The sequence below is a fragment of the Populus trichocarpa genome, chromosome 8 (assembly GCF_000002775.5).
Source record: "Populus trichocarpa isolate Nisqually-1 chromosome 8, P.trichocarpa_v4.1, whole genome shotgun sequence".
Lineage (NCBI taxonomy): Eukaryota > Viridiplantae > Streptophyta > Magnoliopsida > Malpighiales > Salicaceae > Populus > Populus trichocarpa.
Window position 1 is genome coordinate 12316291 of NC_037292.2, and position 61826 is coordinate 12378116.

Consider the following 61826-nt stretch of genomic DNA (forward strand, 5'->3'; position numbering starts at 1 on the left):
AAAAACAGTTAATCAATGAAATAAAATCTACGGGCTATTATAAAAACAGCTAAATGACACGGGGATTTCACTAGTGATGATCTTCTCTGAAAAACAGTTAATCAATGAAATAAAATCTACGGGCTATTATAAAAACAGCTAAATGACACGGGGATTTCACTGTAGCTCTAGACACAGATTACTGTGGATTATGACAATAAAATTTATATAGTTATGCATTGTAATTACGAGGACTATAGAGGGTGTTTTAGTATTTTTACGTTATATTTTTTATTTTTTAATCAAAAAGTTGTTGGTGCGTGTTTCACATGTTCCAGCGAGTGGACAGCGCCCAACATTAAGGAGGCTCATGAGACGCTTCCTGATGGTCAAATCTAGCCATCCATCGTATAACTAGATATGCAGACGTGCCCTCTTCCATATAATGCAACGCGTGTAGACATATTATGGTTGGATTGTCATCGATGATCAATTGTTTGTGTTTTTTCTTTCTTTTTTCTCTATTGACAACTAAAATGCACAATTATCCTCTGTTTGTTTATTGCTTGCTTGGGTTTGGCTACCACGTTGGACTAAAGGTTCTCGGGTCTGGCAATCCTATGCAAGTGTACTGTGGACCAAGACACAGTCCACTATAGATTTACACAGTAAATTTTCCAAGCTCTGAAGGCATGAGATGAGGTTAATGTTGTTTTTTCACATAAAGTTAAATTATCATTTTTCCCTTTGGTTGAAAAAATTGAAGCCTTGGTTGTGGGGGTATTTCAGTATTTTTTATAGGCTCATTGGTATTAAACGTTTCAGTGGGGGTATGGTAGTTTTTTTACGATTATTTGCATAGTAAAAATATTATTCTATCCCCGAGGTTAACAAAATTAAGACATGTTGCCCAAGGATTTTTTGACCTTTCATAAACTATTAAATAGTTAAAATATATCTTTAGCATTGAAAAAGACAAAAAAAAAAAAAAAAAAAAGCTTTGCATATGGGGGTGTGTTTTTGTTTCACATTATTTTTTGTGTAATTTTCTATAATCATGGGGAACATTTTGGTATTATGATATTGTTTTATTATTTTTAAATTCAAAAGGCTGTGTTGGATCCACATTTAATTGGGTCTAGTACATAAGCAAGACCTAAAATACTTGGGTGTCAGACCCAAGTAACATGGGTCTGTCATTTTTGCTAATGTGGACCTGACATGACTGTCAAACCCAAGTAAATTGGGTTTGGCATGATTGATAGATTGAAATCGCTTGGGTCTAGCATAACTGTCAGATCCAAAGCACTTAAAACATTCTTTATACACTTAATATATTTTTTACATTTAAAAAAAATGATATTGACTCGCTGCGAAGCGCGGACCAATATACTAGTATAATAATAAATAAACTCAAAATAGATCCATGTTTTATAGTATATTCATTGTAGACCTGTATAGTATAGTTATTATATTGCCCTTCTCTATACAAAGTTTTTGCTTTGCTTGCGGAGCTATAATGATATTTTTCATGGGATATAAAGGTCATTTGCAAATTGATTGGGGATAATTTAGTAGTTTATAATTTTTACATTTAAAATACATAAATGCCCTTTAAAGAAAAAATAAAAAAGGTTAGGAGGGTTTTTGCGTAATTTTCCTTCTTACAAATAGTACAATTATTTCATTGTCTTTTAAGTCAATAAAATTAAAGGATGAGCCAAATGGTATTTTAGCGTTTTTTTGTATGATTTTTTTGTTAACCCTATTTGGGTTCAATATTTTCATAAATATAAATAAAAAAAGAAAGAAAAATTTGCGCAGGCACTAACAAATAGATGTCACCTGCGCCCTTCGGGCAGCGCGTGCAACGGCCAAAATTTCCCGACTGTCGTGTTGTTGGAAATGTCTAGTGGAGGAAAAGTTTATGAGGTGGCACGTGCTGCTCAAATCACAATGATTTGGCAGCAATTAACTTTTTTTCCCTCCCCTTGTCTTCTCTCTATATTCCTTGAAATTCATGCCAGGTCAGTCAAAAATCAAAGTTGTCATCCTATTTATTTTGTCTTTCAATTATGATCATCTTTTTTTTTTATTGGTCTTTCTTTGTTTTGAATTCTTTTTTAGATTGTTTTTTTTTTCAATTTTATTCATTTCCATTTGATTTTGTTTTGTTTTTATGTCAGATATGATACTCATTCCTTTGATTGTCGTTTTTTACCCTTTTCTCTGTTTGTTTTTATCTTTCAATTTTGCCTCTTAACATTTCATTTCATTTCTTTTTTCTTCTAGATGGAGTCCTCGTTTTTTTTTCGTTTTTTTCATTTGTTTTTCCTTTCAATTTTATCCCTCAACATTTTACTTTACTTGTTTTTTATTAAATTTTGGTCATTCTTTTAATTCTTCTTTTTTTATCATTTTCTTTCTTTATTTTCTTTCTCGATTAATTTCCTAATCATTTTTTTTTCATTAGCTTTTATAACAGATTTGATCCTCATTATTTTGATTACAATTTTATTTTAATTTTTTGACGGTTAAGAATTTTGTTCAAGGATTTTTTTTTGTCTTCTATATGGTCATGTCAGACTCGTGACCAGAGTTGTTGGTTTCAAATATCAACCCGATTTAACTTTAGTCTTTTGTTTTATTTCATCATTTGATATTCTATTGGGCCTTGAGCTTTTTCTTTTGTTTTGTTTCCTTCCTCCAAGGTTATCCAGAGTCGTTGGTTAGTCAAGTTAACACAGGTTGCTTTGGATTTTTTTCAATGTTTTTTTTTTAAATTCCATCCTTTGACATTGAGTTGTTGGGTCTTGAGATTTCTTGTTTTTTATGCTTTTCTCTCTATAGAGTTATCCCGGGTTGCAGGTTTGTCAGGTCAACCTAGTGTGACTCGAGTTTTTTTCGATGTTTTTTTATTTATTTATTCAGCTTTGAACCTCTTTTCAGGTCATTTTTAATAAAAATAATTTTTCTATCTCAATCTCATATCGTGAATGATGGGTTAGTAGAGTGGATCCAGTTTGTCTCATTTTTTTATGATTTTTTTTTCAGTTTTATCCTTTAAAATTAGCTTTATTTAACCTTGAGCTTTCTATTTTTTTTCTTTTCGGTTTAATGCCTCAATAAACTGAGATGAAGTCGTTTTTATAACTATAAACTGAGATTGCCATGGAAGTAATTACACGCATGGTCAGTGAGCAAGCTGAATTTGGACATAACTTCGACTTAAGTAAGGAAGATAAATTTATACATAACATTAATGAGATACCGTATTTACTTAATTTGAGAAGTAAATCTAATTTCTTTACTAAAAGTGTGTTTGATAGTGTGGTTGCGGGTGCTTTTCAAATAACTTTTCGTGCCAAAATACATGTCAATAATATTTTTTTTATTTTTTAAAAATTATTTTTAACATCAGCACATCAAAATGATCAAAAACATACAAACTATATTAAATTTTAGCAAAAAAAAAATCAAATTTTTTGGGAACGCAGCCGCAACCGCGTTCCCAAACATTCCCTAACTACAAGACACAACTCTCTCTTCTTGTTTGAGTTTGTTTACATGTATATCATTAGTCATCCGTATTAAAAAAAAATCAAACTGTCCATATAAATTTATTTAAAAAATATATTTATTATTGTGATAATAATTGTTTTTTAAAATATTTTTTATTTGAAAATACATTAAGATAATATTTTTTTGTTACTTTTAAAAATTTATTTTTAATATTAACACATTAAAATGATTTAAAAATATTATAATTAAAATATATATAAATTTTAATGTTTTGAACACAATAAATAACAAACACGTAATTTAACTTGAACACTTGCCAATCCAACATAGCTTAGAAGCTACGACCTTATTTTGAGCCCGAAGAAATGACAAGATAAGATGCTTGTTGTTTGGTGTTGGTTTTTAGACAATTTTTACGTAGCTTCTCTTACCTTTTTGTGATGTTCTTGATGCCCAATGCTTTTTAACACATTTGAGAATTTTTAGTATCGTGGTGCAAATCGTGTTTTTAAAAATTAATTTTTTTTATTAACACATTAATTTTTTTGTGTATTTTGAATCGTTTTGATGTGCTGATCTCAAAAATAATTTAAAAAAATAAAAAAATATCATTTTGATGCATTTCAATATGAAAAATACTTTGAAAAGTAACCGCAACCACGCTCTTAAATAGACAATTCCCAAATCCCACTGAGCCAAATGTAGTAAATAGCACGAATCCATTTTCTCACCCCCTAGCGTCGTCGTATTATATTGTCTTTTTTGGATCATCTTCAACGACCATGTCAATTACTTTTTGAGAAAAAAGTGTATTTAAGATTTGGTGACACAATAAGTTTATTAACCCCTTTTTAAATCAACAAGTTTAATTTATATTTTATCTTCCAAAATTTTTGTTCCATCAGTCACTTCCAAGTGTTTTTTTCCCCCTTTTTGTTTGCTTAAAAAACTTTTCATTGTAATTTTTTAAATATTTAATTCTTCTCATTTGTAAAATAGTTTATATTTGTGTTTTTTTTCATGTGTTATAATTATTTAAGATTTTAATTAAACTCAAATAAAATTATAATTATAAAAGTGAAAAGTATAATTCTTTATAACTGTAAATCTTGTTTTTTCAAAAGAAAATGTTTAATTACAATCATACTTCCATTGACTAGGATTTCTCCTCCATCATTGATCATGGTTCAGGACAAAGGGAACAGAGAAGAGCAAGCAGGCCCACCGCCCCCCGGCCACTACTTTCCTGCCACTCTCCCAGTGGATATAGTGACTGACATAAATCATACAATTAAAGTTTTATTATTATCGGACTGCTGGGCTGCACATTTCTGTGTTGAATTGATTTTTATGCGTTACAATTGTTGTTTTATTGGATATTTTTTAAAATATTTTTTATTTAAAAATAATATTTTTTAATTTTATTTTTAATTTAGTCATTAAAACAATATAAAAACACCAAAAATATAATTAATTTAAAATAAATAAATAAATTTTAATTTTTTAAAAAAATGTTTTTGAAAGGCAAAGCTATAAATCTTCTTCTTAATTTCTTTTCTTTCCAACTAAATGCCAATGGAATCTGATGAAGGAGAGGTTGAATTAGGACTGGTGACAAAAAGCTTGTTTGTATGAAACGAGCAGCAGCCTTGCTTTTAGCTACAAAAAGGACAGCCATGGAAACAAATTTAAGAAAATCAAATTAAAATGCGTAATTGCTTCAGCTTTTCCAGTTACTATACAACTACTCATTGCAAAGAAGGCTTAGTATAATAATAATTATTTTTTAAAATGTTATTTTATTTAAAAATATATCAAAATTAATATTAAAATATTAAAAAAAATTTAAAATATAAAAAAATTTAATTTTAAACAAGTAAAAAAAATCAAAATTTTAAAATACATGGTTTAAACCAAGACGGTCACCTAGTCAAAGTGGGCAGTCCAAATTTTATTAGAGGAACAAGACCTATGAATGGAATTGCAGAATTTAACATATGAAATGAATCCACAGGTTCGAATATGTATATAAAGAAAGTGATGTGGGAACGGTTACTGGCAGATGTTACATGTAAATATGGTGCTGTGTTGCTACCAGCACAGGGAAGGTAACTTGAAGGAGAATGAAGAGGGCAAGTGCCCAGTCGTCCTCATGTGATCTGCCTTCTCAGAAGTCTTGACAGCTTTCTCATTCAGTTTGGCCTCTGCATTTGCTCGTTTCTCTTCAGCTATTCTCTTAGTCGAGGCCAGTTTGTTTGCCAGCCGTTCTTGTGCTCTGGCTTTCAGCCTCTCAGCCTTCACCTATATATGTATAGATGATACATCAGTCAGCAGACAGGCCAAATCGCATAGAGACCAGGGCAAAACCTGAGCAGTGCTCTCTATAGCAAACTAGTGCGGCCATTTGGCATCACTGTAAGCACTGAGGCAGATGTGATGATCGAGGCATGAATTTGCAACCTCATATCAAATTGACGTTTGTTTGCAGCCTGTTAAAGGGCCTTGCCTGGGATAAGCTATGATGGGCAATGCAGAGAGTCATAAGTCTTCCTTATCATCATTTCATGGCAGTGGGAACCAAGGCGATGAGATCTATGCTAATGTAGGATTTTTGTTATGAAGAAGCTAGATTACAGAAGACATCAATGCGGTAGTACTTAGGTTGATTAGTATGTGATCAACTACATGCTAATTTCTTGCTTTTTGGATATGTAGGAAGCCATGTGTTGAGAAAACCAGCTACATGTTGGTCTTCATTTCTTCAAGCAAGATGGCAATAGGGGAAACACAACTTTTTGGGACCCTACTTTTGCTAACAATTTTGAGTACAAGTAGAGACATTTCAGAAAGCAACGGATGGAAATTAAAGTAATTCTGTCTTGAATGGATTGGCAATCATACCTCCATTTTCCTCATTTCCATTTCTGCTTTCCTCTTCTCGTGATTTTCCCAGGCTTGGATCTTCACCTCTTCACGCTTATACCTACATATACATGATGAGCGACCAATTTCAAGGACATGAAATTCATATATATGAAGTTAGAATTAATCAGGTTAAGAGAACGAGCAGAGGTGAAAGTCACAGTGGAACACCTTGCCATGTATTTGGCTCGCTCTGCTTCATCCCAGGCCATCGCTCTGGCTTCTAGAGCATTCATCTTCCTTGCCTGATCTGAATCCGTATTCTCAGGTATCCTGGAACCATTAAATTCTTGTCCATAGTGCCTTGTTGCACTAACAACCCCGGGAGTCTCACCTCTGCTTTCAGTCACTGCTAAACCAGTTTGATAGCCTTCATTGCCCTGCAACCCATGCTGGCCCCTTACTGGGGTGGAAGATCCTGAAGATATGGGGCTCCTCGCCGCGGGTGTTGTGGCTCTAATTGGTGTTGCTGTTCTTGACGGCTCTTGGCTTGCAATGGGGGTCATCTCAGTCCCCATGTCCCTAACACAGACTGATCTAACAGCATTCATTGTTGAGTTCTGCGCAGGCTTGTTTATTCTCCACACGGACTCATCGCAATCTACGTTCTTTGTCTCCACTTCATATTGATTTATGATTGAAATGGAACACCCATTTTCTGCTTTTCCTTCAACTTCATCTTCTCCACTTGAATACTCCTGTTCCATCTGAGGAACTGGAGCTATCAGTCTCCTATCGTCGGCATTTGAGTTTCTTGGCTTGCTTTCTTTTTTATCACCTCCCCCTCCTCTTGACAATCCCACTAGCCATTTTTGCGCATCATCCCATTTGGATGGTGTTGGTTTGCCTAAAGCTGTTCGGTGATGACCACTGCGACTAGCTCCATTGCCTTTATGAAACTCAAAACTAATTGCATTGCCACTTGAAATCTCCTGAGTTGGTCCATGATTGTAACACCCTTTATCCTCTACAGATCTCATCCTCTCAAATCTTTCCACTCACACAGTCACTCCAAAGGACAAGCAAATGTATGATGTGTGCCCACTTAAAAAACCAAAGTCCCAGTTAACTTGCTATGTGAGTCATGAACAGTCTAATTCATATCCAATGAAGAGTAGATCCTAAGTCAGCAAGATGGTTCAGATCCTATCTTGAAATGTAAACCGTTGGCTCATGGCTGCATTGGATCTCTAACTGTGTACAGTACGTCAGTGAAAAGACATTGAAGCACTAATAAAAGGGGATTTGGCGAGGAAGCTGCTGGTTACTGTAAGAACAAAAGAACTATTTGCTTGACACTAGCTAATCAAAGATTGCCAACTAAATTTTTCTGTTAACAAGACACGAAGGACATATTAAATCTAACACCCTCTCCGTGCAGGAAACCTGTGGTCTACTCTTACAAGTGATTAAAGCACAAATGCCAAAATCGTTTGCATCAAACAAGGACCAATAATGCTCAACAGGAACCCCTCAGGGTCCAAAATATCTGCAACTTCCTTCAGTACACATCTAGGGACCCATTTTTAACGTAACCAAATGGATAACTAATTCCCCATCTAAACCTCCATCAGCAACACATTAGCGGGGGAGAGAGAGAGGGCGGAAAGGCTAACAGTAACGCTTTGCTTGTAAAAGCCAGGAAGCTAGAAAGCATATAGTAGTGGTGCGCTTTATGTTCAGTGGTCTAGCCAGCATCAGAAACTATCAAGGCTTGATAACTGTCTAGAGCCACCAAAAAGATTGAGCAGAGAATTCATTTTGGTTATGCAAACAACAGGAAAGCCAGGTGTGGGTTAGATTTTGCAGTGAAAGAAAAGCTAATCTGCAGGGAATGATACCTTGAAACCATGAACTTTCGAGACTAGCAGGGCCATATACAGGGGAGTTCAGATCCATTGTCCAATGAAAAAAAATATTATACAAATTAACCTTGGCGGTTGAAACTCGAAATGCATGGCAGTATTAGTGAAAAAGGGTTTAGCTACAAAGCGGTTTCCAATCATTTGATTAAGTCTCAAACCGGTCCTGTAATTATAATTACTGGCATGTTAATCCCCAAATGACCACCGCCCAACATGTTCGTCATTTCGTGTCACAGCCTCGTGATGGCAAGATATTCACTCTTGAGAGACCAAGGAATTAATGCCCTTTTGATTTTAGGAAAACATTTGTGAAATTAACCTTTTTTGTTTATCAAATTTGAGAAAAATGGTTTTCCACGGAAAAAAAATTAACCTTTCCAAAAGGAAAGTGTTTTTGCGATGCAATTTACAACAATTTCATAAAGAAACTATTTTTGTTTATCAAATTTTAGAAAAATGATTTTCCACGTAATCACTTATTTTTTGTCACATTTCTCTTGCTTAATTGTGGATCCTTCTTGTGAAATCACAAGAAATACTATTTTTCTTACAAGACTCGAGCTTGGAGCTTGTTTGGAAATATAGTTACAGTTGTTTTTCAAATAATTTTTCATGTCAAAATATATGTCAATAATATTTTTTTTATTTTTTAAAAATTATTTTTGACATCAGCATATAAAAATGATTTAAAAACATGTTAATTTAAAATAAATAAAAAAATAAAAAATTTTCAAAAATATTTTTAAAATACATAAACAAAACACCAATAAGCAGTAAAACATCTCTCTTTCTTACTATTCTTCTAACTTCTTATTATATGACGTACAAACTCTGAGGCAAGAAAGGAGAAAAATACAGTGCAGTACTAATTTAAAAGTCAAAGGACCAACATGAATAAGCAGTAAGAGCCTGGTGATGTCCTTTCAAGTTTTTGTAATTAGGGGACTGGCAACCCAAATAAAATAGTATTATTTTATGTAAATAATTAATGTCCCCATTTTCTACATTGATTGCTGTGTATACTTTGTTATTGGTGAATAAACAGTCAGTGCCTTTCTTAAAATATGGTCGCCCTCTCAACGGTAAGTGGGATGAGAGCTGTGGGACACGTGGACGGCAGAGATTTGGAAAAGGTGTCAGCTGATGAGGTGGAGAATGTGGGTGTTTTCTGACCAGTTCACGTGACTATAATGGGCTGGGTCCGTGGGGGACAATTTCTGGGTTAATGAAATGCATCGACTGTTTTTGCCCCTTTTTTTTTTAATTATTATTTATTATCATTACAATTGTGTACCAGTTTGACAAGGTGGGAGGGGGGAATATATAAATACTTTTTTTTAAAAAAAAAGTTCCTGGCCAATTTACTCTCATGCATACTTACATGGATTGATTTGATTAGATTTAAATATTTTATTTTTTAAAAATAAATAAATTGTTTTTTAAAGTGTTTTTTGTTTGCAAATAAATTAAGATATATTTTTATTTTTAAAAATTTATTTTTGATACCAACACATCATTACGATCCAAAAACACCTAAAAATTTTAATTTAAAATTAAAAAATATGATTGAATTACAAGGTCTAAATTAACATATTATTGAATTAACCATCCGATGGGAGCACTAGGCTCTCGCGGAGATTAAATTTATTTTTCCAATCTAATTAAACACAAATTTTCATATGAAATATTTATGTAAATACTTTCTATAGTCTACCGTCTTAAATGCTGGATCTTTCTTAGGATGACGCTATAGAAGCAAGGGATTTGGCATGGTGTGAGACTGAGGGACATGGCCCACAATAACATGAAGAATAATTTAAGTGGGGACCGTGTCTGTGTGATTGACTTCAGGGGGGCCCACGTGGGATGTCTTTGAGCCTACAAAAAGGGTGGTCTTGTCAGATCCAGATCAGGCGTTCCAGTTTGCATGGTAGTCATACTAAATGGGCTTGGAAAAAACGAACCCAGATAGTTATAGAAATGTAACTTTAAGATGCAGGGTTTTTATTTTTGTATTTTAAAAATATTTATAAAACAAATTAAATATTTTTTTATTTTTTTTTAAAATTAATATTTTTATATTATTTTAATATGCTGATATCAAAAATAATTTTTTTAAAAAATATTATTATAATACATTTTTGAATAAAAAATACTTTAAAAAACAATCAAAATCACACTTTTGTATATAAAAAATAAATACCAGGTATCTTATACCACCCTACCAAGATTTTTTGTTTTACTATTTAGAGTAAAAAATAAATAAATCATTATCCAATTTAAAAGTGCTGGATTAATACTTGCGTTTGTTTATAATATTTTAGTAAGGAAAAGATTTCTAAGTTTTTTTTTATATCTTTTCATACTAAACAGTAAAATAATCTTACAATGATGATATTATTTTTAATTTTGGACAGTGAATTTAAATTTAAATTTTATCTCGTGTTATTTCAAAATTAATTCAGTTGGGTTTATTTTCCGATAATATTTTCTAAATACGTGAAATTTATAAATAGCATACCTGAATAAATTATTTTCATATAAAATATCTCATATCATATTATTTTGCCTTCACTTTTAAGTTCTAACCATGATTGTAAGATTTGATTTGAGGCAACAAATTAGTCACGCATAAACTTAGTCAACTCTTTTTTTTAAGTTTCGATCGACCGTGTCAGCAGATCAATCTAAGTGTTTGACCAATCAATCAAGTTTTTATATTTTTTTAATTTGAATTGGTTCAGCTATGGGTTGTTCAAGTTTCGGACCATTCGGGTTTTACAATTATATTTATTACCCTTTTAAAAAAATAAAAAAAGAGAAACAAATAAAAAAAAAATAGAGTGAAGATCATCCCAATAGGCTCACTCTTGGTAAGCAAGATACCAGGAAATTATGCTACCTTTTCTTTTAGCCAACTAGCCTTCCTGCAGTTCTTACCAAGAAATTCCAAGAAGTTAATATATATCTATTAAAAAATGAGAAATTCTAAAACATGACCGTTGAAAATACGAGTAGTTACATTTAATCTAAAATATTTTTTTTTTGGTAATGTGTTGTTTGATCATATTTGAAAATCCACGAAGGATTTATTGTTTTAACTTAAAACCATGATATTTAAGTTTGAAAATTCTAATAATTTATGTTTTAAAAACAATTACATGACACAAGCATGCACGTTTATTGAGTATAAAATGAGTATGCTGAAATGGAAGTAATTGTCCGGATTTACTTGGTTTATATATATTTTTTTATTTAAAATTGGATTTTTTTTTTTTTAATTGTTGTTTATTTTATTTAGGATTGTTTTTATTTTTTTCATTAAATTGTATTTTTTTGGGTTTTTTCTATCAAATTTAATTCTTATTTTTTTTATTGTTTTTGTAAGTTTTTTTCATTAATATTTTTTACTGATCTCATCTTTTAAAATTAAATTTATTGAGAATTAAGTTTTTTGATTGAATTTGGTTAAAAGATTTCACGAGAAACGACTTTTAAAGATTAAACCATGTTTAAGAGGTTTGCTAGGTTTGCATGTTTTTTTCCTTTTTTTTTCTCTAAACATGTATTTTCTTATTTTCTATCCTTTTTTAGCTTAATTTGTTATTTTTTTAGTTTTATTTTATTATGTTAACCCTCCACAATTTTTTTCTATTTAATTTCCTATTATTTTTTTAATCTATAAATAATCTACCATATTACAAATGATTTTCAATTTTACCCATATGATTTTGTAACCTTTCAAATTAGGTCCTAATTCTTTTAATTGTATTTTTTTAGATTATTTTTTCAAAATTTATCCTCGTTGAGTTTTTTTCTATCAAATTTTATACTCGTTCTTTTTATTGCTATTTTTTTTGCAAGTTTTTTTTATTAATATTTTTTTCTTCGATTTCATTATTCAAAAATAAATTTGTTGGGAGTTAAATTTCTTAATTGAACCTAAATCTAAGATTTCACAAATTGCAGGTTTTAGAAATTGGATCATGTTTAAGAGGTTCATCCAGATTTGTTTAGTTTTTCTTTCCTTTTTTTAGCTAATGTTTTCTTATTTTTTATCATTTTTTTGTTTTGTTTTTTTATTTTCTAAGTTTGGTTCCATTGGATTAACACTTTATAGTTTTTTTCAATTTCAATCCATACTATTTTTTAATCTATAAATAACTTATCAAATTACAAATGTTTTGCAGTTTCACCCCCTATGATTTTTTAATCCATCAAATTTGATACTCACTCTTTTAATTATTATTTAGTTTGTTTGAGATCATTTTTTTTTAGACTTCATCCTCCTCGGACGTTTTTCTCACAAATTTTATACTCATTATTTTTTGTGTTGTTTTTTTTTCTATTGCTAGTTTTCTATTAATATTTTTTCAACGATTCCATCATTCAAAATTAAATTGGATGACATTTAAGCTTGTTGATTGAACTCGGTTCTAGAATTTAACGAGTTGTAAATGTTTTAGATTATACCAAATTTAGGAGGTTCACCTGAGTTTTTTCTGGTTTTGTTCTTTTTTTGTAAGTTGATGTTTTCTGTTTTTTTTTTCCTTGAACTTTAACTCTCTTTTTTGTGGTTTTTTTCGATTAAGTTAGCATTGGGATATTTGATAATCCACTCATCCTATAACTTTTTTTTACATAAAAAAACTAGCTCGGCCCATGACGAAGCGTGAACAACACATCTAGTCCTGTAATATACTAAAACTCCTTGATATTTCACTATAGTAACGAACAATGAGATGCCGTGGTATTTTACTCTTTAGTCCTAAAAAAAAATCGAGAACGTTTTTATTAGTTTTTAACTAATGTTTGTTTTTTTTGTTTTCATTTTCATTATACAATATTAATTTTAATGGGTATTAGACTTCATAATTTTTTTTTACTTGCTTTTTATGGAGTTTTTCCGATTTTACAACCTAGGTAGCGAGTTTTGCGGGTTATCCTTGTTGACTCAGTTTTTTTTTCATGTTTTTTATATTTAATTTTTCTCAACTTTATCTTTCAACATTGAATTGATTGAGAATTAGGCTTCATAATTGTTATTATTATTTTATTTGTTTTCTATAAAGTTATCATGATTTCATGACCGAGTCACAAGTTCTGTAGGTTAGTCAGGTTGACTTAATTTTTTTTCTTTATTTTAATTGATTTTCATTTTTCAATTTCATCCTTTAATATTAAGTTGATCGAGAATTGAACTTTATAATTGTTTTTTGATTTGCTTCCTATGGAGTTATCCCGATCCCCTCACTTAGGTTTGATAAGCTAACCGGGTTGACTCAGGTAATTTTGTTGTTGTTTTTATTTGATTTTATTTTCAATTTAATCCTTCAACATTGGGTTCATTGGGAACTTGACTTTATGATCCATTGTTTATTTTCTTTCTATAGTGTTATCACAATCTTATAACCATGTTGCGGGTTAAGCCGATTTACTTAAGTTTTTTTTTTCTATTTTTTAGTTGATTTTTGTTAGTTTTATCCTTCAATACTGGATTGGCTAAGAATGAAGCTTTACAATTTGTTTCAGTTTGCATTGCATAAGATTATTTTGGTCTCATGATCCAGGTCATGAGTTTGTTTGGTTGACTTGAATGGTTTTTCATGTTTTTTTTTTTAAATTATCTTTCAAAATTGGATTGATTGTGAATTGAGTTTCATAATTTGTTTTGATTTGCTTTTTAAGGGTCATCTTAATCTCATAATACAAGTTTAGAAAGTTAATATGAGTTAGCCCAACTTACTTTTTTAGTTGATTTTTTTTTAATTTTATTATTCAATATTGAGTTAAATAATTTTTTTATTTACTTTCTATAGGGTTATCAAGGTCTCATGATCTGAATAACAAATTTGACAGGTTAACTTGAGTTGATCCAAGTCGATCTAATATGTTGTCATTTCAATACTTAAAAAATAACATCTGCTTTATTTTTAGTCAAATTATATTTTTATTAGTCATCCAAATTATATTTGAACCTACTAAATTAACTAGGTTATATAAAGTTAATCCCTATATAGTTTTAAATTTTTTCTATTAAAAACAAATTAACAACACTGAAATAATTTTTTTTATTAAAAAAATTTAATTCAACCCGTTACATGGCGCTGATAATTATCTATTTCATGTACTAAAACTATATTACACTTTTAGTAATTTTCACATTTATAGCTGTTTGGGCAAGTAAAGGAAAAGAAAGCTCGTGAAATGACGCTGGATGCTGGTCGTTCATTCAATCCAACGCTCAAAAAACATAACGTGATTGCCATAACGTCACTTAAGATGACACCCAGTTTATCAGGGCAGTTTATATTAGAATCCCAGACCTTTATTGTACCGTGACCGAATCAGTCAAATTTCAATGACCAATCTGTGAGTGGAGTGAAGGTCATTTGGCAATCTGAGTCATGGGGTTTTTAGGGTTCATCAAAGGGTTCAGTAGCGTGTACAGAGCTAAACCAAGAATCAGAGTACACCCATCATTTTGCCAATATGGTTACTGTCACATTCAATGCAGAACCTTTTCACACTTTAAAGATCACGACGATTCAGTGCTTCCAGTTTTGATAGTCGGTGCAGGACCAGTCGGTCTCGTTCTCTCCATTCTTCTTACAAAACTAGGTGGATCAATAATTATAATAATAATCTACAACTTCAATGCTCTGATATCTTGTGTGTCTTTGTTCTCGGCTTCCAGGCTGTGATAAGAAGCGTAGTACAGTAAGTTGTAAAACATATGAAGTTGGCTGTTAGGATGGATCGTTTGGCGGAACATTGTATGTAAATTAAGTGCAGGGTGTAATGATAGGATAGTGTTTGATGCGGGGTTTCTGAGAGGTTATGTTTTTGTATTCTAAATCTTTGGCGCATTTTTTTCCTTTGAAATGGGATTCTAAATTGCTTAAATAGTAGAGGGTTCTTGGTTAGTTTGCTAGCATGGAGAATTCTGTTCCGTGTTCCCTTTTCTTTCCTTCTTTATTTTTCGGGTTTTTTTTTTCTTGTTTTTTTTCCTGTTGGTAAAATTTTGTTCTTCGAATGCTCTATGTGCGGTAAATGGTTCATGCATTTGCCGTGTTTTTTTTTTGTTTTCCTTTTGTTGTTGGCGTAGATGCAATCAGTTTTGCAATACACATTTGCTTGATGGCCTTTTGCAGGGGTAAAATGCTCTGTTTTGGAGAAGAGCAAGTCCTTTTCACACCATCCTCAGGCACACTTCATCAACAATCGGTCTATGGAGGTTGGTTTTTTTCATGGAATAGACGGTGAATTAGGTTGCTTAAAAGAATTCAAGATTTATGGCTATGCTTTGGTTGGTAGGTGTTTCGCAAGCTGGATGGCCTTGCGGAGGAGATTCAAAGGTCACAACCACCTGTAGATTTATGGAGGAAGTTCGTATATTGTACTTCTCTCACTGGTCCAGTTCTTGGGTCAGTGGATCATATGCAACCTCAAGGTCTGGCCAATTTTTGCATAAATAGTGCTGCCATGTAACATCCAGCTTTTTAATTATTACATAGTAGGACGACTGCATAGACTTGAGCAGAGGGCATGTTATCCATCACTCCACGATGGTCACCATATTTATAGCATCTGCTGGTGTTGGAAAACCCCAAGTCATAGGACCAGACCAATGAAGATGATCATTATGCTTTTTATGGCTTTCCTGAATTTTCTTTAAAGGTTTAGAGAGATTGATTGATGTTGTTTGTCAACAGATTTTGAAAAAGTTGTCAGCCCAGTGTCTGTCGCACACTTCTCTCAGTACAAATTAATTAGATTACTGTTAAAGAAGCTAGAAGATCTCAACTTCCATATTTGTAAACCTGAAGGGCTTAATGATGAGCCCTTCAGGGGTGGGGAGTTATTAATGGGGCACGAGTGTGTAAAGATCAATGCCACTGGTCAATCTGTAAATGTAACTGCTTCTCATCTCAAGGAAGGGAAGTACACAGAGAGAAATATTAGCTGCAATATCCTTGTTGGAACAGATGGTGCAGGAAGTACTACACGGAAGCTTGCAGGAATAGAACTGAGAGGTGAAAAAGACCTGCAAAAGCTTGTCAGTGTTCATTTTTTAAGCAGAGACCTTGGACAATACTTACTCAATGAGAGACCTGGAATGTTGTTCTTTATCTTCAATACCGAAGCTATTGGAGTCCTTGTTGCTCATGATCTCATGCAAGGAGAATTCGTATTGCAGGTATACAGGCTCTAGTGAAAGTTTTGAATACATTTTTGTCAGTTTAAACTGCTTTAATGTGCACGCTGTACTAACATTCTGGTTATTGTCTCACAGATGCCATTCTATCCACCCCAGCAGAGCCTTGATGATTTCAGCCCCGAGGTAAATTTTAATTCATTTTAGATGGGCTTATGGATGAGATGTTTTCATTGACCTCCTTATTGTTTTCTTAATTAGGTCAAGCATAAAGGGAAGTTTTAACGTTAGTTTGATAATAAGTAGAGCTTGTGAACTATGTTGGTGCTGGACAACTAGAATGATGCCAGGAGATTAGTTTCTGCAGTAATAATATTTAGGATATAATTTCAGGGTGTCTTCTCCATGCCAGTAATACTTCTTTGAAATGTTAACTTGCAGACATGCAAACACCTCATCTTGAAATTGGTTGGTCAAGAGCTTTCAGACATTGATGTGATTGATATAAAGCCATGGGTGATGCATGCTGAAGTTGCAGAAAAGTTTGTGAGCTGCGACAATCGAATAATACTTGCTGGGGATGCTGCTCATCGATTCCCCCCAGCTGGTGGTTTTGGTGAGTTCCCATATTTTGTGAAGTAAACAAATTCAAGTTTTTCACCCTGTAGCTTGTGGTAATCTTGCTTTATGGTACTTTTGTCAGTGGATGAAAAAGTAAAAGACCGCAATCCCTGGCCATAAACTTATCTCTCCTAACACTAGGATGATTGGGAGGCATTAGTTATAATTTCTGTGATACATGTCTTGCTAATAGTGATCAGGAATTAGTACCTGCCAGATTCTTTTTGTGGACATGCACCAGTTATTGTGGTCTAACATACACAGGTTCTTTTGTTTATTGCAGGAATGAATACTGGCATTCAGGATGCTCATAATCTCGCCTGGAAAATAGCTGCTCTTGTAAAGGGTATTGCACCGTCTTCAATACTTCATACTTATGAAACAGAACGTAGGCCGGTATTGCTTTTGTCTTTGTACTTCTGTCCCATTATATGTTTATTCTGAACTTTGGAAGGATCCTTGACCTTCATTTTTCTTCTCTCTCAGATTGCAATTTTTAACACAGCACTGAGCGTCCAAAACTTCAGAGCAGCCATGGCAGTTCCTGCTACACTTGGTCTTGACCCAACCGTTGCAAATTCAGGTAACTAGAACAGCTATCTCCTTTTTTCATGTTTGGCATATTAGCAGTGGTATTTGGTCCTTTTGATCAATGAAATGAAAAACATTTTAATGTCCATTCATTTTTACATGATTGACTTGATTTCTTTTCCTCCTTTTTTACAACTCTCTTCAGAAAAAGAAAAAATCATGCTCATTGATGACATGTTTTTTTTTTGTACCTTTTTCTGGTTTTGCAGTGCATCAAACCATTACTGATGGAGTTGGTTCCATTTTGCCATCTGGATTACAGAGGGCAATTTTGGATGGAATTTTCACAATAGGTCGTGCACAGCTTTCAGAATTTCTTCTAAATGAGAAAAACCTACTGGGGTCTTCAAGGCTTGCTAAACTAAGGCGTTTATTTGAAGAGGGAAAGAGCCTTCAGCTGCAGTTTCCTGCCGAGGATCTTGGCTTCAGGTACCCCCCATCAATCATCATATCACTATTGAAATTTTAAACTAGATGAAATTTCTAAGTAGATGTGCATTGCAGCTACTTCTATCTCTATCTTATTGTCTTTAAACAGTATTCGAGAATTTCTAAAGTTGACCATATCAGACAAATTACAAGCGTCGCCATTATTTTCCAAGTTTTTAACTTTAATATCCTGCCAATTTAATTGACAATTAATGGATGTTTGTTATTTGACGTCATTATTCCATATGGTGAACTTGAAAGATTGATAGTTGGACCATCTTGCTTGTCCCATGGCCATACAGTATATATGACCATTGATATAGGCAAAAGACTGACAAACAATTCTCATTTTTCAAAAACTCAAATTTCTTTCATTTCTTATGCTGTTTATTTTCAGGATAAAATGTATTTATCCAGCCAATTCAACAAAGTTCTTTTCTTACCTGTCTGGGTTCAGGTACCTTGAAGGAGCACTCATTCCTGACAGTGACAGTGTGGGTACTCAAGAACCACCAACTGGTCGTCGGAGGGACTATATCCCTTCTTCAGATCCAGGGTCAAGGCTGCCTCATATGAATGTGCGCATGTTGTCCAATTCTTCTAGTGAGGTATGTGCTTCTTTTTGTAATTAGATACGATTACAATGACACTGGAAATGCAATTTTGCTTTGACATTTTGACTTCCTGCATTCTGTCTTTTTGTGTCTGTGTATAATAATAGTTGCAAATTTAGGAGCTCTGGAACTGTATCCGGTAACCTGAAGTAAATTTTTTAGCATGTTTAAGTGTCAGCTTGTATTTGCACAAGTATGTTTGCATCCGCCATTTTATATGGAAACACATACTGTTTCGCATATGTGGGTGTTTTAGCATGTCTGCTTGTTTTTGTAGGCATGCATTTCTACACTTGATCTTTTGCCTTTGGACAAAGTTGAGTTTCTACTCTTCATAGCACCACTTGAAAAGTCCTACCACCTTGCTGTTGCTGCCCTGAAGGTGGCTGAGGAATTCAAAGTTTCTGTTAAGGTTTGCATACTGTGGCCTACCGAAACTGTTAAAGGAGCTGAAGCGAGGAGTAAGACAGCAATGGCGCCATGGGAGAACTATATAGATGTTGCAGAAGCTAAGAAATCGTCAAATTCATCTTCATGGTGGAGCATGTGTCAAATGACTGAGAAAGGAGCAATTTTAGTTAGGCCCGATGAACATATTGCTTGGCGTGCAAAGTCAGGTCTTGATGATGATCCAATTTTACAAATGAAAAGTGTTTTTTCTGCAATATTGAAGGTATAACAACTCAATATATAAGAAACATGCTTAGAAGACATAGGATTTCTGTGCGTGCATGTGGGGCGAAGTCCTCCACTTGAAAGCACAATTACACTGGTGCTGTGTATATTTCCCATTGGAATGCTATATGGTGACCTCCGCTTCTTTATGGAAAGATCCTTTTGAGCAATTGAAGAGACATTGGTTGTATGCAGAATTTGTTATGCCTCCCAAAAAGCTCTCATTAATGCCGCCTCTAGATTTATAATTTTTTTTTTTTTTTTTTTTTACAGATATCAAGTATTATCTATTATTCATTCTAACCGGATAAAACAGTTGAGTTGATCGTAAACTAACTCATTATTCACAATGGATTCTCGTTAAGGGATTTAGATTGTATTCATTCCAATTACCAGACTTGAAGAGCCCTGCATTGTTATTTATTGTCACTACCTTCCCGTGTCAGGATTGAGTAATTTGCGTGCCTGTTGCTTTTTTTGGATATGATAACCGTTTCTCGGGCTCCCTCTCCTCAACACTAGCGATTATATCTGTCTCACCATATTTGAAGTCTAATTCCTGTAAAATTGCATTTGCAATTTGCAAGAATTAAAGAATGGTAAAATAATACTTGATGCATGTTTGGGATTTGGAATCAATACTACGAATACAACCAACGCTTATGACATGAAAATAATTTGAAGATAACAGCATCTCCTCCTCTACACACTGCCAAAAAGTTAATGATAGAAATAGCATAAATAAACCCTATATACACCACAGGAATCCTCCTAGGCAATCAATGTACAAGGAACTTGTCTGATGCAATAATCCAAACCTGAGGAGGGGTGTGCCCAAGAAGTTCGCGCAGCGGTCTGCTCTCAGTCAGAGGATGTTCAGCAGGGAGTTCATATACAATTTGATTCAAGACCTGAAGAAATCCAGTTTAATTACATGAAACAAAGAAACAGAGAGCCAGCGTTTCAAATGTGAAAGATGGATGGAGAAGCATCAAACCTCTGCTTGGCGTCCAGCCTGTAATCAAATTGTATATGAACTCCTCGATTTAATCCGAAACGGCGACAAGTTTGCATGATTACTCATTCTAATTGAGTTGATAATATTTGTATGATTTTTTTTAAAATATTTAAATATATTAGTTTTTGCTTTAATTATTTAAATGTACCAGTTAAATAATAATAATAATAATAATAATCAAAGTGTATTAATCCGAAGTGTAGTGATCAAGTTCTAGTTGACTTGTCCGTTAAATGCATATAAATATCTTAAAATACAAAATAAAATAAAATAATAATAAGTGAGGCTGGAGAAGAAAAAACAGTGAAAATGAAAACTTAAAGCATTAAATTTAAAAATATGAAAAGAAAAGAGAAAGGATGTGTAAAATAAAGAGAGACCCGTTACTTTTTCAACACTCAAATTGTTAGGGTTTAGGTTTCTATACTTGATTAGATACTAATACCATTTTATTAAACACAACCCCAGTATGATTAAACACTAATACCATTTAATTAAACAAAAATCCCTGATGGAGGTGCTGGAATCACTGAGTTTGAGACAGTCTTGAGAAGCTGCTGAGTTGGAAATTTATCAGTTTGTTTGGAAGTGTGGTTATTATTGTTTTTTAAAAGTATTTTTTATTTAAAAATATATTAAAATAATATATTTTTTTATTTTTTAAAAATTAATTTTGATATAGCGCATTAAAATGATTCAAAAATATAAAAAAATTATTAATTTAAAATAAAAAAATTAAAATTTTTAAAATTACATTTAAAACACAAAAATAAAATAGCGTAAAAAGCTTTCTCTGCTTGCCGACAAGAACATAAATTGTACATGAAAAAAGATAAAGGGTCAATGCTTCATGGGTGTCTTCTTTTACCAAATCTTGTTTCATTTTTTTTTTTTACAAAAAATTATAACAATAAACGTAAAAAAATTAAAGGAATAATAAAAGTTATGTAATAAAAGTTATGTGAAATAATATACTTTTATCTTCCCGTGTTTAGTTTAATTGATCTATCTAATTATATTAATCACTCCATCTTTTTATATAAAAATCATATTTTTTTGAATATTTTTTTTTCAAATATATTTTATGAATTAAAATATATATTTTTATCTAATTTGTACACTAAAAAATAAACTTCAATTAAAATATCAAAAAGTTATTGTTTATATAGTAATTGTTTTCTGTTTTTAAATGTCAATAATATAGTCAGGCTCGTGATAACAGGTGATTCTAAGCCGTCAGATGTGAGTTTGTCATAACTAAATAAGAATTTGATTTAAACAGATTAAATGGATGGCCTAATAGATGCACTTATGGACCAATGAGACGGGTCCAAGCTCAAGATGAGGTTTAGTTGCGCCAGACCAGAATAACAGCTAAAAAATACCATAAATTTTTTTCCGGACGTTGGATGGCGTTTAAATTTTTACAGGAGTTTTTGGAAGCCGTTCTCTCTATAGTAGCCACCGTGTCACTACACAAACTGTAAATCCCGAGAAAAACCAAGGCTGGATTAAATTAAAGAAAATAAACTAAACTAAAAAGAAGTGGGGCCAAAAACGAATACACTTAAAGAAAATAGGGCCTAAATGCAAATAAGAATAATTATAGAGCATAAATACTCCTATTCTCACCAAAAAAGATCTGCAGCTACGTAAAGAAAGAAAAGAGAGAGTTTTTATATCTATTTTTACAAATCAAGAGAGAAACACCAAAATTTCAAGAACCCATCCCAGATTGAGGGTTATAGGTAAAATAAACCCTGGTGGGAAAGGGATTAACAAGAAAAATTGAACAAGAAGAGAAGAGGGGAGGGTCGGCTGTCATTAGAAAGAAAAGGAGGGATCGAAGCCTTGATTCGCACCAGATAAGATATTTTAAACCTGGTCTTATGAGTCATTTCAAGTCGATTATGAATTGATGCCTGGATGTTAATTTATATATTGAGTTCTTAGACTTGAATTGAGGAAAAAGTATGAGTTGTTAAAGTAAAGAACTTCATGTGTTGTGTGTAAATGGAAAGGTTGATGAATCTGGACAGTTTCGTCTCTTGACCTTCAAGGAGATTTTGGGTAGGAGAATGAAAGAATTAGGATCAAGTTCCTTCATAGAAATTGTAGTTTTGGATGTTTACTAACTAATGAAATTGATCTTGCTCAATTTGGAGTCATAGAACTCCAGTTATGGGTCACCAACTGAGACTGGGTCATGACAGACCCTATAGGGTAGCAGGTCTGGTTCATTGATGAGCAATTTTGACTGTTTTAGAGGCATAACTGGGTTCTCTTTAAACATAAAACTTGTAGCCTCATGTCTTACCTTTCCAATGCCATAAATTTTGCTTGAATTGGAGTTCTATAACTCCAGATATAGTTAAAAATCTAAGGAGAGGTCAGACAGTAACAGTTCAAAAATGGACAGTAACAGTTGGACAGTAACAGTCCAAGTGTTTGTTGATGAGCGATTTTGACTATCTTAGAGGTAGAACTGGGTTCTTCTCAAAACATAGAACTTATAGCCTCATGTCTTACCTTTCCAACGCCATAAATTTTGCTTGAATCGGAGTTCTATAACTTCAGATATAGTTAAAAATCTAAGGAGAGGTCAGACAGTAACAGTTCAAAAATGGACAGTAACAGTCTAAGTGTTTGTTGATGAACGATTTTGACTATCTTAGAGGCAGAACTGGGTTCTTCTCAAAACATAGAACTTGTAGCCTCATGTCTTACCTTTCCAACGCCATAAATTTTGCTTGAATCGGAGTTCTATAACTCCAGATATAGTTAAAAATATAAGGAGAGGTCAGACAGTAACAGTTCAAAAATGGACAGTAACAGTTGGACAGTAACAGTCCAAGTGTTTGTTGATGAGCGATTTTGACTATCTTAGAGGCATAACTGGGTTCTTCTCAAAACATAGAACTTGTAGCCTCATGTCTTACCTTTCCAACGCCATAAATTTTTCTTGAATCGGAGTTCTATAACTCCAGATATAGTTAAAAATCTGAGGAGAGGTCAGACAGTAACAGTTCAAAAATGGACAGTAACAGTTGGACAGTAACAGTCCAAGTGTTTGTTGATAAGCGATTTTGACTATCTTAAAGGCAGAACTGAGTTCTTCTCAAAACATAGAACTTGTAGCCTCATGTCTTACCTTTCCAACGCCATAAATTTCACTTGAATCGGAGTTCTATAACTCCAGATATAGTTAAAAATCTGAGAAGAGATCAGACAGTAACAGTTCAAAAATGGACAGTAACAGTTGGACAGTAACAGTCCAAGTGTTTGTTGATGAGCGATTTTGACTATCTTAGAGGCAGAACTGAGTTCTTCTCAAAACATAGAACTTGTAGCCTCATGTCTTACCTTTCCAACGCCATAAATTTTGCTTGAATCGGAGTTCTATAACTCCAGATATAGTTAAAAATCTGAGGAGAGGTCAGACAGTAACAGTTCAAAAACGAGGCAGTAACAGTTGGACAGTGATAGTCCAAATATAAAGAAAGGAATGATAACTAGGATTGGACAAAGAACGACAGTAATAATGAGTGAAATGAGAAAAACATAAAGTATTAAGAAATGACTGAAAGAAAGACTTATTGGTTGTTGATATGGTTATTATAAAACATATCCTTGAGTGAGGAAAATTTATGAGATAAACCTGTGATTTGCAGGAGGGACCACAGGCGTGGTGCAACAGCAGCAGCAGCAGGGGAGCACGAGTAGAGCTTCTATTGCAGGTAGGTGATTCACACCTATGCTTTCTAGTTAAATTCCATGATTTAATATATTATTGATGTGAAATGTGAATTACTGAATGTATGTGTATTCAAGGTGAAAAGTTGTTATGTGAATTGCCAAGTGATGAAATTATCACTGACAAAGGAAATATGAGAAGTGTGATTTGAGGCATAAACTAGTATACATTGAGTGTATGTTAGGATCCCGGGTAAGGGGATCACCATGTATTGTCTAGCATACATTGAGTGTATGTTAGGATCCCGGGTAAGGGGATCGCCACGAATGGACTAGCATACATTTAGTGTATGTTAGGATCCCGAGTAAGGGGATCTCCACGTATTGGCTAACATACATTCAGTGTATGTTAGGATCTCGGGTAAGGGGATCACCATGTATTGGCCAACATACATTTAGTGTATGTTAGGATCCCGGGTAAAGGGATCGCCTTACATCGACTCCTATGGGGTGGTGATGACGATACCAGTGAAATTGATATCGGTAATGTGATAAGCAAAAGTAATCACGTTGATCTTATAAGGTCTGGAATGAAGGTTGATAGTGGCAGAGGGAACGATTATTAATAGTTTGAATAAGGAAGAGATTTTAATAAAAAAACTAGAAGGGAGAAGTAAATGAAATATGAATGCATGTTACCCTGTTGAAATTATTAGAAATTCATATTGTTATATTTATTGTGATATTCACCTTGCAATAATATGTATTTTGTTTCAGGATCATCGCATGCACAACAAGAGTAGATCCTAGCTTATGTTCCCTTCTTGAAATCTAGGTTTTAGGGAGTATACCCTTGTATTTTGTAAACATGAAAATGTTTGTATAACTTAATTTGTATAATAAATGTTTAAACTTGATTGGATGAATTTAACGCTGTAGTTCATATAACCATATTTCATGTCTATGTATTTATATTTATTTAATTATCCATCCATAATGATATTTTGTTATATAATGCATATCATAAATATTATGGTTGATAGGTGTGAGTATAATTGTGGAATTGAAACCCAGGATGATTGGGTCGGGAATTAAGTTATGAGATGCGAACTGTTAGAAGTGTAAACAGGTTACATGTCGGTGGTAACTTGGGACCTTTCGGTATAGGGGGAACTTCGTCAAAATTCCGGTAGATGTTAATATGAAGACCATGAATATATATATACAAAAAAAAAAAATTAACTACTATGTTTTTCTATTGACATGAGATTGTTGTTTTATCCCAGAAATGGTGGATGTTACACAAACCGTTAGATATTTAGATATCAAAAATCTTGCCGAGCAACCTCTAATTTTAGCAGTTTTGATATTTTTCTTGTTATTTTCAAAACTGAGCGATCGGTTGAGTTAGATGATTGGACTTTTATCTTGTCGTATTTTAGAAACGCGCTATTTAGAAGCACAACAACTATCTTATCACACTTAAAAATAATAATCTTTAATTAATATAACGTTTATAAAGGGAGGCATTTTAAACAATATTATTTCATTAATTTTTTTTTTATGTTTGTCTTGTTTTGCCCAATGTATCTCCAAATCTTTGGGTTTGTCTTTAACGTACACTTTGTAGGTGTTTTTTTTCTAGTTAAAGCCACATTTCTTGTGTTTTTATTCTACTAGCATAGGCTAATTTTGTTTTTGATTTTCAATTATGTATTTTACTTGTAGTTGTTAAATACAAGGAGGAAATTGAAAAGCAGAAATATCCAACTCTGATAGATATTTAGTTGAATTATACTAAATATTAACTTGGTAAAGCTCAAATTTTAAATGATTTAATTCATCCTATCAAACCTAGTCTAAACTTAGTCTGATTAACATAAAGATTTATTTTTTAAAAATAAAATAAAATAACATATTTTAATAAAAAAAATATTAACCTAACCATGTAATTCAATGACATGTTATTTTCTAAATCAATTCTAATCAAAATTAAAATTATAATATTAATTTTTTATTACATAGTTATCAAACTCAATTCAGTAGTCGACTTCGGAGGCATTGGTAATGGGTTTGGTTTTTGTTCACTGGACTCCCTTGCCAAAAGGTTTGAAAATTGTTAATGTAGATTTGGATAACATTGAAATTGGTAAAGTGAGCAATATCAGATTCTTAGTTTTGTGCGTGAGTTTCTTTGATTGTGGTGGCTTGGCAGTTGGGGAGTGTCTTTCACACAAGATTGCAGAGGCAGCAACGATGGCAACTTGCACTAAATTCTGGGCCGCAGCCGCTCTCAGCTCAAGTGAGTCCAGTATTCATGGGTGCTTCTAATTTACCCACAGATGGATTTACAGAACTCAGTGCTCCCAGTGGATTTGATTCAAGTAAGAGTGTTTCATTAAAAGGTTTGTGTTTGCTGCCTAAAAGATTACTGCGCTCAGGGCTAGAGCCGCCTGTAGAAGCGTGTCGAAGCCAACGCGGGTTGAATCTGCCTCAGCATGTGCAATGAGCGCATCAAGATCAAACTAGCGGTTTTCTAGAAGGTCTATGCCGTCTCTCAGCGTGAACATGTGTAAGAGGTTTGTGCCTCCCTTACAAGAAAACTATGGAGGTAACTATGACAAGTAGAAAAATTAGGGTTTCATTCACACTTTTTCTACCGAAGCATTTGAATCAGACGGGATAAGTAACAAGAATATGGCACCCGGGGCAGGGCAAACACAAATCTCCGCTGCCTCACTGATATCAACCTAACGACAACCTTTACAATTATGTCACCACCGCAACGTGGTGCTTCTTACAAATAAATTGGAATCAACATGAATGAATTGGCAGTGGTCCATGCAGCCCTTCGAACACAAAAACTATTAGCATACAAGCACTTGTCATCTCTCCATGCAGCTGGAGAAGGTAGCAGAGTCACACAGCGTGAATGAAAGATTCACATTATTGTGCAATTGCACTTGGATTCTAGCTTCGGAGGCTTCATACTGTCCATCTCGTTGGGAAGCCCAACATTACGCACCATGGATTCATTGGAATTCTCATCGTTCTCAGTCTTGTTGGCAGAGTGTTTGACATCTGTTTCTGCCCGCCTCTGCTTGACTTTTTGGGATTTTGAAGTTCGTTTTCCAGCAGGTCTTCCACGTGGATCCTTTCTGTCAGCAGTGGACTCTCCGAGAATTGTAACTGTTGGCCGAGAACCTTCCAATGGTTCTGAACTTTCCTTTTCGAAGGCTATAGTTGCAGCATGGTAGGCCAGATCATGAACAATGGAGCTACAGAAAAGTGCTGCATCGGTTACTTCGTCAAGGGATAGGCTTCTTGCCTTGCTCCCTCCTTGACAGTCGACCATTATGGTTGACTCCTCTGTCAAAGGTTAAAAAACTCGTTAGAGAATCATTTTGTAAACATAGGAATGGCAACTAACATTGCATTAATGTTTAACTTTACCAACTGCAGAACATGACTTATATTCTCACCAGAAAACAAACCACTTAACATAAAATATTTAGATCAGACTGTCAAGGCAAATAAAAAAGGTCTCAACTCCATCAATCGGAAGAATGTTCCAGTCAACTGTGTTCAAACCTACAAACAGATACGTGATCAACATGAATCACTACACAGGATTAAACATACCTAATATGCTATCTGCATGATCTGGCATGTTGTGTTCCAAAACAGAAGCAGTTGTTTCCTTATCTGGAGGTGCTGGGACTGGGTGATCCTGAACTTCATTCATGGTGCTCCTTGATTTTGTCGATATATCATCATTCTCTGACCCATTACTATAACAATTGTTCTCAGCTTCTATTTCTGATATTGAAGCCAAACGCCTATGAGTAGTAACCTCAGTAACATCCAATCTGTCAAGACTAGTATTCAGCATGTTATGTTTGGCTTCAACAGAAGGCTCTAGAGGAATAGCTGATGCTTCTACATCTGAGACATCCCCTGCATTGTTTGGCAAATCTTCTCTGTTTTCATATGATACTACTGAATTCTCCTCCAGGTGAATGCCAACCGTATGATGTGGCAAATCTGAGGAAGAGATATCAGTTTTCCTATTACTGTCATTTTGCTCAAACAAATCTTCTTCAGGAACCTTTGCACCAGTAAAAAATATACGGGAAACATCCAGTTCTTTATTTTCTGAAGCCAGCAATATCCTTTGGGAAGCTACAGGAGTCTCCTCCAACCTATCATATTTCATATTGCCAACAGTAACCTCAACATTTTCTTCGTGTCTGTTTGTTGCAAGACCTAGAGTTTGGTGACCATCACTTAAAGTTCCAGAAAAAGATGATGAAGTGCTTTGAGGTCTTGAGTTTAGGTCATATCTGTAGTTCTCCAGGTCAGATTTCCTGCCACTTAACTGTCGTTGAACACGTGTTTCCGCGTGTCTGCCAGAGCTGAAATCAATGGAGGATGATGCAGATGTACTGCCATACCCAATGGAGCTTCTCAAACTGTTTGCACTGTCTCTTGCATAAGACAAATCATCATAAGTAATCGTAGAAGCAACTAAAGTCCTGCCTTGAACAACAGGCCCCTTGCTGCTGCTAGACTTCTTGAGTAATACAGAAATGCCAGCACCTTCTGAAACACCAGCCTTCAAACTTGGATAGTTATTTGAGTGCGGCAATTGATGATCTCCAGCATCTCCACCAGGAAGGCTATAACCAGCAGGTGGCTGTCCTGTTTCATGATGGCCTGTGGTACTATGTTCACTTCCCTCCATCAAAGACCTAGTAAGAGAACTTTCTCGGGAATAAAATCGCTTTTGCTCGTGGTGTGAAGTCTCACTTTGCTTAACTCTGTCTTCATGCCTGGAAACCCTTGCATCAACCATATCAACAAATTGTGAGTCCAAATCATTAACTTGTGGCTGTAATTCAGGCACATCCACCTGGATATCTGGCTCATCAGATTGCTTGTATTCTTTAGATATCTTGATAGACGGCACTGGGAGGCTCTCATCAGCTACTATTAGTGTGTCTGGAATGGCAGCACCCACAAGATTGTCTTGCCTACAGCACTCAGGACATAGATTTACATCCTTTTCCAGGGTTTCAATAACATGAAACCTGCAACCACATTTAGAACAAACTTCTGTGTTTTCTAGACTATCAACTTCTGAAAAATCAGCCTTGATGCATATAGTGTCAGAAGCAGAACTGATTTCAATGTCATGGTGTCTGAGCTCCTCACAGTCACCAGGCTCATGTTCAATTGTGGTGCCTCTGTCAAAGTCACGCAGCCGAGAATGAAGACTATCATCTGCATCATGCCTGACATCCTTATTGAATGCATCTGCCTTATCAAAGGCAAAAACCTCTTCCAGAGCATCAGGGTATGGTACCTTGCCACTTTCAGCTGCCATATCTTCCTGGTGGCGGCAACTTCCCTTGGTATCTGGTGCAGCACTGGTACCTTGATCAGAACTCGCATTACTGCTGGTTGTAACAGAAGAGTTCCTCAACATCAATGAACGATGTGCAGAACTTGCTTTTCCACCGTATAAGGTAGTGCTGGGGACACTAGATAAAAGTGGTCTGAACATGTTCTGAGGACTTTTCCGATGATCCTACACAAAAACATTGATGAAATATAGGATCCATGCACCAGACTTCTAAAGAAACTATGAACGCACAAGAGAGGAGAGTGAAAGTAAGCAAGCCTGGATATTTTCACAGGAGCTATAAACTACTCAAGGTTTCTAGGAAAATTCCATAAATAAACTGGCTGAACACACCACTTTAATACATATAATCCGATTCATAAAATACAGTAACTAGTGATTTAACTGTTATATGAATTCATCAATCTATCGTCATTGTTAAACTTTTTCTCACTCATCAAACCAGATACTTTATACCTGCATTATTCTAGTAATGATGTAACAGCACGATCGCACCAAAAATGTTTCAACTAATTACATGATTTTAATTAATAAACAAGTTGGCGGGACCATTTCAAACCAGAAAATGCGTAATTACAATTGACTCCAAATCTGCAATTTGAAGCATTTTATGCTCAGAGTATACAAACAATAAACGCATGCCATTTTATCGCGAAGCATTTATTTCAGTGCTGCGCAGAAGCTGACCACCAAATACAGAGAACATTCTTGTTGTACTGGGTGTGGTTACCAAATATTAAAAAATGAAGAAAAGTTTTGCCAAACTACCAAGGTAAAAAGGACATGATACTATTTCATTATCACAGTTTAACAGGTTTGTTTTTTTAATTCATTTGGATAAGATTATAAAAGATCCGTTTTATTCAACATCACTTCAAAATACGTTCTCATTTCACCTTTTCTTTTGTTTTGTTGAGGGGGGGAGAGAGGATGCATGCAGAATGGTGAACTCCTATAGGATTGGTTGAAACCCCGCATGGTTTTAGGAATTATGCATCCCACATAATTTTAGGCATTAGAAAAGGGTAAATTCTTGATGGTAGGGTTTGTTACTGATAACAATCTTACAAATTTTAGTTATCGAGATAGGTCATAGAATGGTGTTCATGACAATTTTAAATATTTATAAATCTGAGGAGATTTTTGAGCTTAGCATCATGAACAATTAATAAAAGGATTTATGGTGATAAGAGTTATCAAAATTGTCAATATTTTACTTTTTTGGCACATGGAAGCTCATCTTAGAGTCTGAGTACGGCATAGATCTTTGTGTATAACCTAACTCTAGAAAAGGCAAATTTGATTTTACCCAAAACGCAATGGCATGTGATTTTGTGAGAATCATGTGAAGTAATGTGTACTGCACCTACACAAGCAATATATTCACTTCAGAATAAAATTCCCTTCTTTTGTGAAAAGAGAAGAAAGGGACCACAAGCAAATGTACTACTTAGTTTTCACGTGTGTGTTTTACTACAAATTAAATGATCAATATCACACTATTAAGAGTCAAGCATGTTGGGTGACTATTGTAGGAATATTCACAAAAAATATCACTGGTAAATATTTAACAGAAAAGAGTGTGATTAAGTGAAATAGGCATCGAGATACCATTTGACGAATAGCAGAGTCGAAGGATCTTTTTGGAGCAGAACTTGGGGAAAATATTCTAGTTGAGTTCTTGGAGAATGCAGGAGCTCTATTATTAGGAAAGCCACCAATTCTCTTCGAAGCCAAGCGGTCTAAGCTACCCACATGAATGGATTGTAGAGAGTCCACATCATCATCACCAGATGATGCCACAGAACCTTTGCTGTGTGAGCTAATTGGGTCTCTATCATGACTGTGTGATGAACTAACACTTCTAGAGGCTGGAGACATTGATTGCCTGCCAAATTTTGAGCCTGAGTCCCTACTATTTTTGGATGCTGGAGAGGAACCCCTTACATATGATGCTGGCCGATCAGCTAGAGAAGTGCGAAGATTTGGTGGTGCTTCAGAGGAGAAACCAAGGATATTTGACTGCCATGCCCTTATTTTTGGTGAGGCAGAGTTCCCTCTACTTGTCCTTATGGGCGAAGTTCCCCTCGCCCCTGATCCTGTGCTCATTCTCCCTGGAGTTGAAGACCTAGGAGCAGATGTTGAGGCTTTACTTGGAGGAGGAGATGGCCTACGTGATGGAGTGGCAGGCTGTTGAGTGGGAGTTGGACTAGAATGAGGTGCTGATGACGGCCTTCCTCTTGACTGAAATGTGCTGTTACCAGAACCCAGGGAAGGGCTTAAGCGATTTGGACTTGCACTGCCCCTACTGCTCCTGTGACTCTTCTCCATCTATATATGGATGCACACATCTCACTTACAGGCAATTGAGAATGGATAGAAATGTATTCTTTATCCAAACCTTAAGGGGTAGTCAAATAAATAAATTGTATTCCATAAAAGCAGTCAATGACTTACTGTCGAAGATCTTGCTATGGAAATGGGTTGACTACGTGGTCTGCCCCTGGATGCAACATTAACTGGTGGCGGCTCATCATCCAAAGAAGGAAAAAGTGGGGTGTCAGGCGGAGTTAATAACCTACAAAATTATTACGACCAAGCAATTCATTAAAACCAAAAACAGCTAAGAGCACTCTTAACAGCTTTAAAGCAAGATGCAAAAGAGAAGATGTGAACTAATTCCTATAAAATTATTGTTTTTCAGCTTGTCTTTGCAAATTAATAATTCAATCAATGGCACTAGTAGCTTGTACATTTAGAAACTAGACTCGTTGTATACCTAGAAAACTTCATACTTTTATCTATGATAAATTTATCCATATAAATCGAATACGTGAGACATGAGCGGACTGTGTCACAAAAACAAGTTTCCCTTTGTGAAAACTTAAATGTTTCCTTCTGTTTGCTAGAGAAACAAAAAATTAGGAAGGTGTAGTAAAATGTTTCCAAATAGGAAACCATAACCCACCAGTCATAGTCATCCTTCTCCCCATCTATATTAAGAAGTTCACTATTCTCTCCTCGAACAGGGATTGAAACTCCAAGTTTGAAGTCTGAGAAGTATCTCAACTTTGAAGCTGCGTAAAAATATTTAATTCAATCACAAAGCAAGCAACATGATTAACCAGAAGAAACATTTATATTTGGGAAAGGATAACACAATGAACCAAATGAAAGAACAGAGCTTCAACAGAAAATTACAGAACGTGACTTCAAAGTCATCAGCTGACTGAAGCAAGAAACTCTCTCTTTCTCTAGACTGCATTTCATTGAACATAGCAAGATCGTCATCTTTATCTTTGAGGAGCAATCCACCTTCAAGGCTACGCCCTCGCTTATGATTGTCAGCTCTTGGCTCTCTCCCAGGAGAGTACCTCAATGCCGGAGAAGGCGGCATCTCCTCCACTAAAAAATAAATTTCCAGACTAATCACTTCAACCTCTCCTCAACACTAAAACCAAAACAACCCCTTTTCCAATCAAATTTCCCATAAACAAACATCCAACGAAGAACCAAGAAATGAACTAGCCAAAACACCCTTCCTTCCCGAAAATGAAGCTTCAATTCAAGCTTCCATCCTTTTCAAGTTCCCCGCTGAATTAAACTAGCTCCACTTCTAGTAGCAACCCGAGACAACGACAATCAATCCCCACGCATGCAAATTTAACACCAAATCTTCAGAAACAAATACCACAGCATAGTATATACCATCATTAATTAAAGCAAATGCAGCATTCAAAATGAATTAGCTCAACAACCATATGACAACAAGAATCAAACAGAATCCTTCATCTCGAAATACAATTTCAAAACCCTAGATTTCTTTCCATCATGATCCCAACACACTAATACTACACTCCATCACACTCAAAACCCTCCAATTCAACATCCTCAACTTCTAACACCCTTCCACCGAAGAAACAAAGCAAAAACTCACCGTTTCAAGTCAGTGAGGTGGAGCAAACTGAGCAAAGTAGCAGCAGCAGCAGCAGCAGCAGCTTCACTCACCAGAAACCGAAAAAAAAATATATATATTCAAGTAAAAATTTCTTCAAAGAAGATCTCGAATTCCAAGATTAAATGCCAGTTTACAACGCCAAAAATGCTTCCTTTTCTGGATCTAAACGCATTTTATGCTCCAGGTAATTCACTGCCAGATCACGCGTCGCTTTCCTTCGAATTTTTCCAGCATTTGAAATTTAATAATAATAATAATAATCGTAATTTCTTTTAGGCTGTTGTTGCAGAGCTGCTTGGATTTGCTTCCTTCCTTCTCACCAACACCAAAATTTCACATATATTTTTTTCTCTTTCTTTCTCAGTCAATTCCCTTCTATCGATATTTCTTCTTTTCTAAATTATTTATTTCTAATTATTATTTTCTTTATTTGTCTTAGTTCTATTTGTTTTAAGACAGTATAAATACACGAACTCTTAACACGCGATTTATTAATTTAAGGATAAATCTAAGTGGTCACGTGCTTTGGTAGGCATTTTTAAGTACTTTATTTTCACGTATTCTTACCATGATGTTTTTTTTGTTGTTATAAAATTAAATGAATTAATTACATAATTCTTAGTATTTATTTTTTCTTTTATTGTACAGATATTATACGTAATAGCTACTAATATCATATTTGTTTTTTCATTTAAAAATTTTTTTTAAAAAAATTAATTTTTATTTATTTATTTCAAATTAATATTTTTTTAGGTGATTTTAGATCATTTTAATGCAGTAATATCAAAAATAATTTTTAAAAAATAAAAAAAAATTATTTTAATACATTTTCAAGTAAAAAACACTTTAAAAAATAACCTTAATTACATTTTCAAACACACTTTAATTATATCGTTAATTTTTTAGGGCAAGGAAAAATTAATAATTAACAACAATAAATTTAATGTGCGATCCAAATTCTGACAATTGAAACTATTTAATGAGACAAAAATTTAATTTTCACAATAAATTGGCATTCCTTTGATAAGGATTCAACCTGGCTCATAAAATTTAAGTTCAATTTTTTGGAAAATTCAGTTTTTATTTATTTATTTATTTTAATTTAATGAAGTGGCCTCTACTTCTATCGACTTTTCTTGTAAATTTATTTTCGACTTTATGACTATAAAAATAAAATATATGTCTTTTATGTTTGATTCGCTTGAGATAATAAAACAAATGAATGTAGGAGATTTGAGTTCTAATTTTAAAATTTAATTAGGATTTTTATTTTCAATGTTTAAAACCTCCTTGCAGTAAAAATTTAATATATATTATCACACTATAGGTTTAGATATTTTTTTGGCGAGATTATAATAAAATAAATATTATATGATAACCAGAAAAGATTTTTGTTTCTTTTCCTAAATCAAATGGGAACCATTTTTTATTTTCTTCTTTACATAGATTAGAGATGCTGAAAATAATTACCACATTTGGGTTATTAATAAGAACTGCGAGTAAAATCTTTGTTTTTTTTTAAAAAAAAATAATCGAATGACGTAGAGCATTTATTTTAGAAGATACAAACAGTGAATCTTCCAGGGCTAATAGAATAATAAATATAGTAGTTTTTTAAAATATTTTATCTGAGCGAATACATTTTGAAACACGTGGCATGTACAGCGTAGAAGATGATGTATGAAGTCAACACAACGACGAAATTATCACTGGCCATGGCCACTGATGGAAAAGATTGAGAATGATGTCGTTTTAATTGGTAGGTGATAGAGAAGACTTAAAAGGCTCGAGCAATCATGAAAACAACTCTTTACTGCCAAGATTTGGCTGCCACGAGTTTTGCATTCAAGCATTGTCCACATAAAGCAAAGCAAGTTAAATTCTGGTTACCGTGGAAGGAGCTGTAAAGCTTTGATGTTCATGCAGCTCTCTCTTCTTCTTCTTAGCCATCCCAGGCAGCAAACCCTAGGACCATGGATCCGGGGAATCCATGGTATTAATCCTACTGTAACAAAACCAGTAGTCAAACCCTTGTTTTCAGCTTAAGAAATTATCGATCTTACTGACTTAATTAGCTACCCACAAGGAGCCATGCTGCAACTTTTTTGCCAGGGAGACGGGGGTGAACGGTGAAGGCTGGAAAAGTTGAAAATTATCTTCGGCTGCGATATTATAACCTAATCAGGTGATGGTGTGATGGTTAACCCATCACTTTGGATAACGACCAAGCTAGGTTCAAAGTCAATATCAGAGTTCTTGGCCCATGATTAACTCGCTTTCTCTACGTTGACTCACCATCTAATACCATCCCTCATTTTTTTTTTTTTTAATTTAAAGTGAGTGTTCGGGTCAGTTTGTGTGTATCTCGACTAATCTCACGGGCTCTGAAATTAACGACCATGTAAGCCTCCAGTGGTCATCATATAAGCAATCACAGGGCTCGAACCTGAGACCACAAAGAAAGCAAACATCTTGGTCCCAAGCTCTTACCACTAGACCACCATCTAAATGGTTACCATCCCTCGTATATTGATTTTACAGAAGTCAAACATTTTTTTTAAAAAAGAAGTCACAGCAAAGAAAGGCAATCAGTGAATTACCGTGTTTGGAGTTAAAGGTTATAGGTATTAAACTCCGCTTTAGCACGTGAATTTAATAATTTATTGGTTTTGCCTGTAATTCACGTTAAATTTTAAATTAAATTAAATTAAAATTAATTTAGTATAATCCGATTCATCTGGCATGTCAATTCATAACTTGATTAATTTAATTAAAATTAAAATTAAATTATTAAAAAAATTAAAAAAATATTATTTTAAATTAATCTATTTTAATCTATCCACATATAATTAGAGTAAATCATTTACTTATCAATTTAAATTTAATAACTATGCTAAAAAGCAAATAACTAAGAAGCTATAAAGTTCGAGGACCTTACCTTGGTAATTGATACCCACTGCCCCCAAAAGGCAGTCCGCCGTCTTAACTTTTTGACACTTGTTTTTTTCCACCTTTTGTATACAAGCGAGGTCAGTAATAAGTAATTACTGCTCCGTGAGAAATAATGCCATGATATTAATTAAATAAATCATAAATAGTTAACTATAAATTAATTTCTATAGTTTTCGAAAACGAATTATTTAATCCATCTAGTTTATCAAAGCATCCCATGGACCTGCATAGAAAGGCAAACCCCATGTACCGTAAGAATTAGGGGTGTTCACGGTTCGGTTCGGTTCGATTTTTATCAAAAAAATAACTAAATTGAATTTTTTTTTTTTAAAAAAACCGAAACCGAACCGAAACCGGTTCAAACCGACCGGTTTTGGTTCGGTTCGGTTTTTTAGAGAAAAAACCGGTTCAAACCGGTTTTGGCTCGGTTTGACTCGGTTTTGGCTCGGTTTGGCTCGGTTTTTTCTGGTTTGGCTCGGTTTTTTCGGTTTGACTCGGTTTTGGCTCGGTTTTTCCAGTTTGGCTCGGTTTTTTTCTGGTTTTTTTGGTTCGGTTCGGTTTTTCCGGTTCCAGGCTTAAAAAACCGAAACCGAACCGAACCGAACCGGTCAGTTTTTTCAAAATTTTAATCGGTTTAATCAATTTTTTTTACAGTTTGGTTTTTTCAGTTATTTTTTTTCCAGTTTTCTCGGTTTAATCGGTTTTTTGATTTTTTTGAACACCTCTCCCTACGTAAGATCATAGCCCAATCTGACGTGTCGTGCCAAGCATGGCCCATACCGTGAAGTTCATGGGTGCATCTGTTCCTTTTAAAAGTCAACAAAAAATGGAGGGGAAAAAAGTTAATTATAAACTAGTCCCTTTAGTTTATCAAACAAATTAATTAACTCTTCTATAACGAAAAATTATTTAATAATTCATTGACCGTTAAATTGATAAAAGATCCGTTAGTTTTAACACCAATACCCAAACTACTCTTTGTTGCGTGGATAACTATTGGCTAACAACAATTTAAAGATTTCTCACAATAAATGGACTAAATAATTTATTTCCATAAACCATAAGGACTAATTTATAAACTAAAAAAAACTCACCTCGTGTCGATCGCATCAAGGAAAAGTGGGTGGGAATTAGTTTCCGCGGATCAACCGAATTTGCCGTCGATTAATTGTAAGAAAAAGCGCTCCTGAGGTACCCAATTTACTTGTTTGCCACTGCCAGCTTCAATCTTGTCTCGTCGTCCATGGCGATTGAAATATGCTCTCTCACTGGCTTCCTGGTAAATAATGAAAAAACCATACCCAATTAATCTAGGGAGGGACCAGCTTCGAGTGTATCGCCACTCTAACAACAGTCTCCGGAGCTAACAAAGCAAGGCAAGGGCAAGCCCTCAGCTACAAAACAAACGATCACATTTCTCTATAAAAAGCCAAGCAAATCGTTTTGGTTTCCCTGGCTCTCTTCTTCCCTTCCAATTCCTCTTCTTCTATTCTAAGGAGACGCTTTGGACCTCTCATGGCTGCTGCTGCTGCTTCCCTTGCCGGATCCAATGTCGTCGCCTTCAAATCAGCCGCTCATCTCGGCACCTCCGCTGATACCAGAATTGCTCACTTTCGGCCCTTGTCTCCTGTTTCCCGTGGACTCGGGCGTCGCATTTCTTTCCAGTCTGGATCGAGGAGCTCACTCTCTTCTTCTGGTATCTATTTTACTTTCAAAATTAGGGAGACAGGAGTGTGTCGCTGTTATTTATTGAATGGTAATTGATTGATTGTAATGCGTGGCAGGTGTAAGAGCTCAGGTCGCGACTGTTGAAACAGCGAGCGCGGAGGCGGCGCAGAAGGTGGAATCGCCTGTAGTGGTAGTGACTGGAGCCTCCAGAGGTATTGGCAAAGCAATTGCTTTGTCTCTGGGAAAAGCAGGTTGCAAGGTTAGTAAAAAATTCCCGTGTCTAACTTTTTTGTATCTTGGAAAATGGTGAATTATAGATACATCTTGTTTGTCTGATATTGCAGGTCTTGGTAAATTATGCTAGGTCATCAAAGGAAGCTGAGGAAGTTTCCAAAGAGGTAGGTGACTGATACTTGCTATAAAATTTAGGAGTTTAAGGTTATCTTAGGAGAATTTCTTGAAAACTTGTATTTATTGATGTGATTTTATTGATATGTATTCGACAGCATAAATGTGATCTCTCTGATTTTTTAAATTTTAATACCAAGGCGTTGTTCAGTTTTGCATTTAGTGTCTCATGGTTCAAGGTCTTTTGTTGGTGGGGTTTTTTTTTTTTTTTTTTAATTTTTTTTTAATTTTAAGCGTTAGCTGACCTCTGATGATTTCTGGCCATACGAAAATTAATCCTGTTTTTGCTGCCAATCAACTCTTTTCCACTAAGTGTTAAACTGACATACTTTAAAGAGCTCAAAATGTGAATTAGCTCCCTTGTAACCAGATATGGCTGGCGAATAATGAATCCATTGCTTTCTTTCTTTTGTTGCCGTGCCAAATGTCTACCCTTTTGTTGTATGGCCTATGCTCCATGACCTTTTTGAAATGGAAGTAAATAATTACTAAAAATATAATATGATTTACTTTTTTGAGATGAAATGTTTGAGATTGTGATGTTTAGTTTAACAACTTCACCAAGTTTGTTCAATTTTTTTTATCACACCTGTAGATTTCAGTTCACTTCCTGTATGTGCAGTTGTCCCTTCTGTTTGCCGGAAATGGAGTTGTTACTAATTCATATTGCATGATTGAAATGATCACTGAGTTTATTTGATAATTTTGTAGATCGAGGCTTATGGTGGCCAGGCCCTCACTTTTGGGGGTGATGTCTCAAAAGAGGCTGATGTGGAATCAATGATGAAAACTGTGAGCAAATGTTACCTTCTGTTTATTGAATTTAATCATGAATATTATTTATAGTGATGCTAATGATTTGTCACATTTGTAGGCTGTTGATGCATGGGGAACTGTTGATATACTGATAAATAATGCAGGTTAATAATAATTCTATCTTTCCTTATTGCTTTCTGTTTTCATTTTCAGTCCTCATAATGCCACATACCTCTATTTCAGGAATTACACGGGATACATTGTTGATGAGAATGAAGAAATCTCAGTGGCAGGAGGTTATTGATCTGAATCTCACCGGTGTATTCCTCTGCACGCAGGTGTGTGCATTAAGATCCAACTAGTTTGATTTATCTTATGCTTGCGATTATCTTAATCATGCTGATATTGTGTGCTCTTTGCAGGCGGCAGCCAAAATTATGATGAAAAAGAGAAAGGTAAGCTCATATTCCCATCTTCAAGTTATTTGGTCTTCATTGCCCTTCACTAATTTTGTCCGGTGACATGTTTGTGCCCTTAAATGCCTAATTTGTTACAGTATTGAGCCTTTTTTCCCTGCAAGTTTAATTTTCTTTCATTCATCATGCACTTCTCTTATTAATAATTCTGCTTCAACAGCATCAGATTGGTGTTGAGAAGCTATCATAGACCGGAATTCCATTTCTTCATAATGAAACTTGTACCGAGAGCATGGAGTTATGTCTCGAAGTTAAAAATAACTTTAAGACTTGCCACTATAAGTGTTTCCAATGGGTGTATGTGTGCACGCTGACTTCTCCAAGTTTAAGGATACTATCAACTAATTCAGCTCCTTCGTAGCTAATACCTCGTATATAATAATTCCCAGAAATTAAATGATAACATTATACAAGTTCTGGTAAGTAAATTTTTTTAATTTTGTAGGGAAGAATTATTAACATAGCATCAGTTGTTGGTTTGGTTGGCAATGTTGGGCAAGCCAACTATAGTGCTGCAAAGGCAGGTGTTATTGGCCTGACAAAGACCGTTGCAAAGGAATATGCAAGCAGAAATATTAATGTGAGTTTTCAGGAGTTTTATCTTTTTGTTAGAGTTCTGCACTTTCCAAGTTTTTGCATGAAAACCAGGTCTAATTAAGATGATTTTCCAGGTAAATGCTGTTGCCCCAGGATTCATTGCATCTGATATGACTTCCAAGCTTGGAGATGACATTGAAAAGAAAATCTTGGAAACAATACCCTTGGGTGAGAATATATTTTTCCTAGTGTGTAACTTTTTATCAAGTTTCATATCGATGTTGGCCTTTTAAGTTTCTGCTGCAAATTATTCAAGGTGTTGGATTTTCAAAGCGTTTGAGAAGCATTTTTGTGAAACCCATATGAAAGCCCTCATTATTTTTGCTTTTGGCAATGAGCTAATATGGCTATCTTACAGAGTTCATCAAATCTATGTTTGTTTCTAGTAGTATATGTGAATATTTATCCAGCTCTATACTTCAATTGAATGACGAGTCAATATTAGTTTAATCTCCGATTCAACAATTTGAGCCTTAATTAGCTGAAAAAAATTTCATGAACATCTCATAGAATTTTGTTCGGATGAGACTCATAATAATTGCCATGTTTTCAGGACGTTATGGCCAACCAGAAGAGGTTGCAGGACTAGTGGAATTCCTGGCTCTTAACCCCGCTTCCAGTTACATCACTGGACAGGTTTTGAATCTATTCTGTTTTGTTTTCCCTTGTTTTGTAAGTTTTAACTTGCTTATCTAAATTATTTATTGGGGCTCTTAACTTGCTTTGTCTAAGCACTTGCAATGTCATGCCAGGCCATGCCATGCCTAGAACTGACTGTAACGAGTTCCATTGGCTAAAACCAAGTGTTCATAAGAGCTCCTTGGCATGGCTCGCCTCACCCTGCCTTTGGCATCCATGGCAATGCTAAGCCAAGGGAAGGTCATCCTGCCCCTGTTCCATTTCCATGGTCGCTAACTTAGATATTACTGTCTTGCAGGTGTTGACTATCGATGGAGGAATGGTGATGTAAGTGACATGCCATGTTTGACTATCGATGGAGGAATGGTGATGTAAGTGACATGCCATGTCTGGCTAAACCGTGAAATCTCTGCACTTTGAAGTTCATACAGGTGGTTTTGGAACCGCGATTCAAGTTAGGGTATGATTAGCTTGGGCAAGACAGTTTGTGGCATAATATAACGGTGTAATAAATGAGCACTCCCGACAAGTTTTGATAGAATCAACCATGAAACGGAAAAATAGAGAACGTATATCAGTTTTCCTAGGCATTGGCTGGCCCATGGAAGTGTAATTGCTTTCGTATTAGTACAAAATATGGTGTTTATCAGAGTATGTTAAAAGATAAACCAGTGAACATGATTAGTTTTTTATTGGCTATTTCAGAGAATAAAAGTTTCAGTCTTGTTTGTTTTTGTATTTTAAAAATACTTTAAAAAAATTTGAATTTTTTTAATTTTTTTAGATTTAAATTAATTTTATTTTAGTATTTTTAGATCATAAAAATTTTTAAAAAATTAAAAAAAATTTATTTTAATATATTTTTTAGTAAAAATTATTTTGAAAATTAATTAAAATAATATTTCCAAACAGGACAGGTGTTTGAACAGTAACGGGAGTGAATATCTGGATTGAATGGGGTGGAATTTAGCCGATTAGAATTTGGATTTTGGAAAATCTCCTCTCTTGTCTTACTGTAGAGGAAGGTATTGGGGTTCAATAAGAGTTCCAATTTACTTAATTTCCAATTGGTCATCATGCTATGCCTAAATTGTAAGAGGTGCAATTCCTACGTGGAAAATATCCGAATATGCTCGAGGGAATAAAGAACAAGGTAGGGCTTATTACAACCTAAGCCAAGCACCGACCTCTACTTTACTTTTCCTTGCGGAACACTAACTTTATTCTTCTTATCGCCTTTCCTTTTCCATGTCTAATTCTTGACCCCTGTGGGTAAAAATCTTGGCATCACCCAACCTTGATTGTTGCTTTTTATTTATGGTATGGTAGAAAACTGACAGTGACAGAATTGAATTCAGGGAATACACACTAAGATATTATTATAAGATATTACTCACCCTTAAATAGACTCACACCTCCCTTGTTTCCATCCCTCGAAGCCCTCCTTCTTCAAAGAATTCCCAACTCTCTATTTTTTTGCAGCAAGGATTCTTTGGCGATAACAGAAGTCTCAAAAAGCATCGATCCTGTGTTAATTACCTGCAGCCGGGTGATATGGATGCTCTAGTTCTCGTGTTTCCAACCCTACCCAGATTCTTTGCTGGGTTCATCTCCATGTATTTTTTAGGTTATTTTGTGTTTTTTCGAAACTGGGAACTGAAACATCGAAAAGAAGCTTCAAGCTGCCTCATGTCCCTAGCTCATGGCAGTCCTGCGGTTATTATGGCTGTCCGTGCACTACTACACAGCCAGACCTTAGGTACCTTTGCTAATCCCAACTCTGCTTTAGAAAACACAGTCCTTGATTTCAGTATGGCTTACTTCTTGGCAGACCTTCTTCACTACATGGTATTCTTCCCTGATGAAACTCTCTTCATACTTCACCATTTAGCAACATTATATGTGTTTGTCACTTGTCGTTATATGATCCATTATGGAGCACACGGACTTCTTCTGCTACTCATACTTGCCGAGGTTACAAGTGCTTGCCAGAATGTCTGGAGCATTGCCGGTAGCCGGAAAGCTGATGTTCCTGCCGCTGCAAGATTGCATGAATTTTTGGCGGTTCCGTTCTATGCCCTCTACTCTCTCGTTAGAGGTATTCTCGGTCCTGTCTGTTTGTTTAAGATGGGGGTGTTTTATCTGAATGGAGGAGCTCACGGTTTGATTCCTGCATGGGCTTGGATTTCTTGGATGGTTGTGATTGGAAGTGCAATATTGGTTAGCATATTGTGGGTTTCAAATCTCTGGGCAGAATGGATTAGAGAGAGAAGCCATCGAGCACAGAAGAAAGTTGGGTAGAGTTCGGGGGTTCTCTCGAGGGTTGCTGTATTATTTAAATTGGCTTTCGCAATTGTGGGTTTAACATGTGTCATGATGCCCTGCCCTGTAATTTGGGGGTTTGTAATTATACTGATAGGTGGGCTAGGAGAAGATAGAACATTTATCTAATCAATGAAATTGTTTAGCAGAGATCAAGTGATTTCTAGCATCTGTGTTTGCGTGATTACTTTGATGATCTATTGCAGGGACGAAAGTGGTTGAGATGCTTGACAAAATTATGCTTTAAACTTAAGATAACTGCATAGAACATTGAGAGGTGAAGTGAATGAATATAATACAGTATGTATTTATACCAAATATGCTGAGTTCGATTGTTAGAAAAGAACAAGATTGATCCCGGTGGTCATGAATCACTCAACCCATGCAATTAATTTACTAACATGCGGAAATCTTCTATCAAAACGAGTTTCCAGAATCCACTGTTGTTCCAATTAATTGAACATTCGGTGTGTTGGATCTTTAATTCTGATCTTGTGCTCCAGCTTTGTGCCATTTCGAGTTTGGGACATCCCTCACTGAGTTTAGGTCCAGTATTTGTATGCCTATAGTAATTGAAGCATTCATCTTGTCAGGACTCCCATGGTACTTGAGCTCAGCAAAAGTGCCACCTCCTTGTCCCTTTGCCTGTGTTCCTGGGTTTATGCAAATGGACTTCCTTTGCTCTTCCCCTTCAACCAGGAAAATCACCTGCGCCAGAGAGCACACAGTTAAAGGGTTTGAAGAAGATGAATCCATCATCCACCAGTCAGTTACATTTTGGAAACTATTTTGCGTTTTATTTTCTTGAAATTGAGACTAGAACTGTAAGGAATCAGGTATTTGGCATTATGTTTACCTTTATAAAGTACTTCATGTCTGAAGGCAGGATGAGAAAATCTGGAACTGAGGTGATGTGAAGAGCTTCTGGAGACAATTCACCACTTTTTGACTAGTTACCCTTCTCATTATTTCCAGACAAAACAACTCATCAAAGCTCCTGCCTACAGTCCCTTTCTTAATCTCTGAATTTTCAGAATCAAGTAATAGCCCCATCTAAGAACAGCGCCAATAAGTCTGGCGTGATATTTCCAGAGACAGCAAGGAACCCAAGCATGATATTAGATTCAAGAATAGAAAAATCATACTAGTATAAGTAATTAAGGTAACTTTCTGCCTGCGTATGCTTGCAGCTCAGTCAGAGGCTCAAATAATAAGCTGTCTGTTGTGGTAGAAGGACCCGAAGTAATAAGCTGTTAAGACAACAGAATTATTTCCTTAGGATTGAAAGATTGCAGGAATACTAGAGAGCAAATGCGAGCGCTCAATTTAATATTATATCTAATGCGACTTATGAATTAAAACATTGACAGATAAGTGAATTATTGTCTAAAGTAGTTATTTTAATTCCATGTTTTCTGTCAAATGCTCTACAATTTTAATCCCATAAAAGTGAATCATTTATACCATCCACGCCAGCAACAGCTATGAAACATGGTATGTGTGGCGTATGATCAAACACAAGAAATAACACAACATGGTATGTGTGGCGTATGATCAAACACAAGAAACAGTGTTATTCTAATATCCCCGTGTAATGCAGAAGACAAAGCTACATACAGCTGATATTACTATTGCAAAGATATGGCACACATAATCAGGATTAGCATTTAACAGTCTCCTCCCTGTGACTATCTTTCATATGACAAAAATATCCAAGAACACCTCGTCTGTCAGATCTTTTGACTACAAATCAAGGGATTGGAAAACTTGGTCCTGCTTTATCCTGGACACAACCCCGTCAGGGACAAACATGGCCAAGCAGGGACTTTGGAGAGGCCAATACAGTTATGTTTATCACATTGCCTGACACACAGATTTCTTCCAAAGAGACCATATTTCAGACCATCAATTGGCATCGTTGCAGTATTGCTTAAAGATACCAGCAAGTAAATCTACTTGATCATGAAATTCCTAATATACATGTCCCTTCCAAGTTGATTGATGCAAATGAATAGCATAAAGGAAACTCCTGGCACTTCTTCTACCTGCTTTGCAGCATGATGGACCTTCTCATTTAGACGCCCTTCTCCATCACAACAAATCATTCCAACAGCAAATATACTTCTTTGAAACAATAGTTCAAATCAAATGCACGAATGCACGACTTTATAAGCATGGAAGTTCTTAACATAAAGCATAACGAAGAATTTAGAGAGCAATTAATTCATCAAAGGCCAACTAAAAAAATCTTATTTTTTAGCCCAAAAAAAAGCCAATAAAAGAAGAGGGTGTAGGAAGAAACCTGGATACAAGAAATACTTACATAATTGATATGTCAGGGTCCCCCGGATACAAGAAATAATAACAAAATTGATATGTCAGGGTCCCTATACAGTTATTTATATCCATCAAAGATAAGCAAGCCATGGTATTACATGCTGAAATGATTGTACTTATCTGAATGCGAATAAATACATAAATATCATTAAAGCAAACAGCAGCCAAGTTACATAAATATCATTAAAGCAAACAGCAGCCAAGTTACCTCAACTGTGGGGTCCCTCGGTTCCTCATCAGCCTAGAAGTGAAAAGTGCAGTTGCGTACTTTCTAATCCCATTTTCAAGTGCATTAAACTAAACAATGAGAGAATTATGTTAGTGCAATACAGAAAAAGTGGAGGTAAGAAGAACCACTTTATAGTTTATGCAGTAAGAAGTATCATATACCCTATCTTCAATCCTCTCATACATGAACCTTCAACCAGGATCTGGTCCCAATCCATGGACTATCAAGAACACCTCTTGCAAGGGTTAAGCCCTCTTAATAATTTCATCCTCAAGTTTCCCATGGCCATGCTCATCATCATCGTTCTCCACATCTGAAAGGTTATCAATGTTGAATTTGACCACAAACTTATCAGTACATCGTCCAAAGGGTGTCACATGTTCTGATGGTTTCCCAAAAGAATAGCCATTTACACACAATTTGGATGTTGAATCAGATGGCTCCAAGTAGAGTTTTAGAGATTTGTCTGTTGGAGTGCTGGGGATTTCTTCTTTCAAATCTTCTTCATCATAATTCAAGATCCTGGACATTTTCAGTCCACGTCGAAACAAATTAATAGCAAAACAAAGAAACAGCAATCAAATAAACCACTCACATGTCCACATCTTTGCTTGGATAGATATGCAGATTGGGTTCCTCTTTAACAACAGCTTCTTTCAGTTCATTTTGCAAGCGCAACAAAAACCCATCCATTTCACCATTTTGATCTGTCGATTCATAGAGTTGCCTGCGACGTATTCACATTCCGCTCACACGGTTAAGATTGAAAGAAATTTATTTGTTTTTACTTATGTGAAAATTAAAAATATAAATAAATAATCATGAAAAATAATAAAGAAAAAAAAACATTGAGGGGGAACAAAAAATCACCTATTGAGATAGTAAATCTCCCAGCTTGAGACGATGGATGATGGCTTCAGATTGTAACTTATACAGAAAGAAAGACCTAATCATAAAAAAATATGATCAGGACCTGAACCAGTGGCATTGCAAGAAAATTAAGGGGGAAAATATTTTTTTTTTCTATATTTTTTCATGTTTTCTCGGATATAAAATGTCAAAGTTTAAATAAGAGAAAGGAGATTCTCTCTCTCAAGACAAGTTGACGGTTAATGCCTTTCATATGCTTTTAAATTCTGTGTATTTACCTTTGTATGTTAAAAATATTTTTTAATTAAAAAATATTAAATTGATATTTTTTATATATATATTTTAAAAACATCTAAAAAATATATTTGGGTTTTTTCTTTCACTTCCAAAAAAAAAATTCATCGATTTCGATTCTGCTCTCTTTCCTGAGGTTCTTCAGGATCAGATGAGAAAGTTTACTTCGAAACAATTTTCACCTGCTGTTGTGCTTTTATCATAGATTTATAGAAACACAAGAACTCCACGTTTGTGCTGTTCTTTCCTTTTTTTGTGCATGGTATATGAGCCATACAAGCGTTGAACCTCGAAACTTTAAGAAAGAAGATTGAGCTACACCTTGAACTTTGAACCAGCTAATCTTGAAAGATCAACACATGGCTAGCTGCAAATCTCATATCAAAATCTATTTTGATGCTTTATGTACAACTTTTTTTGATTTTGTACATAAAATTAAGCAACAACGTGTTGCTTAGCATAACAGAAAATCACTTCTACTAGACCTAGGCAATGATGGATTTGCATATCATGTTGATGGTTATGAAGAGAAACCCTAACATAAATTCCAGAATTGTTAAATTCGAGTTTCCTGCTGAGGGCACAACCAGCAAAATAATTGTTGATACCCTCTCTCCAAATTTGCCCTGCCCTTGTGATCGCTTTTGGAAAGATGTTCATGAGAAGAATTCGTAGTCCTTGGCTGTAAGGATGATATGCCTTAGGGCACCAATGGGTGACAGTATCATCAAGAGAACGCCAAGTATAACGCAGACCTGGAAAATATTTTTGAATTAAAATCAAATTAATCAGCTCAAGCCTCAAGGAAATATTTGATTACTTGTGCGTGAAGCAGTGCAGGTTGTTAAAGATTACATACCCAATTTGCTGTCCAAGAGAAGCCGAACCTCTTCGGTTTGTAGATGGAAAGCCACATGACGCAGGGGAGCTGCAAACAGGAGAGTTTTTTTAGTAATTATAACATAAATATGCAGTAGGGTTGAGAGCTTACAAAGTATGTTGTTGGGGCAAAAGCAAATCCTCCGAAGAAAGAAAGCAGGCCATTGAAGAATGGAATACATATACCAACAAACATTGTGAGCCCTGAAGCAACCAAGTCGAAGAAAAGATTTAGCACCCAAAGTTGCAGATGCAGACTTACAGAGGTATTCAGAACAGGTAGCTTGCTTGCTGATAGAAAAATAGAGTGGCCTGGAAGCTGCACTTACCAACATATACCGTGCGAGTAACAAAGCGAAGCATGAAAGAAGGAGAAAAGTGGAGTTTCTTCACCAATGCAGTTTCCAGCAAGTCGAACACTGCAATTGCATATATCTGCAGATTGGAACATAGAGACGAATATATATATATATATATATATATATACACACACGATCAGTCAATACATGTGCATGCAAGTGCAGTAGGCTAGGAGAATAGACCAAGCCTCAACTCATAAGAAATAGAACTGATGATTACTAATAATATTAAAAAAAAAGAGCACCTGGTAGCTTCCAATAACATGAATGACAACAAACATGTTAGCAGCTGCAATAAGCCAAGATGGTTTCTGCAGTGAGATTAGAATGTTGTCGTCCACGCTGTTGCCATAACACCAGTATCCAATCAAGGCAACTGGGAAGTAGCAGAAGGCGACGACGAGATATGCAAGGAAAGCTCCTCTCCACATGGGTTTCTTGGAAGGCTTCTCTGGAGAAGAAGGGATTGTTGCTTGAATCTCCAAGACCACATTGTGACCAGCATATGCAAAAGCTACATCACCCAAGGCAGTGATAAAGTCAAAGAAAGCTCCTGTTCTAGTTCTTGCTTTGTAGCTGTAGTCGACATCAGGCTGAACCCCCTTGTTAAGCGTGACAGCCCAAGCAATTGTAGAGTAACTGCAAGCAATCATCATGATATCCAAATTAAGAAGGGTCTAATTGGATTATGCATATAGATCTAAAACGGATGGTAATTTAAATAATTATGCTTGTAAGGGAATTGTAACATTGTTACAAAGATATTAGTTACAACAGCCATTTGTATTTAATGGCTGGGCACATATGTACGTACCTTAAGGACATGACTGCTGCAGCCAGCGAGATTACACTAATGGAGTTGAGATTGGGAAGATGAGCCAGTACCATCTGAACTGAGGCGAAAATCATGATGAAGTATGTTAGCCTGATGTCTTTGCAGTTGGGGCAAACCACATCATGGAACTTCTTCAATGATTTTCCTCCAGTAACCATGTAGACAATATTTACTCCAACTTGAACAATTAGTTGCTGTGGCACAACAATCCAGAGACCCAGCTTGTCTCCAAACACATGTTGCCCTAGCTCATGGTACCTGTCAAATCGCTTGCCAGGCACCATCTCATGCATTTCGACCATTTGCCACAGAGTGTACAACGTGATCACCCATGACAAAACAAGTATGGCGATTCCTGGTCCCCTGTAATTTCATTAATGCAGAACAAGGGAGTATTAGATATGCTCCTACACACACACATATATTGATCTACGTATATATACCGATTATTTAGCAGCCAAATTAATTCAATATCATCTTTAAAAATGGTCCGATCATGATAGAAAATCAAGCATATATACCATCCAAGTTGAGCCATGGCATAGGGGAGGCTAAGGACACCAGCACCAACCATGGCAGTAACATTGTGGAAGGTTGAGTACCACCATTTGGCTTTCCTAGAGGAAGTGATTGGAAGCCAATCATCTATGGCCTTCTCTTTTGCTGCTGCATCATTCCGTGACTCGTTGTAAGCCATAATTACAATCAAGCTTGCGAGTTAACTTAACGAAACAAAGTCGCAGAACAGTTGGCTGATCCAAGCAATCTTAGGGCCTTGTGGATCCTTTAGTTCTCCTCGAGCTGTATATACAGGAAGCTCTAATGAAATCAGCACAAAGAAACGCAATTGTATATGAGATGATAGTGTGGAGGATGCTGTAATTATCAGATGATCCTTAGAACAAAGATGGCAAATTCGTGACAGTTGGTGGCTCAGGATGCTATTTCGCTTCATAACCGAATTTTGAATCTAACTAAGCCATCCGTGGAGGGACATGGGATACCACCGTTAAAAGTACCAACATACCCTTATCCTGTGTGGTATCTATATCCACAGGAGGGGCTTCGTTAGTAAATTCGTGCATGTTTGAAAATGGCATGTTGAATCTTTAATTTGATACTGATATATATTAGCCACTAGTTGATCGAAAATTCCTCCAAAAAGCTGGCTATAATTAGATCAATAAGCTAGAAAGATGCGTGTACGGGGGAGACTGATGTCTAAAGCAGTGCAGGGAATCAGCTATAATTAGATGTCCTTGCCATGTTGTTGTCTTGTTTCTTACTTGTCGCTGAAGTAAGTGTTTCAATCAACTTCAACATCAGCTTTAGATATCTGCAAGGACATTAAAGCATATGACAAGGTACTGTTTTGCAAGCTCACCACTCAACATTATGGTAAATCGTTTCTGAATATATGAGTTCGATTCCATAGTCAGTTTTGTTAGAATCAAACAGTTAATATACTGAAAAAAGTTCAACTGTGAATTAAGAAATGTAATAGCAGAGTTTCGATATTTATTAATAAAACTCCTTTAAACATTATTCAGACTAAGACAATCAGTATACACACACACAATAAAACTAAAATGTGGAACGAACACCTTGGATTCCTAAACAAAAATTCTACTCTCTGAGGATCCTGCCAAAACTCCCAAGTCTTTTTACAATCAATTCAGGCTACTAATGGATTGGCATGCTTGTAGCTCTGATTTGTCCCTGAAGCTTCCACTGTTAGACCTTGTGCACCAAAACAAAAGTACTGGTTCATCAACTTCTTGTTGAAGGATGCTTGCTTATGTTTTAATGGCTGATTTGAGTATGAGGTTCCTGCAATATCGATGTCCTTTTCTTTATCCAATGAAATGGGCGAAGACAGGGATGACCTTGGAAAGGGACTTGAAGGTGAAACGGCTAAATGTTGTTTTGCCTGAATAACACCATGCATTAGCCCGATGGTAAATTTCTTTCTAGTTAATGGACTTGGAAGACTGCTCCTTCCAGAAAATGTCCTTTTGTTGGTTGAGAAGGAAAACAGTTTTGAGTATCTCTGCCGGAGAGGAATTGGACGGTCTTCCAAGGTTTGGCATAAATTAAATGAGTTCAAAGGGTCGTCATCTTCTAATTCCATAAAAGCAGCTTTTTTCTCTTTCCTCCTGGGCAACTGAAGGAGAGACCTGAGACGCCTTGCAGTATTATTTACAGAACCTGATTTTTTGTTGTCCAGTGAGTTACCCATGTCAATATCACTTGGATCGCTAAAGCATGAATTGTCACCAACACTTGTGTCATCACAACTGGCATCAAATGCGTTCTCGATACCAGTGTACAAGAATATCTCTGCATCTGGAATTCTAAAAGAAGTGCCAGGACTCATTCCTATACCATGCCCTTTCAGATGGGAAACCATAGCACTTCTAGCTATGTTATCCTGACAATTAGAGATCCCCCCGGCTGAAATCAGCTCCTTTATTAAGATTTGAGAAGATGCTGATCTCGGTCGTTGCTTGAGGAGATCTAGTGGAGTCATGGCATTTGCATCACGGATATTTAAGTTGATTGATGGTACAGTCATGAGAAGTTCCACCAGATCAGACTGAATATTCTCGATTACAGCCAAATGAAGAACTGTTCTTCCATCATTGTTCTTGACATTGATGACATCTTTGATATTCAAAATTTTACCACTTGCTAACTGCTTGATGAGCTCAATCTGCCAATCCACTCTTCGAAAACCAGAGGTTCGAAAACCTGACACTGCCATATGGAGAAAAGTATCTCCATAGCTGTTTGTAAAGGTTGCGAGTGAGGGAGATGCAAGTATCAGAACCTCTGCCACAGCTAAGTAACCCCTGTAAGCAGCCACATGCAGTGCTGTGTTCTCTTGATAATCTTTGGAGGCAATGATATCAAAGGATGTAATAAGATCCTTAACCACCTGCATGAACAGGATAGATTATTCTGTAAGTGCTACTTTTCTTAGGTCCAAAGGATAGGGATATCACCATGAAGAACAAAGTGGATTCGTCCCTGCACGAGCACAAAATAAAAAATGAAGGGGTAATAGTAACAGAAATGGACTCGCGATAGGTATGCAATTACATGCCAGCAGATGGGCTCTAGATATAAAACATTTCCAATCATGAGATTCCACGTGAGTAGATAGGAGCGTTCCTGACATCTGATAGCCAGTCCATCAAACAGAAGTAAAAAAGAAAAGATAACTCCTATGATCTGTTGGCCATTTCTTTCAAGAAGTAAAATGAGTAGACTCTTACTGTAAGAACCAGCAATATGGGACTTCTGCCAATGTATGCATTGCGGCTAACAGCAATATGGGATTCTCCCAGAAAAGGCTTAATACCTATTTGATAAGTCAAGGTTCTTGATTTGAAGAAGGCTCATAAAATATGAACTGATGATAAAATTGGCACCTGAACAACAAAAATCCAAATGGTACACCGACAAACATGTGTTTCAAGGATGGCAGGTCTCAGAAATGGAAATTTGGATGGAAATGGCATCATGTAACTGCACTATTGCATACGGCTTCGTTTCATTTTTGAGGAACTTATTGAATCCTTGGTCTTAAGTACTATTTGAGAAAAGTCAGATAAAATTCAACAATCAGTATAGTAAAGGCTCATGAGTTAAAAAATGGTATCACCCATAAGCAGAGCTTAATTCTAACTTCATGCTTTACTGACTATGCTACTAGCAGTTTCAGGATTTGCAAGTCATAAATATCAACCTATGAAATCCTCCCTACTCCAACTCATATGCATAAGCAAACCTGTATCTTAACATATTCTAAAATCATAGGTGGAGAAATTCACTTAAAACCAATGAAAGATGTGAACTGTTGAAACAAGGGGGGGAATTAAACCAGGAGCAATCAAGGAGTCTAATCAAAAGCATCACAAACAGGTCCTTTCCTCAAATGGGGGAAATCAATCTTTCTCTACCAGTCATTTAATATTAGATGACTGTCCTTTCTACATCATAATAACTTAATGCACTTGGAACATGTACTCAGAAAAGAGGAAAGGAATGACAACCATGCACCAGCAAACTAAGATATCAGTAAAGCTTCTGACCATGAAACTAGAAGTACAAGAACGAGTATCTAGAGTTACTGAAAAAGCACAAAACAGAATAGGCCTTACCTCGACCTGCCCCCTCCCTGCGGCAGCATGTAAGACCGTGGACCCTTGAGCATCTCTATAAGCCAGAATATCAGAGCAATCTCCTAGAAGCTCCTTCAAGATCTCCAAATTCCCACCTCTAGCCGCAGCATGGACAGCTCTATTCATCATCTCCCAGTTAAATTCCGAATGACTCTCAATCTGCTGCTCTACCAACTCTCCTCCAGAGCCAAGGCCACAACGTGGTGAAATAGAGAAATCAAGCAAGAGCCTGAAAACCTCAGAGTTCCTGCTCCTGGCCGCGGCATAAAATATGTCAGTAACACCATATTCTCCTTCTCCAAAAACAAGAAGAGGGTCTCTCTCCAACAATTCCTTGACAAAGCTCCCATCACCAGCCGAGGCAGCAGTGTACAAAAGCCAACCACCATATCCAGCTCTAATGAGAGTGTTGTGACCTCTTTTTGTTTCGCATTCTAGCAGGAGCTGCCTGGCTACATGAGAACGACATTTGGCAACATCATTGAACTGCTCCTCGTCGTCCCAAACAGTTTCTAGCCGACGAATCCGACGAAGGGAAGTGAGTTTGATTAGGAGATTCGTGTCAAGGTAAAGAAGTTCCCTCACCAAGTCATAGTGGCCATTAGCAGCTGCAAAATCAATGGGTGTCGCATACCACCACTGATCTCCAGTGCTTTCCCACCTAAGAGGAAAGTGCGAAGGTGGCATCGTTGCCTATATTCGATGATAAAAAAACAGTAATAATTAGTAGAGTTGAGTAAGTACCCAGCAGATGTTTTAATCAAGAAAACGCAGAGAATTCAAGAATCCAGCGGGAAGTTGTGAAAATGAGAGCAAAAGTGGTAAGAGTGAAAGGCCATCAGCTAGTAATGATTGCTAGCTCAACCTTTCAAAGTGGAATTGATTCTTTTTATGTGAGAAAGTTTTTGGGAAAGTTGCAGGGATAAGGAATATTGGAATTCAGGAATAAAAATTAGATCACAGCTCGTGGGAGTTAAGCGAGGCACAGGGGAAGAAACAGAGAACTATCAAAGGAAACCCACAGCAAACCAGATGATATAGAGGGAACAGGAGGCAAAGAGGGCAACTGTCGCTTAAACGAGGCTCCACATGCAATGAATGAAGAAGAGCATCTTGTGAAAGTAGAGGAAATGAAGAAAGGATACACAGGCCAAGCCATACCACCCTTTCAACTGTTTGCAGAAGATAACATAAAGAAAATGACCACTTGGTTTTTAGCCTTTTGGGAAATTTCTTTCTTTCTCGTGGTGGAGAAAAGGAGTTTGCATTAGATTCCTTTTGGTCCGTGAAAAAGAAACTTTAATTCCATTTCCTTCAAGGAAACGAGGGACGGATGGGTCTACACTCTCTCCCAATTCACATAGCTTTCGTATCTTTGGCTTTTTGCATCAAATTATCTGCTATTCAAGGTATTTAACACCCTCCCCTTCTATATTATAATTTTGCATTATGCACTCAAAGCATCCATGGCCTTAACTAATATATGTCCCAAGCCAGGCCACCAGCTTATCAGAACTTGCATAATTGGACGAAGAAAGCCATGCAAGGATGCGCAACTCATTATCCGGTCTGTTAACTATGTTCAAGGACAGTGACAGACAAAGCACATTCATTAATGGCTTCATTCTGCCGTTAATGCAACCGAAGTTTGTTAGGCTAATGCATCTAACTCCACTAATAAAAAACCTCCACCCAGTTACTTACAAACCATCAGTCAATCAAATTGATGTTTCATTAATTTTTCCTCTCGCTCTAGGAGTTGCCCCCGTGATTATGTCGCAAGATCTCTCCTTTCATTCGCTGGTTCCTTGCATTTTAGTGTTGATCCAGCTAGAAACTTAGCTGCTTAAGTAGATACCAGGACAGTGTCGGTTGTTGATTCTGTTGTCTTAAAATAAAGTGTTTTAAGAGCAGCACAATCAGGTTGACTTATTAGGGGGTGGCAGAACAATTTCTGTTTCTGTTATTTTAAAAAAAAATTTCTTTAAAAATAATTAAATTAATATTTTTTTAATATTTTTACTATTTTGATATATTAATATAAAAAATAAAAAAAATACATGAAAAAAGTTATTTTAATATATTTATAAGTAAAAAGCTATTTGAAAAATATTTAGTGAGTGTATAGGAATGTAAAATATGTTTCATTTTAAAAACAATTAAATTAATATTTTTTAAAATATTTAAATATAATAATGTTAAAAAAATAAAAAAATAATTTAATATATTTTTAAATAAAAAATATTTTTAAAAAATAGTTGGCATGTATCTGTTCTTCTTTATATGATGCAAACCTTGATTGATTTTGCAGTACAAGCAAATCATATCCTTTGATTGGATAGCTCAAGGAATGATCCAATGGCTGTCAATTTATTGTAAGAGCTGGAACCGACCATGTGGTAGGTGTAACATGCCGACTGATATTTTCCATTAGAGCAGCACGAGCTATTGTAATTTAATTTTTTTTATTAAAAATATATTAAAATAATATTTTTTTATTTTTAAAAAATTATTTTTAACATTAATATATAAAAACAATATAAAAAAAACAAAAATTAAATTCTTAAAAAAAAAAACAGTTTCTCAACCGTGTTTTCAAACAGTGTTCCAAAAAGAGGACAAAGATTTGACGATAGCAATCCAACAAATTGGACTGCACAGAAATCACTCAGTCTCTACTTCGAACCAAAAAAAAAAAAAAACAAAGTAGCCAATCCAAATTTCACTGTAATAATCCCCCTTGCTATCTGCTCCAATCTTGTTACTGACCTCGATCACTTCGAAGCACTGCCGGCTCACCAAACCGACCCTCAAATATTTAAACCAGGCCTGTAAATATTGTGCATGCTATTCAACCTATTATGTGGCGTTTTATCAATGTTCGGGTTAGTTTGAGCGCACCTTAACTAATCCTACAGACCTTGAAGTTAACGACCATGTAAGCCTCCAGTAGCCACGAGGTTTGTGAAACTCGAACTAGTAATCTATGAGAAGTAAATTAAGAACCTGATCAGTTGAGCTAGACCCCTCAGGATTAACTTCCTGCAGGGGTTAACTATTGACCTCTATTTTATATTAACGTGGGTGTTCGGGTTAGCTTGTGCATACCTCGACTAATTCTACGGATCCTAAAATTAACGACCATGTAAGTCTCTAATAGCTCTAAGATTTGAAAGACTCAAACTAGTAATATCAGAGGAGTAAATGAGGTATAGTACTTTATGTTAGATTCTCAAAACGATTTATATATGTCAATCAAGATTAAATTCCGTTCTGAAATACATGAAGAAAGCATCATCTACGTCAAGACTTCTTTTCTATGAAAGCAACTTAAATGAATTCTCTATCAATCAGTTTGAGTTCTTCCATGTATAGACAGGAGGAGGGTTTGCTACGGGAGAAAGATGCTTTCAAGTACAGTAAGAAAAGATTTACCGGTTTACCTGATAAAATACTCGAAAACTGGCCCATGTTGCACATGCATGGTTGGCTTCATGTTCTCCGAGGACATCCTCGTGAAAGCAATTCCATGGCCCATCCAGTCACTTCTTGTTTTTGTTTTACTTCTCGTCACCTGTCACCAACATTGGATCACGAGATATGGTTTTCCTACAATTATTTAATTGTTATCTGATCACACAGACAAGATCATGTGACGCTGCATCTTTGATGTGCACCGAAGAGTCAAACCAGCTGATAATGATATATACTAGATTGCAAGCACAAAACAGCAAAGATCTCAAGTTAGTGATCTACCAAATCATTCGAAACTCGATGGATTCAAAGAGAAGAGACAAGCTATGTCATCTGGGATCTTTAGTCAAGTGTGTGAGCTCCACTAACGTTTAACCTTAAAATTAAAAACAGGGATTGGATTGTAAGATCATCACGGAGAGTTGTCATAGACCAACCTCTCTTAGTAGAACCAAAACGAAGGGTAAAACCACAGTATCAAAACCAAAACTAGCAACTCAAATCACGCAGAGGGGAAATTGAATTATTATCTTCAATCCACTGCCATATGATCCACTGTTTCAGGAAAAATCAGCAGTAGTCATTAGCATGTTACGTGTTCATGGGAAATCTTGCCTTCAAAACATTTTTGGTTCGGGTATTCTCAACGAGGCCAAAAAGGACCGAAATCGTGCTAAGAATCGGTGAATTCAGAATATAAAATCTAACTGGCAAGTCCTCTTCTCATCACCCAACCATCACAAGTTACTAGAAAGAATAAACCATAGGCATTATAGAACTAAAACCAGAGGTGCGTTGAATATCAAACTTAAGAACTCGAGTAGCCAGCTTAATGTACCGAGCACGCTATCAATGGAAGTAATACAACCCCTTTGGCTTTCATCATCCACCATTGTCGCTGTGCATTAACCCCCACACAAGGGGTTGCCCCAAATTACCTCAATTACTTATTAAACTTGAAGTAAATACCTTCTAAATTTGAACTATAATGCTCTGATAAGGGTGTCGAAACATTCACGACATGCTTTTGGATGGAAGCCATGGGAGGGCCTATTGATAGTTTTTCGAAAGAAGATAGTCAATGGATGCAAAAAACCACGAGGTGTGTCTTTTTCAAGGTAAGTTGCAGCACAGGGAGTGTCCGCAGGACTAATTCCAAGAATATGATATAACATTTCTTTTATTTGAATACCATGGATTATTTTTTGATAAAAACAGACTCGTCCATCAAGTTTCCGTCCTTCTGTTAGCTTTTTTTATACATGTTGTGTTTCTAGGCTATCATTTTACGGTCAAAATTAACAGAAAAACCTATTTTTTACCAAAAAAATAGTTGGAGGTATTTAAATGAAACAAATTAAAGGTCAAGAGCTAGGTTCAATTCGACCCGTTCAAGATAATTTTGGGTAATTTAACCTTTTGAATTTGTCTACAAATCCTGTGACTCATTGATTTATATGATTCATTATCAGGAAAATGTCTTTGCAATCGTGATCCAAACCTTGATTTGATTAACAGTTCAAGTGCAAAAACATGAACTAAATCTACCAAACACCAGTTTTTTCTTTAATGAACGAAGAACCAAAAAGAAAAGGAAAGAAAACAAAAAAAAGCTATCAGTAAAGGCATCCTAAATTGACCAAAAATAGCACCAGCATGCTAAAATGCCATGTATCAGTATACCACATTCTATGGGAGAAAAATAAGTTTATGAAGAAGAAAAGATTCGAAGATGTTCACCATGGATTAGGGAAGCTTGTGCCGTGCATTTATAATTTTTTCATGAAATCTTCAATTTTCTCAGCAGTATCATACATATTCTTTAGTTTGACCTCCTCCAAAAGCAAATGACATGTTTGATATTTTGGTACTATATTTTTACCGATCATTTCCTTGAACAGATGGCAAGCCCACTCGCATTTGTTTGCTCTGCAAAGGCCATGAATTAAAAGAGCATAGACTGATCTATCAAGACTTAGCTGATGCTTTTTCACCATGTCATCCATTAATTGAATCAACAAATTCATGTCTCCAATTCTAAAGCATGCCTTAAGCAATGGGTAGAACGCCTGACCAACAAGCTTGCAATGTGCCAACGTTGCCATCTGCTTGAGAAGAGAAAGGGCCTTTGATACTTGACCATCATGACAGAGCATAGCAATCATGGAGTTATAGGTAGATGGATCACGAGAGACCCCTGTATTTGGCATCTCCTCAAAAAAAATCAACGGCCTTCTGAAATCGACCAGCTCTCCCATCAGGGAATTGTAAAAAACCGTATCAGGTTTACATTCAGCTGACTTCATCCTCTGAGCTAGTTGTAAAGCCTCCTCAAAATTTTGTGACTTGGCCAGAAAAAACAGTGATGGTGGTGTAAGTAACAGCATTTGTTGGGCACCCTTGTGCTTCCATTTCATCACATCAAGGAGCTCATAAACCTTATAAAAGTTGTATTGGCGGCAATAGAATAAGATGATGGTGGAGTAACTGATTACACAAGGGTGGCAAGCATACCCTTTCATCTCTTGGAGAGTCCAGAGTGCTTCGTCAACCCGATTGGCTTTACACCAACCATGAATTAAAATGTTAAATGTGTGAGCATTAGGCCAAATATGCGACTTAAGCTCCAAGAAGATAGCGCGGGCCTGCTCAACATAGCCCTCTTTGCAAAGGGTGACAAGCAACTAGTTCATAGACTCCGTGTTCTTCTCCAACCTGAAAGTTCCCAACTCATCAAACATCCTCACAGCATCTTCTCATTCTCTTGCCCTAGAAAACCTTTTAATGGCCTTACCCACAGTGTTGAGTGTAACTAGATGATTTCGATTCATTTCCTCTAATAGCCCTCATTTGATCCATTTGTTTCATTTTCCCCAGATTGCCCACCATCATATCATACGCCTTGGGTCTATGTTTATAGCCAGAGCGTAATCTAGCCCATCTAAAAACACCCAAGGCATATTTCCAATCATCCTTAAAGCGGGAGAGCAATTTGTCAACAAGGCTATTAGAAACCTCGATGTTATTACACACTTTATCGTACGCCAAAGACAGAAGAATCTCATCAGGACTGCTTCCCGCACGAACTTTAGCAGCGACTAAGTTAACACTCGACTGATTTCTAGGGTCTAGACGCTTTTCTTGATGATAAATTTTAGTGCTTGTAAACAGGGAAGATGATTGTGGAGAAGAAACACAAGAAGAACGACTAAAAAGATGGGCGTTTCTAAGACAGCTTCTTAGTATTGGCACCATGTTCATTTGTCTTGGTTTTTTAATAAAATTCCGACAGCTATAAACAAGTAGAATAAAATAGATACCTGAAAAATTGAAGAGCTGAACCGCCAGTAACACCAGAGCTAGCTTCTGTGGAGAAACTCCGGCGCTTCTTTGTGGTGTTGGACTATGATGGTAATAGGCTGCAATAACCGGCGAGCAAGAGCTTGGGCTTATTTTGATTTAGGTAAAACAACCTCCAGCACCGAAACCGCCTCCTTTCCGAGTAAGGATGGGCTGAATGGAGCCTTATTATGATTTGGGTTGGGTTCGGTCTGCTCCATGATCATTATGAGTGGTCGATTTTCTTCAGGTTTTTTTTTTTTAATATGAAAACGTCCATTAATATTTCAAATATAACCACTTTATCACTTTTGTTAGAGGCAAATTCAGAGGAAAATAGCTTAATTTGTTCTTTTATCCTCTCTTTATATTTATAAGATTACTAGTTGAAATTTGTGGAACCACTTATACTACATGTTTTAATCATAATTTTAAACTCTACTAATCTATTAATTTGGAATGTAGTGTAAATTATACTCTACTAATCTATTAATTTGGAATGTAGTGTAAATTATATTTATTTTTGAATCCTTTTAATTATTAACTGGATCAATTTTTAGTAATATTAACTAGATCAATTATTAACCGGATTAATTTTTAGTAATTCAATAGATTAACACATGTTTTAGTTGATCGATTCAATCTAGATAAAACTTGATTAAATTAATTTTAAAAAATTTACATTGTTATTATAAAATTGATCAGATGAATTAACCAACTCAAACCCTAAATCAAGTTGAATTTTGAGTCTAATATAATAATTATGATTTTAAATTATAAAATCAATTTTAATTGGAGTTGAAACAATGAATAAAAAATAATTTTGATAAAGATAAATTTTGATTATTCAATGAATTATATAAAGTAAGAGACTTTTTTTATAAAGATATTTTAGTTTCCAAACCAAACATGCCTAGTCTCCATGTACAGGCTTCGCACGTGGGCTAAACAACTTTTTTTTATATATGTTATTTTAATTATTTATAAAATCTTTAAAAAAAAAAAAAAAAAAACAGGGATAGGTTATTTGTAATATACTTCTATCCTTTAGATTAAATATATATTTACAGTAATGCTTTTATAACTCAAAAATCATAAGAATCTATTTGAGAAGTTTTTATTCCAAGATATTAAATAAAATAAAAAAAATTAAAATAAAATTTCCTAAAAAAGGATAAGAAAATAAATTGATTAAATAAGAATTTTCATAAGGAATCACAAATTAAAGGAATTGAAGTAAATAATAAGATTAATATATTTTCAAATATATGTTTAGTCTAAAATCTGACAATAAATCATAAATATTTCTTTCTCGTAATGTTGGGTGGGCAAATAGATGATTAGTCTCATAAATTTAGTACAAAAGTCCTCTTCAGCATCTTGCTGGAGCCTCTCTGTTCATGATCCAAACATTTTCATGCCATCATCAAAATAAGAAAGCAAACCAGCAGAGGGAAGGAGAGTGCGAGAAAAACAAATGCGAAACAAGAAAACAAACCATCTGATGCTTGTATTTTAACAGCTTTGGTATGGCTTTGAAAGCCCTTGCTTAATATCCAGAACCAATATCAGAAGACTCAGACACAGTCTCACAGACTCAATTCTTATTTTATTTTCCAAACATTCCAGACATAATCTATAATAACCTTGTACTCATGAACCACATTACAGAAAAAAGAGCCTCAAATCTTCATTCTTGCTTCAGCTTTAAGCTTGAGTCTTGGCCATGTGAGCG

At 35.4% G+C, this 61826-nt stretch overlaps 8 protein-coding genes, 2 long non-coding RNA genes and 1 pseudogene across 23 annotated transcripts in view; 3 read left to right on the top strand and 8 right to left on the bottom strand.

Moving 5' to 3' along the window:
• Positions 1-5428: 5428 nt before the first annotated feature.
• LOC7480925 (remorin 1.4) lies at positions 5429-8303 on the bottom strand. The gene is made up of 3 exons (XM_024606736.2): positions 6595-8303; positions 6403-6484; positions 5429-5802 (listed from the first exon to the last, which is right to left on the bottom strand). The coding sequence occupies exons 1-3, from the start codon at positions 7401-7403 to the stop codon at positions 5593-5595; spliced, it is 1101 nt and encodes a 366-aa protein (XP_024462504.2). The 5' UTR covers positions 7404-8303; the 3' UTR covers positions 5429-5592.
• A 6186-nt stretch (positions 8304-14489) lies between these two features.
• Positions 14490-19573, top strand: LOC7480926 (uncharacterized). 2 transcript variants are annotated; one of them, XM_024606138.2, is made up of 11 exons: positions 14490-14909; positions 15443-15525; positions 15606-15741; positions 16004-16488; positions 16585-16632; positions 16888-17062; positions 17351-17463; positions 17554-17650; positions 17868-18087; positions 18545-18695; positions 18979-19573. In XM_024606138.2, exons 1-11 carry the CDS (start codon positions 14696-14698, stop codon positions 19378-19380), a joined length of 2124 nt encoding a protein of 707 aa, XP_024461906.2. In that variant the 5' UTR covers positions 14490-14695; the 3' UTR covers positions 19381-19573. The 2 variants fall into 2 exon arrangements, with proteins under 2 accessions (XP_024461906.2, XP_052311517.1); XM_052455557.1 differs by having other exon boundaries at positions 14765-15008.
• Positions 19574-19659: 86 nt separating this feature from the next.
• On the bottom strand, positions 19660-20508 carry LOC18101629 (uncharacterized). Its single transcript, XR_008060019.1, has 3 exons — positions 20374-20508; positions 20195-20287; positions 19660-19935 (listed from the first exon to the last, which is right to left on the bottom strand). It is a non-coding gene; the product is annotated as an uncharacterized LOC18101629 (long non-coding RNA).
• A 6204-nt stretch (positions 20509-26712) lies between these two features.
• LOC7480927 (uncharacterized) lies at positions 26713-33872 on the bottom strand. Its single transcript, XM_002312604.4, has 6 exons — positions 32714-33872; positions 32481-32589; positions 31970-32090; positions 31124-31843; positions 27730-29677; positions 26713-27456 (listed from the first exon to the last, which is right to left on the bottom strand). Exons 1-6 carry the CDS (start codon positions 32907-32909, stop codon positions 27029-27031), a joined length of 3522 nt encoding a protein of 1173 aa, XP_002312640.3. The 5' UTR covers positions 32910-33872; the 3' UTR covers positions 26713-27028.
• A 3746-nt stretch (positions 33873-37618) lies between these two features.
• LOC7480928 (3-oxoacyl-[acyl-carrier-protein] reductase 4) lies at positions 37619-41704 on the top strand. The gene is made up of 11 exons (XM_002311691.4): positions 37619-38118; positions 38207-38349; positions 38435-38488; positions 39210-39290; positions 39373-39418; positions 39498-39592; positions 39677-39709; positions 40176-40310; positions 40402-40495; positions 40881-40963; positions 41265-41704. The coding sequence occupies exons 1-11, from the start codon at positions 37938-37940 to the stop codon at positions 41295-41297; spliced, it is 978 nt and encodes a 325-aa protein (XP_002311727.4). The 5' UTR covers positions 37619-37937; the 3' UTR covers positions 41298-41704.
• An 816-nt stretch (positions 41705-42520) lies between these two features.
• On the top strand, positions 42521-43457 carry LOC7494786 (TLC domain-containing protein At5g14285). Of its 2 annotated transcripts, XM_024606953.2 has the most exons (2): positions 42521-42725; positions 42798-43457. In XM_024606953.2, exons 1-2 carry the CDS (start codon positions 42521-42523, stop codon positions 43265-43267), a joined length of 675 nt encoding a protein of 224 aa, XP_024462721.2. In that variant the 3' UTR covers positions 43268-43457. The 2 variants fall into 2 exon arrangements, with proteins under 2 accessions (XP_024462721.2, XP_002311728.4); XM_002311692.4 differs by having other exon boundaries at positions 42521-43457.
• A 114-nt stretch (positions 43458-43571) lies between these two features.
• Positions 43572-47010, bottom strand: LOC18101630 (uncharacterized). Of its 8 annotated transcripts, XR_002983326.2 has the most exons (6): positions 46725-46993; positions 46016-46581; positions 45834-45922; positions 45612-45675; positions 44145-44538; positions 43572-43996 (listed from the first exon to the last, which is right to left on the bottom strand). It is a non-coding gene; the product is annotated as an uncharacterized LOC18101630 (long non-coding RNA). The 8 variants fall into 8 exon arrangements; XR_002983324.2 differs by having other exon boundaries at positions 44145-45922; positions 46016-46376; positions 46450-46581; positions 46725-47010; XR_002983321.2 differs by having other exon boundaries at positions 44145-45675; positions 46725-47004.
• A 372-nt stretch (positions 47011-47382) lies between these two features.
• On the bottom strand, positions 47383-50233 carry LOC7480930 (lysine histidine transporter 2). Its single transcript, XM_002312606.3, has 7 exons — positions 49613-50233; positions 49071-49454; positions 48502-48895; positions 48227-48332; positions 48010-48101; positions 47878-47946; positions 47383-47773 (listed from the first exon to the last, which is right to left on the bottom strand). Exons 1-7 carry the CDS (start codon positions 49786-49788, stop codon positions 47675-47677), a joined length of 1320 nt encoding a protein of 439 aa, XP_002312642.1. The 5' UTR covers positions 49789-50233; the 3' UTR covers positions 47383-47674.
• A 346-nt stretch (positions 50234-50579) lies between these two features.
• On the bottom strand, positions 50580-60212 carry LOC7480931 (uncharacterized). 4 transcript variants are annotated; one of them, XM_024606690.2, is made up of 3 exons: positions 60073-60212; positions 53258-53971; positions 50580-52029 (listed from the first exon to the last, which is right to left on the bottom strand). In XM_024606690.2, exons 2-3 carry the CDS (start codon positions 53963-53965, stop codon positions 50767-50769), a joined length of 1971 nt encoding a protein of 656 aa, XP_024462458.2. In that variant the 5' UTR covers positions 53966-53971; positions 60073-60212; the 3' UTR covers positions 50580-50766. The 4 variants fall into 4 exon arrangements, with proteins under 4 accessions (XP_024462458.2, XP_052310951.1, XP_002312643.3 ...); XM_052454991.1 differs by lacking the exon at positions 60073-60212 and adding an exon at positions 58635-58779; XM_002312607.4 differs by lacking the exon at positions 60073-60212 and adding an exon at positions 56722-56874.
• LOC18101631 (pentatricopeptide repeat-containing protein At3g04130, mitochondrial-like) lies at positions 58499-60013 on the bottom strand (annotated as a pseudogene).
• A 1357-nt stretch (positions 60213-61569) lies between the features above and the next one.
• Positions 61570-61826, bottom strand: part of LOC7480933 (glyceraldehyde-3-phosphate dehydrogenase GAPC1, cytosolic) — a 3073-nt gene continuing 2816 nt past the window's right edge. For both annotated transcript variants that reach the window (XM_024606648.2, XM_024606647.2), the window contains exon 12: positions 61570-61826. This exon is cut by the window's right edge and continues 21 nt beyond it. In XM_024606648.2, the coding sequence (XP_024462416.2) occupies positions 61799-61826 (28 nt within the window). In that variant the 3' untranslated portion in view covers positions 61570-61798.

Coding starts and splice junctions, on each gene's coding strand:
- LOC7480925 (XM_024606736.2), bottom strand. CDS start 7,403: ATGAGATCTGTAGAGGATAAAGGGTGTTACAATCATGGACCAACTCAG. Junction 6,485..6,594: donor CGAGCCAAATACATGGCAAG/GTGTTCCACTGT, acceptor ATGTATATGTAG/GTATAAGCGTGAAGAGGTGA. Junction 5,803..6,402: donor TGGAAATGAGGAAAATGGAG/GTATGATTGCCA, acceptor ATACATATATAG/GTGAAGGCTGAGAGGCTGAA.
- LOC7480926 (XM_024606138.2), top strand. CDS start 14,696: ATGGGGTTTTTAGGGTTCATCAAAGGGTTCAGTAGCGTGTACAGAGCT. Junction 16,633..16,887: donor TTGATGATTTCAGCCCCGAG/GTAAATTTTAAT, acceptor GTTAACTTGCAG/ACATGCAAACACCTCATCTT. Junction 17,063..17,350: donor CCCCCCAGCTGGTGGTTTTG/GTGAGTTCCCAT, acceptor TGTTTATTGCAG/GAATGAATACTGGCATTCAG.
- LOC7480927 (XM_002312604.4), bottom strand. CDS start 32,909: ATGCCGCCTTCTCCGGCATTGAGGTACTCTCCTGGGAGAGAGCCAAGA. Junction 31,844..31,969: donor CCATAGCAAGATCTTCGACA/GTAAGTCATTGA, acceptor ATCCATATATAG/ATGGAGAAGAGTCACAGGAG. Junction 29,678..31,123: donor ACTCTGCTATTCGTCAAATG/GTATCTCGATGC, acceptor GTTTTTGTGTAG/GATCATCGGAAAAGTCCTCA.
- LOC7480928 (XM_002311691.4), top strand. CDS start 37,938: ATGGCTGCTGCTGCTGCTTCCCTTGCCGGATCCAATGTCGTCGCCTTC. Junction 38,119..38,206: donor GAGCTCACTCTCTTCTTCTG/GTATCTATTTTA, acceptor AATGCGTGGCAG/GTGTAAGAGCTCAGGTCGCG. Junction 38,350..38,434: donor TGGGAAAAGCAGGTTGCAAG/GTTAGTAAAAAA, acceptor CTGATATTGCAG/GTCTTGGTAAATTATGCTAG.
- LOC7494786 (XM_002311692.4), top strand. CDS start 42,521: ATGGATGCTCTAGTTCTCGTGTTTCCAACCCTACCCAGATTCTTTGCT.
- LOC7480930 (XM_002312606.3), bottom strand. CDS start 49,788: ATGGCTTACAACGAGTCACGGAATGATGCAGCAGCAAAAGAGAAGGCC. Junction 48,896..49,070: donor GCAGCAGTCATGTCCTTAAG/GTACGTACATAT, acceptor GATTGCTTGCAG/TTACTCTACAATTGCTTGGG. Junction 48,333..48,501: donor ATGTTATTGGAAGCTACCAG/GTGCTCTTTTTT, acceptor TCCAATCTGCAG/ATATATGCAATTGCAGTGTT.
- LOC7480931 (XM_024606690.2), bottom strand. CDS start 53,965: ATGCCACCTTCGCACTTTCCTCTTAGGTGGGAAAGCACTGGAGATCAG. Junction 52,030..53,257: donor CAGGGAGGGGGCAGGTCGAG/GTAAGGCCTATT, acceptor CTGTTCATGCAG/GTGGTTAAGGATCTTATTAC.